Genomic DNA, 68,854 nt, shown 5'->3' on the forward strand with positions numbered 1-68,854 from the left:
TTTGTGCCTGTGACCTCTTGTCCTGCCACGGGGTTCCACTGGAAAAAAAAGCCTGGTCCAGTCCATCTGACACCCAGCCCTGAGGTACTGAGGTGCTCTGGTATGATCCCCCCTTCAGTCTTCTCCAAAAGACCCAAGACCTCAGCCCTTCCTCACAGGAGAGATGGATGGAGGGGTGGATGGATGGATGGATGGATGGAGAGATGGATGGAGGGAGGGATGGAGGGATGGAGGGAGGGATGGAGAGATGGATGGAGGGAGGGATGGAGGGATGGCTGGAGAGAGGGATGGAGAGATGGATGGAGGGATGGATGGAGGGATGGAGAGATGGATGGAGGGAGGGAGAGATGGATGGATGGAGGGAGAGATGGATGGAGGGAGAGATGGAGGGATGGACGGAAGGAAGGAAGGAAGGAAGGAAGGAAGGAAGGAAGGAAGGAAGGAAGGAAAGCACCCCGGGAGGGCTGGGGACCACACAGTGCCCCAGATCTGCTCCAGATAATGACCAAACAGCCCTCAAACCTACTCCTGCAGGAAGTTTTCCCTGATTCCTGCAGGTGTTCTCTGATTCCGCCGGGAGGATTTTTTTTTTCTCCTGGGCTCCCTCCCTTCCCGGGGCTCCCCAGGCAGCAGGAGCAGCCCGGACCCCTCCCGCCCTCCTTTCCCCTGCCCGGTTCCGCCCCACTGGCCGTGAATCCCCTGGTGCCCTCCGAACCCCCCAACACCTTCCCACACCCCAGCACCCTCCCCTCAGGGGCCTTCCGGGGACTCGCCCGCCCGCCCGCCCCCTCGGCACTGCCTGAGGCGCTCCCGGCGGAACCGCAGCCGGTTCGGCCCCCGGCAGTGCGGGACCGGTCCCGGTCCCGGTACCGGGTGGGCGCCATGTCCGCCATGACACCCCCAGCCAATCAGCGCGGGGCGGCATTTCCCAGCCTGCCCCTCCACTTCCGGGTTCCGTACCCCGTTGCTAGGCGACGGCACCGAGGTGAGGCCTGGGCCTGGGCCTGGGCCTGGAGCTGGGTGGGAGGGAAGGCCCCGACCCTGCCGGTCCCGCCGCTGGAGCCCGGGGATGTTATCGCTCTCCTGACCCAGCTCCGTCGTGCCTCTGCCCCGGTAGAGACGCTGCTTGTTCACGTCTTGGAGCTCTGCAGGGCTTCTCGGTGCTTTTCTCTGCCCCCGGTGCTGGGTTCAGCCCAGCTGGGGAATTGCAGAGCTGAGGAAGTGGCTCAGTGAGCCTGTAAAGCGCTCGCTTCCTGATGGCCTCTGAGCTGGTTGCCCAGAGCGGTGTTGGAGCCGGGGGGAAGCGCCCGTGTGTTTCTTTTCCTCTGATTACCTCTGCTGCTCGGTGCTGAGCAGCTCAAGCTGGTGATGTGCTCCTAGCCGAGCAATTATTTTTATAATAATATACAAATATTATAAGGCGATACCTTAAGTTAAAAGCAGGGAAATGGGATCTGTCAGGGTGGGCAACGCTGGGCCACCTGCAACCCTGGGAAGGGCATCTCTGTGTTGGGGCTTTACCACAACACTTCCCCGGCCTTCCCCACGCAGGTTTTAGCCTTCTGGGAGAAAATTGCAATTAAATGGGAAGAGTAAAGTGAAGCTGTGCTGGCAAAGGTGCTCTGGGGGTGTTTGTTCAGCAGAACTGCTCTGGCTTTGTGGCCTCAGGAACACGGGGGTGTTGGAGCCTTGCTGGGCTCCAGTGTCATTCAGGTGTCATCCTGTTAGTCAAGTGTCATCATTCTTTTTCTCTGTTTGTAGAGTTTGGTTGGAGGATGGAGTCCTCCCCCCTCCCAGAGCCAGGATTTCCTGCAGAAAAACCCTCAGCTGGGCCACCAGCCCCAACCCATCTCCTGGTGGGTGTGACAGGGAGTGTGGCTGCCCTGAAGCTGCCCCTCCTCATCCAGGAGCTGCTGAAAATCCCTGGGGTGAGTAAACCCTTGGGTAGAGGGGTACAGAGTTGGTGTTCTCCTGTTCTGGAGGAGGGAGCTATGTGGCTTCTGCTGGAATGAAAAGTTCCTGCTGGCTGTGAGCCCTTCTGTTTCACAATTTTATTTTTTTTTTTTTTTGTGCAGAGGGATCCTCCTGTTCTTAAAAATCGATCCATGCTTTTTCCTGTAGTTCCATACTTTTTTTATACCAAAGAGTTAGCTTGCCACCAGGGTACTGGCTGTTCCTAGTATAGGAACATTTATTTTTTTAATTTTTTTTTTTTTTTTTTTGAACGAGAGGTTCCTAGAGGTGCCCGGCAGAGGCCACTGCTGCCTCGAATCAGGGAGGGAAATATGCTGTTTCTTTGCTTCAGAGGAAAGCTGGAGGAAACCACAGAGCCCTTGAGTTTTGAAGAAATGGAGCATCTGTTTGGGAGCAGTGGAGTGAGGCAGGAGCAAGAGGCTGCACTCACATTTCTGGGTAGGTTGGTCAGATCCGTTGCTTTGGGTGGTTTGGGAGATAATCCCAGAGGAACTGGGAAGTGTCTCTGATGCTGCTGTCCCAGCTGGAGAGGGCACTGAGGATGTGGTGAGCTGCTGGTGCAAAGAGGGGCCTCAATTATTATAAATTGAGCTAAAATGATGAGTGAGGCCAGAAGGTCTGGTCTGGTCTGAGAGGGCAAAGATTGTCCCAGAGCCAGGAACACAAATCCTCTGATCCTCTGGCTCTGGGACTGACTTTGCTGTTGTCCCGTGGTGCTTGGAACCAGGGTGACAGGAAGAATGGGAATGATCCACGGCAGGGATCCAGGGCAAACGTGTGTGTTCCTTCTCCCTGAGCATTTGATTTGTAATTAAAACCTCTGGGTGGTTGGACATAATTTCCCTGTGAGGGCCTGCAGGTTCTGTGACATCTGGTGCAGGCTTTGGGACCCACTGGTTCTGGGCTTCCTTTACTTGCATAAAAAGCAAAAGTCGAGGAGTGTTTGGTACTTAATTTGCTGATTAAAATTATTCATTTACTCCTTCCTGCTGTCATCTCAAGGCCTGCTGAGTCAGCAAAACTCTCCCACTGAGTCTGTCCTTGCAAAAGCCTGTTGCATCCATTTCTTTACTGGCAGAACATAACTTTAAAAGGTTGTTGGTGGGTGCAGGGCAGGAGCAGAGGGAAGTTTGATACCAAGGGAGGTGGGGTCAGAGGCTTGAGAGCAGCATGGTTTGTTTAAATTGGTGTTTTGGCTAAAGTGGTGCTCAGTGAACAACTTGACAGTGTGATTTTGCACTCATGAAACATCTCCTTGAGAGGGATAATGGATGTGGCTGCATCTTACTGCCTTTTGCTTCACCTCTGAAGGTTTAGGAAATCTGTAGGGCAGCACCTGGTGCCTGGCAGGTTGTTACCCCTGCACCTGGTGTTGTGGGGTGCAGAGACAACTCCTGTGGCTGTGCCAGACTCACTCACCTTGTCTCAGGCTGAGCCCTTGGAGTTCTGAGTGGCCTGGCAGGAATACAGAGGCAAAAATCCTATGGGTTAGTCATAAAGAAAGGAAACTGCAAGCTTTTCTAAAGGAGAAATATCTTGGCCTTGGAGCTGCAGGGTTTCCTCTGGGCTGCTGTGCAGATTTTGCTGTCAAAACTGGGAAAGTATGAAAAAAAAAAAGAAAAAGAAAATTCATACACTCCCCTTAAACCCCAAGCAGAAAGAACTGTGACATCAGAATCTTTTAGCTCAGCCCAACAACATCACATAGACACAGGAGAGCAGTTTAGCCACACACAGTTTATTCTGGAGAGTTGGCTGAAATATGGTCCAAGGGAAAGAATTCCAAGGAGTCTGAAGTGTCTCCAGCACAGGAGCTGGAGTGTGGCTACACTGACTTGACTGTGTAAGCAGAGATATAACCACAGGCAAACAGAGGGTGTGCCAGGTAAACAGAAAGGAACAAACTCTGTAGGCTAAAGAGATCTGGAGAACACTGATCTCTTTCCAACATAGCTGGAAGGACTTGCTCAGAACAAGGGATGCAGGAGCCCACCCCAGCAGAAAACCTTAATTAGGGGGAATATTTAACTAACAGAGCAGCTTTCTTGGGGGAGTGGTGAAGCCACCACCCTTGAACACAGCTCTCTGGTCCTTGAACATAGCTCTCTGCTGTGCTCTGGCTTGCAGTGGGTTTGCTTCAGTACTTGAGGTAGGTAGAGCTGGATCACCTCAAAGTTCTGTAAAATAAAAATACCACTAGCAAACATGACTGCAGCAGACTTGTTGTGCAGACCTGGCCCGTTGGCACCATTCTAGAGAGCAGGCATCTCCTCTTCAACTCAACAGTGCTCTTTCAAATCACCAAAGATACCATCTCGGGCAGGCTGCAGGGTTAACACCTCCTTGAAGGCCATGGTGTGGCAGGGAGTGACATCAGCACCTCTGCTGGGCTCCAGGCAGCTTCCTGTGAGGTGAAACCCTACTGCTGGGTGCTCTCACTATCACCTTCACACTCAAAAGCACCAGGAGCACAGTTGTGAGCCCAAAGGAGGCTTGCTTGGAAAAGAGCAGAAGTTTGGAAGAGGCAAAGAGTCAAAGCACCAAGTACCAGTGTGGTGTGCAGCTTCCTTAGCCCATTTCCCTTTGGGAAACTGGGAAAATTCCCACAGGCCACACACAGGCTGGGATTTTCCACTGCTCCCAGCAGTTCTTCTGCTCAGGTAGGGTGCAGATAATCCCCACTGCTCCATTTCCAGTCAGACAGATAACACTGGGGGGACAGGTTGAGATGTTTTGTCACCTCAGCTGCTGCTGCTGAAGGTGGCTTCCTGGAGGCAGGAGGGCACAGACCAGGGGCTTCATCCCTTTTGTACCTCAGGCCACAGTTCTCCAGCAGGAAGGAGATGTTGGTGAGGCTGGTTTCCCCCCTGGCTCTCTGTTGGGCTGACAGAACCACACAGTGAACTACTGGGAGCAGGCTGTGCTTGAAAGTGGCCAAGGATAAGGAAAAGGGTTATTTTTTACTTCCAGAGGTGCATCTCCCACCTTAGGGCTCTGCTTGGCACCCTCCCTCCCTGGGCTTGCTCCCAGCTGGTGGTGCTGAGCCCAGCCAGCCAGCTCCTCCCTCAGCAGGACCTGTGAGCACTCAGCACTGGGCTTCCTCTCATCAGGGAGCTTCCTCTTGGGTCCCAGGGTGGGGACAGTGATCCTGCCAGCTCCCTGGGTGGGGACATTCCCCCTCTGGGGATCCCAAGGCTCTCCTACTGGGGGCTGAGATTCAAGGGCATCTTCCCCAGAGCTTGGGTTTGCTGCTTCATCCAGGTTCTTTTGAAGTTGGGTGCAGAACTGCATCTGTTCTGAGCTGCTCTGTCCTCGGGGCTGTCCCTGCTGTCACCTGGCTGTGGAAAGGTGTTTGGGAGGTGGTGACCAAGCCTCTGCCTGCTTTAGGGTGTCCTGAAAGGAATCTCTGGCTCCTGCAAGGGGGGGGTCTTTCAGCCCTACATAGGTGCAGTTATGCACTTGTGCACAGTAGGGAAAAGTCCTCAGGAATCCACACAGCTTTCCAGAGCTGGGGCATTCCTCCTCTTCCTGGGATTGTCCTCAACTCTAACCCTGGTCTGTCTGTCTTTTTCTTTCCCAATCAGCTCGAGGTGAAGGTGGTTACTACAGAGAGAGCAAAGCATTTCTACAATGCCCAGGAGATCCCTGTCACCCTCTACAGTGATGAAGATGAATGGCAGGCAAGTGTTCCTCCAAGCTGCATTGCAAGCATTTTTTATCCTTGGCCAAGACTCTCTTCTTTATTTTAGTAACATCTTCTTTGGAATATGGCTTTCAAAGAAGGTGGTTTTAACTGTGCTGCATCTGAGGATGAAAAGAAAGGCTGCCCTGACTGCCTGGGAGGATTCTGCCCCTCCCTTGCAAGCTTGCAGCAGGCAGTGAGGGTAGAAGTGGGCTCTCAGCCCCTGGGTTCTCAGAGGAGCATCAGGAAATGTCAGGAAAGCCACTGCAGAGACACAGTGAGGGTGTCTGGTCATAGTTGTCACCGAGGCAGCAGCTGAATTCTCCTTGACAGGACTGCCAACATCTTCAGGCCCTAGAGGGGCTTGAGAAAATGGCTTTTTTCTCATGACTGTAATTTTGCTGACAGTTTTTGAGAGTCCCTGACTGTGGAGAGGTTCATTGTGTCAATGTCAGCAGGTTTTTTTTTCTGTACATTTTCTCTCAGCTTTGCAGTACCCATCTGAGGATGAGGGGATTTACTACACTCACTGCTGAGCATTGCTTTTTTTTGGAGAGAGGAAATGGCCACAGAGCTTTCTGGCTGGTCTAGCAGATGGGTGGAGATCTGCTGCCTGCTGCAGTTCTTCCTGAGGAACCCCCAGTGTGGGGATAGAAGAGGAGTGGGTCAGGCTTTGAGGTCTGCTCCCACACTGCAGCACCTACAACATGCCTGCTCTGAGAGAAGGCTGGGAACTAAGCCTGCTGAGCATCTCTTTGGGAAATGTTTTGCTCTGAAAATAAAAGTACAGCTTTTGGTGCTTCTAGGAAAGCCAGAAGTGGGTGCAGGATCTGGGAAAGGTGTCAGGGAGCACCAGGTTTCCGGACGCTGCCTTTTTGTTGTGGTTTCCAGTGACTCAGAGGAGGAACAGTTTGTGACCCTGCTGCACCTCTCGCTGGCCTGTGGCTGTGTGTGTCCTCTGGGGATGAAGCACTTGATGCTCTTTGCTGCTTCTCTCAACACTTTCCCAGTTAATTGCACTCTTAAGACAAGACCAGGGCCCTCTTGAGCAGCTCAGAGCTTCAGTGGCAGCAGAAATATTCACTTAGAGCCAAGAGAGGAAGCAAGTGGCCCCTTGGCTTAGGCTGACTCCTCATGTTGTCACATCTTGCCTGATGTGAGAGTGATTCTTTCCCCTCAGATCTACTCGGTGTGGACAAATGTGGAATGGATGAAGTGCCTGGAGCTCCCCACGTTCCCTTTGAGGGTTTGGTGACCTGCTCTTTGTCCCCCACAGCTCTGGAAAGGTCGCTCAGACCCAGTGCTGCACATCGAGCTGAGGCGCTGGGCTGACCTCATGGTGGTGGCACCTCTGGATGCAAACACCCTGGCCAAGCTGGCCAATGGCATCTGTGACAACCTGCTGGTGAGTGAGTGAGTGTCGTGATCCGAGTTATTATTTTAATATTTTGATTATGAGGAAAATGCAGCCACTACTCAGAGAAAACCATGGAAATCGCACCCTGGTGCGTTTTGAAACTTAAGCAAGTTACAAGGATTTATTTTAGGAAAAGGGAAACAAAATATCACTGTTAAGAAAGGGTAAACACGATTTGTTACTTTGGAGAGAAGAGTTGTTAAGAAAAGAAAAGAAAACGAGGGAGCAATTAAGATTTTATCACCATCCAGGATCCTGCTCTCTGGGGGGGGTTGATGTTCTCCCCTTTCCCTTTCCTCCGCTGTTGCTGTCCCGTAGCCGAAGTGGCGAGAGAGAAGGAGGGGAAGAAGAGCCACACCTTCTCCTTTTTCTCTTGGAGTTTTTATCCAGCAGAAGGGGTTCTGTCTTTTCATAAATCACTGGCACACAGACTTGCTAAAGATAAAACAGATTTTGCCATCCTAAGAACTTCTCTTTTATTTATTATTATTTTTCAGTCCTTGTTACCTTGCTAAATTTATTATCTTTGTCAGGCCCGTGTACCAGGAGGCGACCTGATAAGCAGTCTTATCTTTAGGTGCCTGTCAAGCATGACACAAACCAGAAGCTAGTTAAGTTTGGGGACAAAATCTGTTAATTGAGAATGTTTGGTATATTTTAAAAAGAGCAGAAAAAATACTGGTTTGAGAGACATATTTTGTATTTCAAAGTGTTTGCATCAGTGAGTGACCACAGCTCTGCCTGGGAGTGCTCTCACAGCTTGTCTGACCTTTCTTGCATGGAAAGTCTTGAGCTTCTGCAGCACCCTGCAGCCTGGTGAGATTGGTGTGTTCTGCTTCTCTTCCTCCAGGATGGTTCCACTGTTCCTTCTCAAGATTCCTTCTGCCCTTCCCCGACCTGTACCCCTTATCATTCCTCAGCTTGGGCAGTCTCTCTCATTGTTTCCTGTCCCTGTTCACACATACACATACACACACACACACACACACACACAGGCACTTGCTTTTGAGTTCCCCTCTGCTTTTTTTAGATTCAATCTGGAAAGACACCTGTGAGATCAGATAAAGCTGTTTACTTCCTGCTGCCTCCCTCACCTAACTACACAGAAATTCAAACACTCTCACGTGTACCTTCCAGTTTCAGCTACAGGGGATTTGGCTTGCTCAGGCTCGTTTTTCTGGTAGTAAAGGTGCTCTGGCTCAAAGGCTGATCAGAAAACACATGGGAAGAGAGGTGTGCTTCTCTGTTGGACAGTGGGGACCTTCTGCAGGGCTTAAAGCTTTGTGTCCAGACATTTGTTCTTCATTGGGAGAAGCCCTAAGTTTAGCCACCACCCAGAAGATCTGCCAGGAAGCTGCAGAGCTGAAGGTGTTGCTGTGTTGCATCCCTGAAGGGTGATGCAGGGGGGCAGCACATCAGCTTTGGCCAGGGAGCCCTGCCTGACCATCTTCAGGCAAGAGGGAGGGTCTGTAAATGACCAAAGCAGACCCAGAGCCACAGCCCTGGTTTGTGTCAGCAGATCTCTGGAGATCTGAGAGCAGCCAGCCAGAGCTGTGGGAGGGACAAGCAGAGCCTGGTCCCTCTGGGTCCTCTTGGGACATAGGTGTGGTGGTGGTAGCAGAGGGCACAGCTGAGGAAGGATGGCAGGTACACGTGGTGTCTTCACAAACTCCTGCCAGGTTTTTTTGGTGAGCCTCGTGGAGGTAACTCCAACAGAGGAGAGCAAGTGCTGGAGGTGTTGGTTGGCAAGTTAGAACAGATTCTAGCAGACTTTCCTGTGCTGGGAAGGGTTCAAATCACAGGGCAAGAAAAAGGATGGGCAGGGTTCTTGTAAGTGCTCTACCACTTGAGCAGAGACCCTGCAGCAGGGGCTGCTGCTCCCTGGGAAGCTCCCTTTGCATGATTTAAGTGGTGCCAGGCCTAAGGAAAGCAGGGTGATTGTGTTAAGGGCAACCAGCAGTTACCTTTTTGAGGAGATAAGGTGCTAATGGGTTATCTGGAAGCTCTCTGTTACTGGGGAGTCAGATATGATGTAGCATGCAGGAGCTGCTAGATGGTTTGCAATCTGCAACAGCCCAGATGTGTTCATGTTATCTTCTGTATCCTGGAAGCAGCCACGTTTCCTGCATGAGGAGTTATGGATCCCCTTGCCACATCACTGCAAAAATACTCACTTGCCAACATTTTGTGTTTAGCTCTGCAGCTGGCTTATCTGAAGTGTTCCTTGGGGATTTCTCTGGAGCTGATCTGATCTGTGGCCTCCCCTCATCTCTCTTGGTCTCCCATAGGGGCTGGCAGTCTGCACCCAGTGGTGTTCCAGCTCAGCTTGCTCCAGTGACTGAGCTGGTGCCAAGCCAGGGTGGGATGGGATCTCTCCTCTTTGCAGCCTCCCTCATCCTTCTTTTGCCTGTCAGAGCTGAGCTCTGCTGGAATGTGATACAGATCACTTAGCAGCCCTGTGGTTTGTCCAGCTGCACTGACACCCTGAGGCTTCTGGCCATCTAGTGACAGCCAGGCTGGGAAAATGCTTATGCAGAGCAAAGCACTGGGAAGGGATGAGGAAAGCCAGCCCAGCTGAGCTGAATCTCTTGGCTTCTCTTGCAGACTTGTGTCATCCGTGCTTGGGATTTGAGGAAACCTCTGCTCTTCTGCCCAGCTATGAACACAGCCATGTGGGAACATCCCCTCACAGCTCAGCAGGTGGAGCAGCTGAAAGGCTTTGGCTACATCGAGGTCCCCTGCGTGGTGAAGAAACTTGTGTGTGGAGATGAAGGTCAGTCCTGTGGCATGGCTTCTGACTGGTTTCCTGCTGCTCTGACCCTGAAGGGAGCCTTTTGCTCTGCATCCTTTGGCTGTGTGGCCTTCAAGAGGTTGGGCTGCAGAGAACATGTTCTCCCTGCCAGGGTTTACACAAACAAACAGAAGCTTTGCCCTGTGCTAGCTGATCTCTGCTGTTCTTGTTCATTAATTTTAAGTAATCTGAAGAGACCAGCCAGGCCAGGCTTCCAAATGAGCCATTGGATAGGCCAGATCTGTAAAAGAAATACCCAGTCAAGAAAAGAGTAGATGAAAGGGAAGGAAGGCTTTGTGGTGAGCCTTAGCACCTTTGGGTGTCCTGACCCTGCCCTCTTCTGTGACTGGGGGCTGTTTTCACCACCCCTCAGTTCCTCATCTTTAACACAGGGATAATATCTTATCCCTAAGAGCAAACACTGAGAAGAAAAGCTCTGCAGATGTGGGTATGGCTGGGTGTACACTGCAGGTTTGTTGTTGTTTGTTGCCTGGGTTACTTTGCAGCTTCTCAGCTGAGTTTTGATTTGAGGTTTTGCCATCAGACTTGTCTGTGTAGGGAGGCAGGGCAGCAGGTGAAGTTGCCACAGTTGGTTTCAAAAGACTTCAAAAGACAAGGGTTACTATTAAAATGGCCTTATTCATATTTTAGGAGATGCTTTAAATTAAGGTATTTCGGCTTTTGAGAGGTGTGGAGAAGGATTTTTACCCAAGCAGTTTAGATGAATGGATTTGCTTTTTTATCTACATTTTCTTAGGCAAATTGTCTATAAAATACCACCCAGTTCTAGCCATGATAGCAAGTATTATTACTTGCACAGCAGTGTACATGTTTTCTTTAAATAAACTCAACTCTATCAGGATTTTAATCACTCTAACAGAGAGAGTTAAATAGACAGCAGGGCAGACAGGTCATTAAAGTATTCTTCATATTTTAGGAAATGCCTTAAATTAAGGTGTTTTGGCTTTTGGGAGGTGTGGAGAAGGATTTTTACCCAAGCAATTTAGATGAATGGATTTGCTTTTTTATCTACATTTTTTAAGGCAAATTGTCTATAAAATACCACCCAGTTCTAGCCATGATAGCAAATATTATTACTTGCACAGCAGTGTACATGTTTTCTTTAAATAAGCTCAGATCTATCATGATTTTAATCACTCTGATAGAGAGAGTTAAAGAGACAGTGAGCAGGGCAGACAGGTCATTAAAATATTCTTCATGGTGAACTCCTAGGGCTTGCTTAGTTTCTGAATTCTTAGGTAGATGAGAGAGCTTCTGGAGAGGTTTCTTGGAGCTGAAGACTAAGAAATCCTTGCAGTTAGGTCACTGGAGCAGCAGCTGAAATACCCTGGACAATTCTTCTTCTGCTGGGATCTTAGACTTGGATTACATCACATTTCTGATGTACTTATAATTGTTACTAAGGGAAGATGCCCAAAAGAGGTCATTTTGGCAGCAATAGAGAGGCCATCTGGGGCAGCTTCTTTGTCCTTTATGTTTTCCCTCCCCTTCCTCAGTACAAATTTGGGATCTCTCTTCCTGCAGGAAGCAGCTGAGTGCCTCCTCATAGCTGCAGCTCCTGCCCCTGAGGCAGAGCTGCCTTCTTGTCATCCCTGTTGCACAGGCAGGGGTCTGAGGAGCACAAGGGCCTCCTGAGTTGACTCCCAGTGCAGATGGCTTAAAGTTGGATGAGTTTCCCCCCTCCTGCTGCTCTGGGGGTTGCTGCCCATGCTCAGGGATGGGTGAGGCACATGAGAAGCAGCACCTGAGTGAATTGCTGTGGTTTGCAGCTCAGAATGGCAAAGCAAGCTGGGGCTGATGAAGAGTTAATTACCCCAGCAGTCAGCTGGGAGCTGCCTCACACTCAGCTCCCTCCCCTCTCTCTGCTGCAGGAATAAACTCCTGAAGGAGCTGGAAGGGGCAGCTGGGGCAGTAGTAGCCACATCTGACTCCACTTCTGTTTGTGAGTCAGTTCACAACGAGACTTTCCTGTTGGCAAATGCCAGGATTTCCCTGGCAGCCTCTAGGAAAATGATGGTGGAGCAGTTGTGGTTTAACCCCATCATCCTCAGTGGGATGAGGGAGGGAATCAGGAGGGTAAAAGTGAGAAAACCTGTGAGGTGAGATAAAAACAGTTTAATAATTGAGTTAATAATAACAAATGGGAATGAACAGGAAGCCAACAGAAATAAAACTCAAGAAAGGCAAGTGAGGAAAAGGGAAAAAGCTGCTCAGCACCACCTGACTGATGCCCAGCCAGTCCCTGAGCAGTGTCCCCCCACCAGCCTGCCCCCAGTTTTTGTGCTGAGCGTGGTGTCTGGGCTCTCCCTTTGCTCAGCTGAGGTCAACTGTCCCAGCTGGGTCCCTTCCAAACTCTTTGTGCACCCCCAGGCTGCTGAGTGGTGGGGTGAGGAGCAGAAAAGGCCTTGGATGAGTGGGATCAGCAGGAACAGGAACATCTCTGCCTTATCCACACTGTGTACAGAACAAATTCCAACCATGGCCTGCTGGGTGTTTTGCTGATGGAGGCAAAAGATCCCAGCTGCAACCACATTAGTCACAATGAAACAGTATAGAATTCCAGGAGGACATGAAGAGATAGACAACTAAAGATTTATTAGAAGCAGGAGTTTTAAAGTCTTGGAACAATCCCATGGTGGCCCATTAAGAAAAATGCTGGGTCCTGGAGAGAGAATGAGGGTGGATTTTAGGGAACTAAATCAGCAGATGCCACTGCTCACAGCAGCCATGCCAGACACTGTCACTTTAACAGAAATAGCTCAGAAGCATTCAGGAATTTGGTATGCTGCAGTAGATTTGGCCAATTCATTTTTTACAATCCCAGTTGTGGAAGGGCACTGGGACCAGTTTGCTTCCACCTGGCAGGGCCAGCAGAACACCTTTACCAGATTGCCTCAGGGGTGCTGGCACAGCCCCACCACTTGCTATAGAATTGTAGCTGAACATTTAGATGAAATAAATTGCCTCCTCACATACAAATAAATCAATCACAATATAGATGATATTTTGATTCTGGGAAATGATGAAGGGAAAGTGCAACAAATTCTTGAATCAAAAATAATCGAGATTGTGTCTTGTGTATCAAATATAATCAACATTATGTCAATTATTAATCATTAAACATGATTTATCACTATCACTGCACTCCTGCCTTCACAATCACTGCATTCACCTTCTTGTGATTCACTTTCCCTCACCTTCTCTTGTATTTCTATTGTGCTGCTGGCACTGCAGCTTTCTCTGCCATGCTCTGATAAGTATCCAGCTTATCAGTGAGCAACTGATTCTGACATTGCAACATCACTCTTTGGTTCTGCAAATCACAGATCTCTCATTCCATCTGGGGACACTCCAACAACAATCTCTCTTCCCTCTGGTGTTGTTTCCTGTATGCAGTCAATAAAATCCATCCTCCTTTGCCCAAATTTGCAGATATCTTTGTCATACAATTCAGGATATCCAGTGGTTCAGCTCCCTTCAGCCAGCTCTCCCATTGCTCACACAGTGCTCTGACTTTATCCCACTCCTGGGGCAGCAAAATACAGGAAGTTTCTTCCCAACTGGGAACATGGGGAAGAATTGACTCATTGCCTTTAGCTTTAAATAGTGTCATTTTTATCTTAACCCACTTCTGACACCAATTTATGCTTTTTGCCAAATGAGGATGGTAATGAAACATGGACACCAGAGTGCAAAGAGCAGAGGTGTTTCACTGGGGATAACTGAACGGTGCAACCAAAGAAGAAAAATACAGAACAAATGGAAAACAGACTAATGCATCAAATCATTACCACTAAGAGAAAGGAGAGTGATGCAGAGAGCTCCATCCCCACTGCCAGACATTCCCATCACCAGATCCCCAGTCCCTGGGGAGCCCCGGTTGCAGCGAGGATCTGGAGAGTCCTTCCTGGGAAGTGGGGAAATCCTACAAGGGGTTTCCACCCCAGGGGAGGCACCCAAAGTCCCTGGGAAGTCCCCATCCAAAGTCCAGCCTTACAGACCAAGCAGCCTGCAGGTCAGGAGGACTTTGCATATTGACTTTGCAGAAACATCTGGGTCATCTCCTGACCAACCATGAGCAGGACGGGGCCAGAGTCCAGGGTGTGGCTGGCAGGGTTTCTTCAACATCCTCTCTTTCAAAGCATCAAGTCAATTATTTCTTATAAATTATGGCTTTAATGATTAATACAAGGATGCAATGTCAATTAATTTTGATATACCAGGACACAGTTTGGATTATTGTTACTATTTCCATACAAGGCAACTTGGGCCGATTGTCCAAGCCTGGGAGGAAAATTAACCCTTATCCCAAGCCTGACCAGCCCAGCAGTAATGGACTGCAGGTCTCTGAAGACCCAAGACAGTCTCTACCACTGGCCTTCTCTTCCTCTCTTCTTCTCTTCTCTTCTCTTCTCTTCTCTTCTCTTCTCTTCTCTTCTCTTCTCTTCTCTTCTCTTCTCTTCTCTTCTCTTCTCTTCTCTTCTCTTCTCTTCTCTTCTCTTCTCTTCTCTTCTCTTCTCTTCTCTTCTCCTCTCCTCTCCTCTCCTCTCCTCTCCTCTCCTCTCCTCTCCTCTCCTCTCCTCTCCTCTCCTCTCCTCTCCTCTCCTCTCCTCTCCTCTCCTCTCCTCTCCTCTCCTCTCCTCTCCTCTCCTCTCCTCTCCTCTCCTCTCCTCTCCTCTTTTTTCAGGCCTTTCACCCCAAGTCCTCTTCTTCCACACTAATTCTGGTTTTGTGGGTTTCTTGCCCAGCTCCCACCCAAGCAGCAGGCAGCAAAGCTCACACATCTGGTGCAAAAGAAAAGGGATTCAGTTTGCAGCAGTTTTGTCTGTTGACACTGTGGTTTGTTTTGCTGTAAAAGAGGTTTATCTTCCTCCCCTCACCTGGAAGGGGCCAGATCCTCACTGCCACTTCTGCATTACAAGCTTTACCTGATTCATTTTTCTTCCTTAGGAAGTGACTGTTTTTAGGCAAAGAGTCCAACTAAAAGAGTTAAAATAACAAATTAAAGTGAGTTGACAATTGAAACGTTTCCTTGATTGGATAGTTAAGTGTAAGCTGCCAGCTGTTGGCCTGATGATACCCACCTTTTAAAGAGAGCTTTGAAAGGTGTTGTGCCATACATGGGCCTGCAGAAATTTGCCATTGAAAAATCATTTCCAAAGTGTCAGTATCTTCCTCCTCCTCGGCTGGATTTCTAGAGCCTGGCATAAGGGGAAGATTTCTACTTGGAGGCAGGAGCTGTGCTCTGAGACCCAGCAAGACCAGGCTCTGCTAAACCTAAAAATCCAGCTGTGAATTGCCAAAGATGTTGAGGAAGTGGGTGGTGAAGGACAAAGGCAGGACTTGGAAATGTTCTTGAGGAGTGTAGCTCTGCCAAAACGTGCAGAGGCAGTCAGGGAATTTCTCTTGTTTAACAGGACCTGTCAGTTGCAGCTCCTCTCCTCAAGGCTGGGAGACAAGAAGGGCCTAAATCTGCCTGAGGCTTGTCCTTAAGATGCTTCAAACCAGAAAAAGAGGAAAAGAAGCCCATCCAAAACTAATTTCTGATGACCAACAAGGCATGTATTTTAAATCATTGGAGCAATTAGCCAGCAGTACAAGCAATCAGTAGAGGCTCCATTTTTTTCAGTCTCCCAATGGAGACAGGTGCTGGTGGGAGATGTCTTTTTCCTCAGCTCCAAGCAAATTTCAGGAGTGAGTGGACTGAGTTCTGAGTACCTGAGGCTGGACGAGATGATTCAGTGATCTCTGGCCTTGAGTTTGAAAAGTTCTTCAGAGGGAAGCAACACCACAGTGTAGATTAGATGTTCATCTGGCAACAAAGCAGTGCAAAGGGAAAAACTCTGATATTTTTCTCTGCCCAGCACTCAGCCTTCTCCAAGAATTACTCCCAAGGTTCAAGCAGGTGCAAATCCAGGACAGCTTCTTCTGATGTGGGTTTAACTGCAGAGGTGTGGGAATGGGACCAATTCAGGAGGCCTTTTTGATTGGCAAAGGCTCTTTCAAGAAGTTTCTGAAGACACAGAGTGTTCACCCTGGGGGGACAGGGGGGAGCAGGGTACTTCGCTACCCACACACTTTTGGGGCACTTTTCCACGCTTGCCCCCAAGGCAGTGTGAGCTAAGGTAATAATTGCCTTTGTGATTAAGGGTGAGATGCAGACACCTCTGGAGATGATTCACAACACCAAGTACTTATTAAGGTCACCTGAGCTGTCTTTTGGGGGTTCCTGCCTTCCTCCCTCCACTGACTGTCTGAGGAGTTTGTGCTCCTCTTTAAACCTCTGACTTACAAGCCCCACTCTTCTCACATCCCTGCAGAACCAGGTGAGCTGAGCAGATCCCTTGGCCTTCACTGCTGGTTTCTGCCAGGCAAGCCGCAGGGACACCCCTGGGGACACCTGGTGAGCTGTGCTGCCACTGGATGTCATTCCCATGTCACTTTTCCTCAGTGGAGAAGGGAGGTGCTGGGACCCGGATTTCAGCGTGTGTGCTTACCCTGCAGGTCGCGGTGCCATGGCAGAAGTGTGGACCATTGTGGAGAGGGTGAAAAGGATCCTTGAGGAACGGGACTTGCCAATGCAGAGCTGATGGTTGGGCACGTGGATTGTGTTTGTTTGCCTCCCTGATGGTTTGGAGCCAAACTCAACAGGAAGCTGGGTCGAGGTGGCACAGGTCCCCAGAGCGCTCTGCAGCCGGAGGAGTGAGACGGTTGTGTTCCACCTGGTGCCAAACTGAAATGTGGCACATCACTGCAAACCAGAGCCCAGAACGTGCTGCTTTAGTGTGGGAAGCCTCTGTGGTACCTCACAGAGAAGGAGTAACGTTCTGGCTGTTCCACGTGTGCTCTTTCCTGAGGAGCCTGGCCCAGTGTTTCCCCCAGGGGCTGCCAGAAAGTCCTGGTGATGGGGATGATGTGAGCCCCTTCCAGCCTGTCAGGGTGGGGACATCCCTGATCCATAGCTTGATCCATAGCTCTGCTGGCTTCACCTTCCCAGCATCAATCACTGTCCAAAAAGCTTTTTCTCCCCAGAAATTTAATAAAAAAAGACCCTTTGATTCTGCCCTGAAAACCAGTTTCCCATAGCTGCTGAAGGAGGGGTTTGTGCCTAACACCACCGTGTAAATCATTGCATCTGCATGCTGGTTTTATCAGAGAGGGGAAAATGATAGCAAGAAGCTCAGCTCTTGCCCTTTTCTATCTGGTGACTGGGTAGGGATGCAGGTGAACCAAAATGACACCTGGCACCTGTTTGGGTGCTCCTGTCAGGAAACAAACAGACTGGGCCATGGTGGAAAGCCAGGCTGGGTGTTTCCCAAGGGAGTGAAGTCAAACTTTGCCTCTGACAGTCATTTTTGGCTTGGAAATGGAAAAAAAAAACCATGGGCAATTCAGTGATACTGTGGGCCAGAGCAACCAGGGCTCTCCCAGCCCAGCCTTGTGTTGGAAGCACCATCCTGCTGCTGAGGGGAACAGGGGCAAACCAGAGGCTGTCAGACAGCACTGCTGACCCACAGAGTTTATTTTTAACTAGACAAACCCAGTCAAATGTGAGGCCTTTGGTATGGAATGTGCATCCTGCCTGTGGGGACAACCTTCAGACAGGAGGGAAGAGGTTATCAGGATATGTTTGCTTTCCTTATCTATCCCACACAGATAAAAACCTCCCAGCTTTCTCAGTTTTGTCTCTTCCACTGACAGAGCTGGAAGTTCAGGGCTTCTGGGGATGGAATCAGAAGGATCCTTGTACGAGCAGAGCTGGTGGCTGGAGTGGTTCCTTGGCCATGAACTTTGCATCTTGGCAGTGAAGCCTTTGTGGTGCAACCTGCATGGTTTGCCTGTGTCCTTAGCGTGGTGAAAAGTGCCCTCTTGTCAGGGGATCTTACCCCAAGCTTTGTGCAGGCAAGAGAAGAGATGCCTCTTGGTCCCCTCGAGTTGTGTGCTGAGCCTTATCTCTCCTCCTTCCCCAGAAATACGTCTTCAGGGGTGGCAGCTGCGACGTGGCCTTGGGGCTCTGCAGTGGATATCAAGCCTGCTTGGAACTGCTTTTCCTTCTCCCTAATCTCTGACTTGGCAATGCAGAAAATCTGACAAGAGTGCTCCTCATACCAGCTCCAAACACCATGTCCTCGATAAGGCTGTTTATCTGTTACAAGCCTGGTTTGCTGGCTCCAGCAGCTACAGAAACTCTGGCAGGACTTGGCTGTCTTCTGGCACTGGGAAGAGGGCAGGAATGCTGCAGGCTCAGATAATTCAGCAGTAAGGTGGCATGTTCAGCTCCAGACCTTGGGGTGGGTCACCTGGTAGCACAGGGAGCTGACACCAGTGTTGGAGGTGACCTGTAAGGCAGAAAGAAAGGATGAAAATACTGAAAATACAGAGGGTTAAATTAAGGCTTGCAAAGAACTTGGAGATTCCAGAACAAAAGGAGTAAATCCTTTGTCCTGCAGATTTACAGGGCAGCAATAGAAATGTCCCCCTGAGCAGAACCTGGGGGAGTGGGAAGAGCACTTGAGCTGGAAAACCCAGAGGGAAAACTGTAGAGAAACAAGATAAACCAGGTGCCTCGAGTTGCCAAAGAGTGGGTGTGAGTCCACCTGTGCCTGGCTAGGGCAGGCCCCCTATTACCAGGGGGCCAGTAAAGGTGGGACACACACCCACAGAAGGCACCTCAGCTCACTCTGGTGCGAGGCATGGAGAGGCCAGCAGCTCGTCGAGCCTCTGGAGCAAGAAAGGCTCTTCCCGCTACACTTCTACCCTGAAGCTCGACGAGCTGCTGGTCTCTTCCAGGACTCCAGCCACCACACAGCGCTTCCAGGGTAGAAGTGTAGCGGGAAGAGCCTTTCTTGCTCCAGAGGCTCAACGAGCTGCTGGCCTCTCCATTGCCTCGCACCAGAGTGAGCTGAGGTGCCTTCTGTGGGTGTGTGTCCCACCTTTACTGGCCCCCTGGTAATAGGGGGCCTGCCCTAGCCAGGCACAGGTGGACTCACACCCACTCTTTGGCAACTCAAGGCACCTGGTTTATCTTGTTTCTCTACAGAAAACTCCTTTGTGGTGGACCCAGGCACCAGATCCTCTGCATAATTGCTGTGATCTCTAATTGGAGGAGGGGTCATTAGCGTTTCAGGTTGAGATAAACCCAGTGCCAAAGCACCTTTCCTGCGGGGCAAAAAGGAGATAAAGTTCCATTCCTTGTGGGAGCCAGAGCAGCTTCCAGCTGGGCAGGGAGGGTGAGGCAGAAGGAGGAGCAGGGGGAGGGCTCCTGGTCCTTCAGGAAGGGACTTGGGGACAAGGCCTCTCTAGGATGAAGCTTGAGGCAGTGAGCAGATGTCATGGATGGAGGGTGAGCTTTTACCCATCCTGAAAGGTGGTTGCCTGGCTCCAGCTGGGATTACTTGCCAATCCTTGGATCTCCAAACTTGGGATCTGTTTACTTTCCAATCCAAGATTTCCCATTGGCAGAGCCCTGGCACCAGCCCATGGAACATCAGAGTCTACAGATAGGATTTTTGCTCCATCTTGTGCTGCCAAAACCACTGCCCTTATTTCTCCTACTTGAGCACTGCCTTCACCCTTTTACCCGTGGTAATCTCTGATGCAGCAGCCTCACATTGCCATTTTCCATCGGCCCTTCTTCCTGGAGCAGAATTTCACTTCTTTATTTTGGTCCCTGACATTCTCCAGCTGGAATTCCAATTTCTGCTTCATCTGGTGCTTGTCATACCCCTGCTGCCCCTTCCCCCACCTTCTCAGGGGAAGCTCTCTCATCAGAATACTATCTGGATAACAGGACTTTCACATCCTGGGGGGGGGGATGAGGCTGCAAGAGTTCAGTAAGTGCAGCCTGAGTTAAAAACTGTCCTTGAGGATCCACTGGAATCCAAACATCTGGAACATCAAGACTGCTGAGCCTCCACTTTAAGGCCCAGTTCCCTCCCAGACAGCACTGGGGTTTTTTGGCTCAGGAGGGAGGAAGAGGCCATCTCTCTTTTTTTGAGGCCTGGCACAGGAGGATTTCACCTTTGTCATCTCTTCCCTCAGGGCAAGGTTTTGTTTTGCAGCTGATGCATGTCCCAGCCTATGTCACATTGTGTGTTAATTCTGCCCGGGGCGTTGGGATGTTATCACTTAGTCCCTCCTTTTGTTCTGTGCCTCACTTGATTTCATCATTTAAGTTTTGCAACTAAATGGGGTTGAAAATTACTCTTCTAATCAGCGATGTTAAACTCACCTTTGTCTGGCCTCCCTTTGTGGGACTTTTAGGTGCTCTTAAGGCTTCCTCACCCAGGACCACCACTCCATTCTTCACTCCCTGCTTCCCTGAACAACCTCTCCATCCTGACCACATTTCCAGCCTTGTGGATGCAGGGATGCACTTCACTTATAAGAGGGAAGTAGCCATATGTTTATTGATACAAAAGCCCCACTGCTGGGGATGGCTTGAGGTGGCTGACAGGTGACAAAGGTCGGGTTGGGACACAGTTCCAATTGCATCCAAAGCCAGGGCTTTGGGCAGGATCAATGAGTCAGCACTGGGATGGGGTGGGATGGGGTGGGATGGCTTCCTCCAGGCAGCCAGACTGACACCTCCATCCCTTGCAGTTTGGTTGTGTTTCAGGTTTCTTGGGGGGAGCTGGAGATGCTCTCTGCCTGCTTTTTCTTTTCTTTCAGCTCTACTTTTTCAGCCCCCCATGCTCATTTTTGGTTTTGCTTTCCCATGGAGCTCTCTGATGGCCGGGACAGCATCCCTGGACATGCTGGCTGGTGATTTCATTCATGATGCTTAAAACTCTTTCTCTCAGCACTGGTTTGGGAGCAATTACAGCTGGGACAAAAGCTCAGCTAAGGCAGCAACCCTCCCCCTTTCCTCATCTTGCCTGGGCTCCATGGTGTCTCCCTGATCCCAAACTATGTGTTCCCTTCCCTGGGCTTCAGGGAGTTGAGGAGGAGGAAGCTTCATGGTGCTCTGCAGCACAGGGCTTTGGTTGGGAGTTGGTTTCTCTGTGGTCAAGTGTAGGGGAGGTCCTGTCCCTTTGGCAGGGCTAATGGCCCCTGAAGAAGATCACAGAAAAACTCGTTTAAAAAAACCAAAAAAACCAACCAAAAAACCCCCCAAAAACCCACACAACAAACAACAAAACCCCCCAACAAAACAAAACAGACCAACAAAGCCCCCAAACCAACCAAACAAAAAGAAACAAAGCAACCAACCAACCAAAGAGGTGACTGCTGGGAGGGTGGTGCCTCCCAGGTGATGAATTGGTGGTGGGAGTGAGACCCTGGGAGTGTCCAGCCAGGGGGGCTCTCTCCCCTTCTCTGGCAGAATTAAAAACACCCAAACCAAGCCCTGAGAAAGAAGTCTTCCTTCTAAAAGGTTTACGTGGGGATTGCAGGACGAGTTGCAGGTTATCTGGAGGTTGTAGGGCTGGAGGAGCAGTGACACTCCTGCAAAGCTGGACCCTGCTGAGCTGTGAGGTTCCCCAGCCCTGCTCTGCACCCCCTGCCCAGCCCAGCGACTCAGAACTCTTCTTTGAGTGATGGGCAAGTGCATTTTTAATAGAAAAAGGAGTTCCTGGGCTCCTGATCCCTGCTGCCAGCAGAGGAACTGCTGATCCAGCTCTTTGTGTTACAGAAAGCTGGCTTTGGAGTTTATCCTCTCCAGCTCAAGCCAGTCCATAAAGCCTGCAGCAGGACCAGGGGGTGAAAACACCGCAGGGGGAGAGAGAGAGGCCACTATAAAATGATATCTATTTGATTTTAAGCTGCTCATTGGTGAGCTGGTGCCTTTGCAGACCCTTTCCCCCTGTTCTCCCTCCCTGGCACAGGCACATGGCAGTGCTGAGCTCCATGGGGTGGGATCAGATCTGAGCAGGGGGATGATGCCCCTGGCTCCCCAGCAGCTAAATGTACCCTGAAGGAGATCACAGAAAAACTCGTTAAAAAAACAAAACAAAACGAAACCCCCCCAAAAAACAACCCCACAAACAAACAAACAAAAAACCAAAACAGCAGCCCAGCTAAACCCGGTGTAGTTGCCAATCCTCCAGCCCAGGAGCCACTTTCTGTTGACATTCAGCGGGTCCTGTGGCCCAGCAGGCGATGTCAGCAGCCCTGGGGATCCCTGGGGCCAGCACTGGGGAGATGGTTGAAGATTTTTTTATTTGGTTTCCTTTCTGCTGGGTCATCGAGGCTCCTGCTCCTTCCCTCCTTGGGCATCTGGTGCTTCTCCTGCAGGCAAAGCTGGAAGGAAGGATCCAAAGGGATCACGGCGCTCCCCAGCCCTGCTGGTTTTGCTTTCCATCTCTTATCAGTTTTTCTGCCTCTCCAGCCCTCCTGATTTGGGAGATCTTAGGGAGCAGCCCAGCTGCCCTGATCTGCGATAAGGAGGGTGCTGAAGGACCCACAGCACCCAGCACAGACTCCTTGGCACCAGCACCCCTGGTAGTTTGGCTTCAGTGGTGACAGCCTCGCAATTAAAACTCAAAGGTGCAGGGCTCTTGCCCTGGCCAGCAGCCTCCTTGGAGAGTTTAAAAACTGTTTCCAGGAGTAATTGAGCTTAATTAGAAGCTTGAATTCCCCAGGGGCTGTGTGCTCAGGGTTTTGGTACTTGTTGGGAATCATCCAGGGGGATGAAGATGCTCAGCGATGCATGGAGTGGGGGAGAGAAAGGACCTGATGGGGTGCTTGTTCCCGGGTAGTTCTCACCCCGTTTGGGGTTTTTGGTCCCCAGTCTGAAAGCTGGGAGAGCCTCGTGTTCTCTTACCCCACAGCCTCCAGCAAGTGATGGATTGCTGGTGCCAGATCCTGGGTTGTGGAGGGATGAGCAGACCAGGGGCCATCCCTGCTGATACTGGGGTAACTGGAACCCTCCCCAGCATCCTCCCTCTGGCAGAGGTGAGCATGCTGAGGCAGGCAGCATCAGCCCCATCTTCCTGCCACCACCACTGCACCCAGGCAACGCAGAACTCAGGGCCTTGGCAAGACCAAGAGCAGCAAGAAAAGCTTTGTGAAAGGATTTTCTTTTTGCAGGGCTCCTCGCACGGCTGGAAGAGCCTTTCCCCAGCCTCCCAGAGAAGCCCAAAACTCCCGTGCCTGGCTCTGCTTTGTGTCTTGCTTGATTTTAAACAGGTCGCTGGGGTGGTTTATGGCTTTGGAGAAACATGATTCAGGAATTCGAGCATGATAAGGATGGGGGAAGAAAGAAAAGCCACGTCAAGCCAAAGGAATGTGGCCGGTGGAGAGCCCAGCCTGCAGCTGGCAGAAGCCCTGGGAGGGGGAATCAGTCGTAAAATGGGGTGAAGATTGTAACGTGCCTTAAAAAAGAGTTGGAAATGCAGCTATTGAGGCATCCACCCTGCAGGAAAACTCTGCTCAGCTCTGGTCCTGCAGCAGCTCTGAAGCCACAGGCATGGGGCAGTGGAATGGGGGAGGTTTTGTAACAGAATCATTTGTGATTTGTAGTCTCCTGCCCCCCCCAGACCTCTGCACTCCTTCTCCCAAGGGTAAGGAGCTGGTGCTGGATCTGGGAGCAATCCCAGCTCCTGGTGGCTGTGAGGTCTTGCATGAAAGGAAAGCATCATCCCCTCCTCATCCCCTGGCTCTGCTGGCTGGGGAAAGCCCTGACCTGAAGCTGCCTGGGCTGGTTTTTGGTTTCCCCACATATATCGACCCCTGGCAGATGTGGCTTCTTTGGGAAGGCAGCAAAATTTGGCTGCACAGCGTGGTGAGGGTGATGCTGGCTGATAAAGGCCTGGGTTGTGGTGCTGGAGAGAATTTCAGCTCCGGAATGGGGCTGCCAAGCACTCAGATGCCTCAGGGGGGATGCTATTCACAGCAGCATTTTTGCATTGATAAGAAATTGCCTTTAAATGGGAGGATTTTCCCAACCAGGGTAAAAGGTGGGGGCAGGGTGAGGCTGGGAGCACCCAGACACCTCCAGTCCATGAACCCTCCCAGTTGCTTCAGCAGAAAGTCAATATTGACCCTTGGCCAACCTCTGCATGGGTTGGCACTAAAATTAGCAAAAAGCAGAACAAAGCCCCGTGCTTCCCTCCAGCTCCAGCTTTGTTCACCAATTCTTAAGATAATAACAGCACCAACACTAATTATAACAGAATAATTATATTTATTGGAGCTTTGATGGGAGTCAAAGTCCAAGATCTGGTGAAAGCCAAAGAGCTCTCCAACATCTGCTCTGCTTCTGATTTCTCATCCCTCTCTTCCTCCCCTCACCCAGCATCCTTCCAAGCTGGAAAAGACACAGGACCTGGAAAAAGGAAAGCAGGAAAAGACATCCCCATCCCACCACATTCCCAGTTCCTTGGAAGGGACAGTGGCTCAGGAGCTGGGCAGAGACACGGGAACCAGCTCCTCCCCTGAGGCTTAGAAACTGGAAATAAAAGCTGGAAGGTTTGGTCTCCAAAGAAGGGAGGTGGTGGGGGAGTGGGGAGGAACCAAAACCCACCAGTAGGGGAAGCAGGCAGAGGGGAAAAGGAGAAGTGAAAGTGGCTGTGATTACTGAAAGGCAGGATGTGTGAGAGGGGCAGTGCTATCTCTGGGGCTTTCACTTCCTTTTCTGGACAGGTTTTCTCGGCTTTGCTTTATTTTTCCTCCCTCCTTTGGTCTCTGCTCATAAGTTTCTCCCTAGTGTGGGTGGGCCTGGGGTTTTGGGGGCATCCCTGCCATGGTGGGGCTGAGGGGGTTCTGCTGGACATCCCTAAGGAGGGGTTTTGTTTTAGGCAGACTCCATCTCCCTGCTCCCAGGTGTTTCATGAAGGGCTGGAGGTGTGATGGCCGGGCTGAGCAGGGTGCTCTGGGACATCCATCCCTCGGGGTTTTGTTACTCAGGCATCATCCCACTGGGATATTTGGCTGTTTTCTGACTGGGGTGAAGCCTGTGGGACCCAAGCCTGAGCTTAAAGTCAAACCTTGGATTAGAGGCTATGCTGAAGCTGGGTGAGTTCCCCCTGTCCTGAACCAGCAAAGCAGCTGCCTGGAGAAGACCTAGAGTAGTGTCAGAAGCCCTGAGCCTGGACCCTACCCCTCACCTCCCAGCATGTGGCTACTAAGCATCACCTTGGGCTACCAACTAAGCCAATGATGTTTGTTTGGTCCCGGGAGCTGTTTGCAGGCTCCTCAGTAGGCATGGATGGGGACAGGGTGATGAGGAGGGGTGAGGATGCTCCAGGATGTCACAGCCATAGATTTGTGCTCCCAGCTTGCCCTGCCTGACATCCAGTTTTGCAAAATACACTGCTTTTCCGTGGGGTTTTTCCTGATGCTGGTTTTTCCTGAGCTCCTGGCTCACTCTGTCCTGGTAGTGTAAGGCATGAAAGCCAAACCACCCTGAATCTTTAAGGCAGAGATTTCCCAAACACACACACACATGCACACAAATCTATATTCTTGCCACGTATAACAGTTATTTTTAGCTTACTTTAGAATTCCTGACTTTAAAATGCCCAGGGCCTGTCCTGCCATGGAAGGAGCATCCTCATCCCTGGCAAACCTCATCTTGAACTTTCCACGGGGACGTCTGCCCTCCACTTAAAGCCTTGCTTTTCCCTTCCCACTCCTCCCTTGAGGCTGCTGGGTTAGTCTGGCCCCTGCCTTTCCCTTATTCCAGCCTTTAATCCCATAATGAACAGGTCGGTGCAGCCAGTCCTGTTCCAGAGGTGAAGAAACCCAGCTGGGGAAGGAGAGAGGCAGTGACCTGCCAGGTCCAGCACAGGGTAGGGGGATAGAGACGGAAAGGGGGTGGGGGCTTTCCCTCTGAGTTAAACCAATGCCAGAAAGAAAGAAAAATATAATTAAGGGGGGGTGAGAGGTGGGAGGGGAATGGCAGAAAAGGCAAAGCCACTTCCTGAAACTCAGCAGCTTTCATCCCCTGGGAGCTGGGGACACAGATCAGAGGTGTTGCTGGGTCAGGTGCTCTGGAGCTCTCCCAGGCCTGTCCGGTGTTTAAATAGAAAGGTTATGTACCTGGGAGATTTATTTCATCTTTTAATTGGTTGTTTGTTTACACGACTCAGGAGCTCTTTGCTAATGTTTGCTTTTCTTGCTCACTCACCTGCTGAAAATCCTGGCCAGCCGCGTCCCAGCCGGGGGAGGCTCCTTCAGCTCCAGCTCCTTGGATTCCCCTGCTCAGCCCTGCTGCTTCCTCAGGAACCCTTCCCAGCATCACTGAATCCCTTCAGAGCCCCCTTCGGAGCCAGAGATGGATTTAGCCTGGTGGGAAGGTCCAGATGAGGTCCCTTCCGAGTTGGACAGGCTGGTGGAAAAGAGGAGCAGGGTCCGTTCTGGCCACCAGAGGTGATGGAGATGGATCCCTCTCTCCTGAGCATTGTCCCAGGCCCAGCAGAGAATGGGATGCAAACCATCGTGGTTATGGGGTGGGTTTTTCCCAAGCATGTGGTAAGGTTTTTCCCTCCCCCCTGGTCTCCATCTTCACAAAGCTATGGAGGAAAATCAGTTTTATTCCACTGCAGCTCCAGAAAGAAAGGGCTTTGGAAACCTCTGGCAAAGTGCAAGGCTCCTCTCACACCTCTTCTCTTGGTTTTCTCTCTTTTTATGTTCATATTGCCCTTTCCAGGACATCCTACCCAGGTGCAGCTGCAGCAGCAGATGTGTCTGGCAGCAGATGGTCCCTCTGCCTCCACCTTGGGGAGCACTTGTGTGGTTTGGGGGGACCTCTCACCCCCCTGCCCCAGGCGTGGAGCCAGCAGATCCTGATTTCCCTCAGGGTGCTGGGGGCTGATACCAGGGGGGGATCATGCCCAGGATGAGCTGGCATGGGCAGAGCCTCCCAAAAATGAGGAAGGTGAAGGGTGGGAAGATTCCTGCCTGCTCCTCTGCCTATGCTGGTGGCTCAGCCACGGGGGTTTGGGAGGAGCTGATGGGTGTCACTGCACAAACAGGGGGGTTTTGGTGTTTTTTTCGTGTCGTTTTGGGTCCATTTTTTGCAATGGGTCCGTTTCTCAATCTCCTTTCCCTGCAGACGCCTCTTGCTCAACCTCTGCTCCCCCGGCCCCACCAGCCACACGTGGCCACCTCTTCTGCCCTCTTTCCTCCCATCAAAGTCTTCATTCAGACTGAGGGTTGTCCCTGGGAGCAGTTTAGTGCTTTATCCTCTGGGATTTCTTTTTGCTGCTGGATTCCAAAAGTGCTTCTCAGGGCTGGAACCAAGGGGTGTTGCCAGGAGGCTTGGAGGAGGAGCTCCCCAATTTCCCTAGTCTGGGGATTTGGGAGAAAAATGATGGAAATATTTGGCATGGCACCATCCTATGACCATCCCATTCCTAGTGGTGGTGTTGCCAAGCTTTGGTCCATATGGGCACAGAGTTGGCCATGGGGCATCCTGTGTTGCCTCCCCAAGCTGTCCCCAACCCCTGGGAGGCAAAGCCAGCAGTTCATGGCCACCCATCCCCCTGACCCTGCAGAAGGTCAGAATGACCACTCAGGAAGGCTCTGAGCTGATGGCTGCCCTGAGGTGTGATGGGAGGACCCAAGGCCATGGGGAAATTTGTCACCTTGCTTCAGGGTGTTGAAGGAAAATGTGTGTCATGAAGTGGAGGTGAAGGTGGTGGGACATCCACTGCTGTGCTGGGCATTGGAGCCTTCTCGAGAAAAAAAATCATCATGGCTTGGGATGAAAGGTTTTGTTGGGGCTGGAAGGTCCCAGGGAACCCAGGGTTGGCACCTGGGATGGGAATCACCTCCTAGAGAGCTGGTGGAACCATGCACTGAGTGTAGCTCTTCTGCCAGTGATGGGCTTTGTGGGGAAAGTGGTGGGATTTGTGACCCTGGAGAACAGGGAGAGCTCAGCCAGGATTTCCCTGAGCTGGGCTGTGTGTACACTGCCAGCCAAGTGCTGGAAGGTCTGGAAGGCCCAGGAGCTGCTGTGCCACATAAGGCAAGCCCAGCCCACTCATTGCCTGGGGACAAACTTAGGGTTTGTGTCCATGAAGGTCCCCATCCCAGGTGGCATCATGGCACCCATGGGTGCTGGGGGGAGACCTGGTGTCCTTCTGGTGACCAGGAGTGGCTCTGCCAGGAAGCAGGGGCTGGGTGTGCACCATCTCTCCAAGGCTTCTCCAAGATTCCTCTCCAGTGCCCAGGGTGCTCAATCTGCCCTTATCCCACCAGCACCTCCCTTCTGGCCACTTGGTCTGAGGGCTTTGGCAAGAAAAGCTCTGCTGAGGGAGCCTGGGAGCCAGCATGGGAGCCATAAAGTCCCCATCCCAGAGAAGGAGAGCTTGAACTTCCAAGCTGATGGGACCTGCTGTCCCATATCCTGCTGGAAAATGTCCTGAAGCCCCACTTTGGGATCTGCATCCCGAAATGCTGCTGCAGGCACAGCCAGCAGCTTCACTCATTTTGTATTTTATATTTTTTTTTCCTTTCCAGGTGCTGAGGATGGCTCCATGGGCAGATCTGGAGGTGGTAAATGACTTTGCTGTGTTTGCCAAACAGATGTTTGCTTTTTATGGGCACCAAACACCTGGGCCTGCCCTTCCTGGCTGGAAGAGCAAACTCCCTAAAAACTGCTCAAACACACAGAGGCAAAATGGAGCATTTCAGAGATGTGGAGCCATGGGAGTGGGGACAGGAGGCCAGGCTCAGCCCTTGGAGAGGTGTGACAGCTCTGTGTCACCTCTGTCCCAGCCCAGGGTATTTTCCAGTCACCTGGGCAGAAGCAGGACACATCCTGTCCCTCCCGAGGGATCCCAGCACCCGGGTCAGGTGAGCACCCCTGAGCCCCCAGGCACCTACTCAGCCCTCCCAAACACCCCAGGGGTTCCCACACCTTCCCTCATCACCTTCTAATGAGAGGCTTGGGGACCATCAAAGGATGTGGGTGCAGGTTTGGGGTTGAACTGCAGCAGGCTGGGTGCTGCTGGGTGGGGGGCACCTGGGATGAGAGCAGCACCCAGGGCTCCCCCCTCACCCCAGGGTGACACCAGGGGTGTCCCATAACAGGGGGAGTGTGAGGGACCCTTCAGCATCCTTGGACAAGCAGCACCTTGGGCAGCAGGAGCTTGTTCTGACCCACCCTTCCTTCCTTCCTTCCTTCCTTCCTTCCTTCCTTCCTTCCTTCCTTCCTTCCTTCCTTCCTTCCTTCCTTCCTTCCTTCCTTCCTTCCTTCCTTCCCGAGGTATTTCCTTTTCCATCCCCCCTCCCCTGCAGCCTCCCCAGCTTCCTTGGAAAGCCTCTGACAGATCCTGAGGTCACAGGCTACAGCTTGGTGGCTTCTTTGCTTCTCACCTCCAAAGTGCTTCTTCACCACTGCTGTTTGCAAGGCCCTTGGTTGGGGTTTCAAGCTGTTGGTGTTGGTGCACGTTGTTTATTTCAGGTTTATCTCAGGTTTTCTGCTTCTCTGTGCCCTTTGGGATCCATTTGTAGGTTCTTGTGGTACTTCCAAGGAGTAAACACCAGGCTTTTGGCCTTCAAAATCCCCTCTCCCATAGGTTGTGGTGGTCATATCCCTCTGGGGAAGCATTTCTAAGCAAAAATGGATATATTTGCTTTAAACAGCTTTCTATATCTCACCTTAAATAATTCAGCTATTTCTTCAAGGTGTTCCAGCCCCAGCAGCATCCCATAGTGAGGAGTTCCCCAGATGAACACTCAGCCTTAGTTCACCTCTGCTGGGGCTGGGATCTGGCACTGGAACAACACCAGTAATTTTCCACCCAACTCCATACTGTGGAAATACACCCAGGCACGGAAAAAGCCTGGAAGGGGATAAAGAAGACACTTGGCCAAAACATCTTGGCCAGCTCCCAAGGCAAGGAACAGCTTCAGGTTCATCTCCAGCTCGGCTGGCTCAGCAGCTTCAGCTCCACGGGGCTGGGAAATAAATGGACCTTTTGGTGGGTTTGGGGGTTTCTTTTTTTTTTTAATTATTTCATTCTCACTGCAGAGCAAGTGGGCTCGAAGGCTGCCTGGGGAAGGAGAAGGCAAAAACCTGGTGGCATCCCCATGGTGGCAGTGGGATGGAGGTGGGCAGCAGTCCCTTGATGAGACTCTAATTGCCCCAGCTAAAAAGTGCATTAGCCCAGTGAGTGCAGGGAGGTTTTGATGAGGGCAATAAAGTGTCCCAGTGTGCCAGAGTGGTAATTGCCTGTCTGTGTCCCTGCGAGGAGCTGCTCCTGCCCTAGCCCAGGCAGGAGGGTCCAGGCCCTTTCCCAGCATCCCGGTGCTGGTCCAGCTTCCCTCAGTGGCACGGCCATCCCCACGGGAGCCATCCCCAGCTCCCCTCACCAGCAGCTGGAGAGCACAAGACGTTCCCAGACCAGCTTCCCCACACCCTGCATGGCCCATGCAAAGGAGGCATCCGAAATTCAACTGGCATTCCCTATGGGAAGCGCCCTGGGAGAGCTGCTGGCCCTCGGTGAACACGTGGGCTTCTGTGCAAAGGGTGATGGAAAGAGCTGGGAGAGAGACTCTGGGGCAGATGTGGCCAAGATCTGTAATTTCACAGGTTCAGAGGAGATAAATGAGGGGGGTGATTACTCACTGCCTTCTGTGTAAAAAAATCTGGAGGCATCAGACACGTCCAGCAGGTTCCAAGCCACCCAAAGGAGATGCTTCTCCATGCTGCTGTGGGGGCTTTGCCCCAGGACAGTGTGATGCAGAAGGTGGTGACAGCTTCCCAAAGCAATTCCTGGAAGAGAAAGCCACAAGGACCATCACTGACTCTGCTGGGTGCTTCTTGGTCATCTGCTCCAGATCAGGGAGCTGAAAGACCCAACTTCAGCTGGGTGGAACATCTCCTCACCTCTGCTGATGCTGTGGGCCCTGGAGGTGAGGTGGCCTTGAGTGGGGTCAGGAGCAGGGGAGGGATGTTTGGAAAGAGGCTCCTCATTCCCCAGGTGGCTGGGGGGAGCTGGAGCCTCCAGGATTTCACCCCACGGGGGCAGGGACTCAGTGGGAGGCAGTCACAGGAGTTACCACCAGCATTGGTTACTGGTGGAAAATCTGTCTCGTGAGGGCTTCAGAGCAGCTCCTTGTGTTCCAGAATGAAGAGGGAAGGAGAAAAAAGAGCTGCTGAGCTGGCACGGAGGGACAGCAGCCCCAGGTAGGAAGGTGCAGGAGGGGTTGAGACCCCTGTGTCCTTCCACTTCACAGCTTCTTGCCCATCCTGCCAACCCAGGGGCTGGGGGAGCCAGGACAAGGCCTCACTCCCTGGCAGCCCCACTGAAGTCAAGCCAGGGCCAGGTGTGTTATTCACCTTGAAAGTATGTGAGTAAACAGAAGGCTCCTGTTCCTGGTCCCACCTCAGCAATTAGGCTGAGTTTCTGCGGGCTGGAGGAGATGAGCCCTAATCCATCCTTGATGATAAAGGGGGTGATCTTACTCTCTTCTCTGGTGAGAGCCAAAACTCCAGCCAAACCACCCAGGAGAGGACAAATGGGCATCTCCAGCCATCCCCCGTGACTCCCCTCATCCTGGGAGATGTCCCCCTGGGAGGAAGGCAGCCCTTGCCCATCAGCATCTTCTGTCCCTAATCCCACCAGCTCTCGACAGTGGATGGAAAAAGGCAGGAGGAAGGTTGGAGGTGGGAACAGGGCAGATGGATCTGGGATGTTCTAGAGCTACTGGGGAGCAGCTCCAGGGGCTCTGTTCTGCCTGGCTGATTCCTGCCTCCATCCTTGTGACCCGTGGCCCATCTGGGGGCTCCACATGAGGTTCTGTCCCATTTGCCCAGGCTGTGTAAGCTGGGCTGCCCGGGTGCAGAAGGCATCCAGGATCCTTGCTGCTGGTTGGGAAGTGCCAGAGATGTTGCTGCCTCCTCTGTGTTCCTTCACTTGCCCTCCCAGAGGAGGAATCCCCATCCCCAGTGCCCTGATGGCAACTGAGGGGCTGAAAAGCCTCCAGCAGAGGCCACTTCCATCCTGCAGGATCTCAGAGCTCACGGAGAAAGCCACTGGCTACTTGCTCTACACCTTTGCTAGCCCGTTTCTCCTTGCCACAGTCCTGCTCAGAATGAAGGGCAGGGCTTGGAGATACTTGGGGATCCCCACAAGGAGATCCCTTTATCCTGGGGAGGCACCCACAGCACCCCATGTCCCATCTCCCCCCAGCACTGGGGGGTGCTTTCTGCACAATGTTAGGAATTGATCCCAAAGGAGGGGGCTAAAGGACCCCAGGAGCAGCACTGGGTGGGGAGGTGGGTGTCCCATCCCCGGAGGGACCCCCTGGCAGTGCAGGGGAGAGTGGTGGCAGCAGAATAAGTGGCTTTATTTTGGAACCCCAGCAGGTTTTGGGGGGGCTCAGGCGTGGGCCTGGCTTCTCCATCTACATGTTCATCCTGGGGTCCCCATGGCCAGCAGCCAAATGGCCACCACTAGCCAGGTCAGAGGGCAGCTTGCCAGCCTCCCATGCTCTCTTGTTTCCACATCCAAGCCTTTCCAAGCCAGGCAGTTTCCCTGTCCTCCTCTCCCTCCAGCCTTTGGGGAAATCTTGAGGTGTCCCTAGAGCTGGGGGCCCGGGGAGCACACCCAGAGCTTGGGGGGTGCAGGATGTGGAGGTGGTGAAAGGAGGGGAAGCTTCAGGTGACCCCCTGCCCGGGGGATATCTGCTCCTTACAAAAACCCCATTTCTCATGCCCTGGGACTGCCACCCCAAAACCCTCCCAAAAAGTGTGTCTGGAGCATCCCCGAGGCTGCTTGGGGCTGAGGGAGGAAGCTCCATCCAAAGGCTGTGAAACCAGCCACAGGCTTCAGTACCAGAACCACACAGGCTTCAGTACCAGAACCACAGAGGCTTCCCAACCCACTTCATCAGGCAGGAGTGAACTTCCTCAGCTTTGGCTGGGTTTCCTGGGGCTCTGAGTCTCTTCGACTGCCTCCCAGGACTGTCCAGGGGACATCCCAGGGGGGGATTTGGGGCAGAACCAGCAGGATGCTTGGCACCCTCAGCCTGGCAAGCAGCCTCCCAGGGAGGGCTGTGGGGACCTGTCAGAGCCCTCATTCATCACCTCCCCAACCCCCTAACACTGGCTTTGCACTCAAAACAAAATAAAAGGGAAAAAAAGCAGGGAGAGGCTGAGTTTTGCAGGGAGAGGCTGAGTTTTGCAGGGCTCTATCACTAAGTCACCCAGGGAAGGTGGCAATGGAAGCTCCGGGAGCTGCTCAGCTTCTTCCTCTCCAGGTTTTTGGAGAGGTTTTTTTCTCCAGGTTTTTTATTCCTCTCCCAAGGGTTTTTGCAGAGGCACTGGGAAACAAACCCAACAAAACAGCAGGTTTTGGTTGTGACTGTGTTTTGGTTTTAAGTGGAGGAACAGCATGTGAGTGCCAAAGCAATAAAGCAGGCAGGGAGCTGGAGAGCTTTCAGCTCCCCAAGGGTACTCGAGCCTCAGCTTTGTGCTGCTCATTCATCCGCGGGGCTATTTTTGTTTCCCTCCCCCTGGGAGAACAGGATGGGGTTTGTTTTCCATGTCCCTTGGAGAGCAGCTTGCCGGGGAGAAGGCTCAGCAGAGAAAACCCCTCTGGGTCAGTCGGGTCTGGTCCCCAGGGCACAGAAACAACATCAGCACTTCCACTGCCATCACCTCGGTGTTGCCCAGCTTCTGGGTGGGTGACAAAGGGCTGGTTTGTGTCCCTTGGGAGTTTATCCCTGCTCTACTGTTGCCAGGGGTTGGATAGCTCATTATCTGTGGATAATTGTCTAGAGATAATGAGATACCTGCATCTATAGTCTCATCTTTGTTGCTTCCCTGAGGCAGTGAACTTGGCAGCTCATTTTAGTTTAATGACAAAAAACTGGAGGGGCTGATGTGCTGGAAAGCAAAGTTGTCAAGGAGTGGAACACAACACTGGGCAACCAAACAGACCTGCTGTGCCTTTTTTTTCCTCCTAAAAGTTCATCTCATCAGGTGGAAGGGGCTTTTACACTGCTCCAGACCAAGAGGGGTGGGAGAAGCTGTGAAGTTGCCACCAAAAGAAGCCCCAGAGCATTACCCAACCCCACCCAGGGAAACCTGGAGAAGGAAATCCTCACTTGCCTCTCCTCTTGGTCAGTGTATTTTAAACTCAAGCACCCTGAAAGCTGTTGGGAACCCTCTCTTACAGCTCCCCTGCCACTGCTCTGTCCCTTTCATCCCTGTTTTCCAACTTTCCATCCTTTCATCCCTGTTTTCCATATCTTGCCAGCGGGATGTGAGATGCAGCCCCTCTCCTCCAGCTGGGCTGAGCGTGGGGACCCAACAAAGTGTAAATTAAGACCATCTGTACAGCTCTCTTACTCCAATTAACTCAACAATTAGAGCCTCACCAAGGACGCTGCTGCCTCCAAGGATGTCTCCAAGGCCAGAGCTGCTTACGAGGCTGGGAGGTGTGAGGCCTTGGGGTTAAAGCCACTTTTTGTCCCCTTGGGATTGGCCTTCATCCCATAGAGGATCTTTTCTCTGCACCTCACCAGAGGTCAGCTAAAGGCTACCAGCTCTCCAGAAACCAAAGCCCAATTTGGGCTCATCAGGGAGCAAATAGAAGAGGGGAAAAAAAAAAAGAGGGAAAAGAAGGTTAACTCCCCCTTGAGGGGTTCAGATATCTCCAGGGCAGACTGGGCAGCCCCAGTTGGCACAAGAACCCTCCCATTTTGGGGCACAGGAGAAGAGCCCAACAATCCCCTGGCCCCCAAGTGGTGGTCCCCATGATGGGCCATGGCATCTGGGGACCCTTCCTGGGAGCTGGGGAAACTGAGGCAGTGGCAACCTTGAAGGCCACAGGTTTTCTGGGCACCAAGGGAGAGCCCAGGCCTGGCAAAACCACAGAGCAAATCACCCAAGCGATGGATCCAGAGGTAGACACCATCCCTGAGAGGCTTCAAAAAGAAAATTGAAAGTCACATGGCAAAATTTTGACTGATTTAGCCAAATCCTCCCCTCCCTGGGCTCAGGTGACCCAGCAGAGGTGTTTGTCCACCACGGAGCAGGCTGGAATGACAAAGAGTTTCAGCCATGCCCTGGGTGCATCAGAGCCAGGACTAAACTTTTTCCCCAGAGGTCATTATCCCAGCTGCTTATTTCCTAAAGGAATGCTTAAAAAGGAATGTAAAATAATAAAACTATTTTAGAATAGAGGTTTTTTTTGAGGCAGGTGTCTGCCACCCCCATGGCCCGGGTGGGTTGGGTGCCTCAGCAAGGAGCAGAGTGGGGAAATTGGATGATTTCAATTGGTACTGAGGAGATCAGACACTCAGGAAGTCAAGAGACAAGGAAGTTCACAGCAAAAAAAAGAAGAAAATAGAGCAGATATTTATTTAGAGGACAGGTAAGGACCCTCCTCTCTGCTCTCAGGAGGTGTAAGACCCTGTGTTATTTCAAGAGGGAGATTTTATGGGAAAATAAAGGAATATTTTATGGGAAAATAAATTTTATGGGAAATAAAGTCTGGTTTTGACCAAGTCATTAGAGAAAAACCCACCAATCCTTTAGAAACCAGAAGAGGCTCCCTTGGAAAACTTCATGTGTGCTCCCCAGGGCAGCCTTTAAAAGTCTTTTTTAGGAGGAAAAGGGTATTATAGAAATCACAGCTTAAAAAAACCCAAAACAAACAACAACAAACAACCTCTATCAGAGCAAAAACTAGGGAGAAGTTTCCAGTGAAATTCAGTTCCAAGGGTTCAACTGAATGATGTGTCCAGCAGGGGTGTTTCTGGTACAAAATTAAGCAAATGTATGAACCAGCTCAAGCCTAACGGGGTGCACTGCACTTGTGTCCAGAGAGGTAAAAATTAATGCTGGTTTTTATTTTCCTTAATGACCATAATTCCAAATAATAAGCTTTATTATCCTTCTGTTTGCTCATTTGAATGGATAATAATTATTATCTCTTCCATACTAATACAGAGCATGCAATAATTAGATATATCATTATAATCTAATTGCATTGCAATCCAACCAAGGAAAATAATACAGCAGTGCATGATCCTTGAACTTCAGACAATTGGGTGTAAAAGCCAAAGCCAAGGGACTGCAAACCCAGAGCTGGCTCCTCCTCCCACCTACTTAATTTCTTTGCAGGAATCAAAGGCTGCTGCCACAAAGCTGCTATAAATTATATCAAGCTGTAAAAGAAAAAACAATGGTTGTGAGGCCAAGGAGAGGAGAATTCAAACACTGACTTTTTGGGTCTTTGTTCTATAAGGTCCTTAATCACCTGTGTTTATAATTAGACACATTCTTAAGCCCTGTGATAAATTTGGGGCAGAGTGTGAGCAGCTTGACTGGGGTGAGCTGGGCCTGGGGTGGGTTTCTTCCTGAAGCAATAATTCTTGTGTGGCATTTGTGTTCCGTAGGGAAGTTTATTCCATTGGGAAACCTTCAAGGGACCCATCTCCTGCCACCTCGGAGGGTTTGGCTTCCAATCAAACCGTGCAGTGGTTTTGGGGCACCTCCACGCTGCAGAAGGAGCACCGTGGGCTGCATGGGAAGAAAAGGATATTGGAAATCCTTTTCTGGATGGAAATTGGATATGGTGGATGTGGGATGTAACAGTGGGAATCTTGGTGTCTCACCTAGAAATCTGTAATTCTTGCTATCAGAGGAAGCTGAGCCTCTGCCACCGCCTCCCCCCATGGCCTTGGGCAACTCACTTCATCTCACTGCATCCATGTCACTGGGTTAATTGCATTTTTAAGGGCCTTTTATGGGTGTTAATTATTAGTTGGGGAATGTTTGCACAGACCTTTGCAGCCTCCACTCCTTGGACAAATGCTAAATGCTAATGCTGGCAGAGAGACTGGGGGCCTGATCCTTTGTGCTGTGTGTGTGGGGGGGTCCTGGGTGACAGATCTTCTCTTTGGGGTGACCATGAGGGGGGTTAAAAGTCCATCCCCATCCCCAACCCAGTGGACCCCTCAGTTTCCCTCTGTCTGTGTCTAGTTGGGCATCCAGACTGCATCCAGCCCCCCCATCCTTGGGGGCCCAGCTTGGCCCCCGTGATGGGACTCCCCTATAAGGGGGGTGGTTCCCTGTAACAGGGGCTCCCCACAAGGCAGGGGCTGCCTACAGTGTGTGTGGGGGGTCTCCTTTAGGGAATTCCTCACTAATGGTGGGCTCCCGTTAATAGAGGTGCTCCCCTTAACGGGATGTCCCCTTAATGGGGGTCCTCACTAATAGGGGTTCCCCTTAATGGGGGCTGCCTGCAATAGGCTCTCCTTTAATGGGGGATCCTCACCATTGGGTGTTGACTTTAATGGGAGGGTTCCCTCAATGGTACAGCCTCCAATATGGGTCATCTTCATTGGGACTTCTCCCTAATGGGGGTTGCCTCCAATAGGGGATCCCCTTAAAGGGGTCTAACTAATGGGGGCTCCCTTAATGGGGCTTCCTTTAATGGGGACTGTCCTCAAAGTGGGTCCCTTTAATGGGGCTTCCCCCCCAGTGTAAGATCCCCATAGCGCTATTCCTCCGCGGAGGGGAGTGTCCAGCACCGGGGACCCTTCCATGAAGGCGGGGGGGGGGGGGTAGGGGTGGGGGGTGTCTCCCCTGTGGGGACTCCCCAGAACAGAGTGGGAACTGCCCTGTACCGAGGGTTCCCGCTCTCAGTACGCCGGGCAGAGGCCCGACCAGCTCAGTGCACATGTGGTGGGCCGTCCCATCCCATCCCATCCCGTCCCGTCCCGTCCCATCCCATCCCATCCCATCCCGCCCCCTCCTCTGGCCGGCCCATACGCACACCCAGCCCCCTCCCTCCTCCATCTCCTCCTCCTCCTCCTCCTCCTCCTCCCACTTCCTCCGCACAATGGAGGTTGCCGGACGAGCAGAGCCGCGCCTGCCCGCGGCCCCTCCCCGCCGCCGCCGAGCCCCCTGCCCGGTCCCGTAGCGATGCTCCGGGGGAGGCTCCGCGCCGCCGGTGAGTGCGGGACCCGATCTGGAGGGGCTTGGGGGGAGGCGGAGGGACAGGGGCACGGGTGTTTTTGGGGGTCCTTGGAGTCTCTCCTACAGCAATGCCGTGTGGATGTGCAGAGGGGACAGAAGGACGGACAGTGACTGTCCAGCCTTACCGGGGCTGTGCCTCATGGGCAAGCAGGAGTGTGCCGTGTCGCGATGGCCATGGATGTCGCGATGGCCCTGTATGTCGCGATGGCCATGTCGCGATGGCCGGGCTCTGCCAGCAACGGGGGTGTCCCTGCCTGACCGCGGGACGTGACACCTATAGGTCCAGGTTGGATCGATGCCTCTGTACCCGTGTATGTAAGGGGGGTTAATCCCCTAAATACTCAAGAGTCATTTTGGAGGCAGTCGCTGCACCCGTCTGGTGGCTGCCGGGTGCTGAATTACTTTTTGTTTGTTTAAAGTGAATATTGGTGAGGGTTTTTCAGGAGAAACAACCCAGCGTCTCGCAGTGTGTGTTCTGGGAGGACGCTGTCTTAGAAAGCAGCTTGGCTTGGGCTGAGTGAAGGTGCTGGCTGGGCTCTTGTCTACCTGGGGGAAACTCAAAGAGCTGCAAACTTTTTTTGGAAAAGGGCTAAGTTAGGAGATAAGGGAGCTAGAGCCGCAGGGGTCTGTGGTTTCCCCCCCCGGGAGGGGAGCCTCGCCTTCCGTCACCCTCAAACCCGTCGGAGGGATGGGAAAGGTGACCCCCTGGATTGTGAAACTGGTGTTGCAGATGGAGAAACCTCCGCCGTGCCGGGGGAGAAGTGCAGGCACTTTAGGGGTGACACGGAGAAAGTCCCCTCTGTTTGCAGCCTCCTCCCCAGCACCCCGGGGAGGTGACTCGTGGGGGCTACAGGACAGCCAGGGATGCTCGATACCGGCGGGTTTAGGACATTTGGGGTGGCACGTCTTGATTTTCGTGGGCTGGCTGGGAGTCGGTGGCTCCTTCTGTGCCTCACGTGGCAACGAGGCTGCGGTGAGAGGCTCCTGCTGCTTATTTCTGCCACGTTCGGGCAGCACATGGTGGGGAGGGAGGAAGGAAATGCTGCGGGGCTGCGTGCTGCGCCTGACCGCACGGCGAGGGCAGACGCTTGTTTCAAGGTGTCGGAGCAAAAAGAGGTGTCAGAACCGCCCTTGGTGGCCTTTTGACATCTGAAATGTGGTAGATAAAGCTGGCCTGCGAGTGCTCACCGGGGAGGTTTCCCTGCACGCAACGGGGTGGTACATGCTCTTTTTTCTTTGGTTTTACTTTTCTTCTTCCCTGGCCAAAAGGCCCCTTCTGGGAAAAACCCTGCAAAGAAGTGGGATGGGGAAAAAAATATTTTAAAAAGAAGAAGAAATCAGTTGTGTTTAAGCCACCCACTGCTTTCCCCAGCCGTGGGGTTTTGGTATCAAAGCGTTTGCATTCCCGGGTGCAGAGACCCCTCCTGCAGAGCCCTGGGGGGAAGGCTGGAGGGCATTGCCCCTCCTGCTGCCAGGGGATATTCCCGGAGGGGAAAGGCTGATGGACAGCAGAAACAGAGCTGCTTTCTTGAGTCTCAGATGACACAGGTGCAGGGATGGCACCAACCGGGGCAAATAACCCCCCGTGTGTTCCATGGAGAGAAGGAGCCCATTAGTTTCCTCAGCCTAATGAGGTTAATGAGCTCAACCCTTATGCGACATCAGAGAATCCACGTGTCTGGCTCGGTGTCTGGCTCTGGCTGCCACCAGGGGATGACTTGCTCCATCCCTTCAGCAAGGCTGGAAGTGGGACCTACCCACCCCCTCTCCCACGGGATGGGTGAGATGGCATTGGGGTGTTCATGGGCTCCTCATGCTGGGGCCTTTTCCACCTTTCCTCCAAAAGAGGGGTCCCTGCTGCTGTGCCTCAGGTGCTCTGGAAACAGGGTGATGGTGGTGGTGATGGTGGTGATGGTGTTGGTGCTGGGGATGTGCTCAGTGGGTGGGTGGGTGGATGTAACCCTGGGCCCTGCTGTGACCACCACCTGGGTGCACAACGTCCCCACCACAGTGGGTGCTCTTAGCTGGATGCACTTTGGGGAAAAGGGGAAAATCAGTAAGGGAATATCAGAAATACCACAAGATCCCGGTGTTCCTGTCCCAGCTTGTCCATCCTGAGCACTGTCACCGTGTGGAAAGGATCCCACGTGAAACCTCCCAGGGAGATGGATTTCAACACCACCCTTTGGAGAGATCCTTCTGGGGCCGCTGCTGGGGGCAAAAGTGGTGGGCTGGAAAGGAAAAGAACCCAGTTTGGGACCCCCTGCCCACCTTGCAGCTTTTTCAGTTTAAGAGGAGCTTTCTGTCCCTTGATCTAAGTGACAGCAGATTTAATGTGTTCTGGATGTCTTGGAAATTATCCTGAGGGAAATGCTGTGGTCACCTCACAACCCTCTGGGGAGCTCCTGAGGGTGCATGCAAACGGGGAGAGGAGCTTCCCTCTCCACTGCCAGGATCCATTGACCTTCCAGAGGGGTTTTCGTTTGGCATCCTCCCATGTGCAGAGGAATCCAGGGAAGCAGCATACTGCCCGGAAAGGGAGAAATCCTTCAAGTTTGAAAAGGAAACTCAACATGAAGGTGCCCTGAGGGGTATGGAGGGGCAGAGCCGGAGGTGGGCAGGGGCACCTGACCTGGTGGCTGGGTGGCTGGTGGACCTGTGGCCCCTGGAGTGGGCTGGCAGGGGGCAGGGGGGAGTTGCCAAAGTGGGCTCTGCTCTGGGCTTGGTTCCCCTTATCTACCCTCACAACTTTCCCCAGTTATCTGCTCCACTTCCCCTTCTGTGGACAAGGCTTTTATCTTATCTCCACACTCTCTTCCTCCATTTCCTTCTTTACTTCTTGGATAACTATTCCCACAAAAAAAAGCCCCACGGGAGGGCTGATGGACTGAGCTCTCACTGCAGTACGTCCATCCATGAAGCCCATGGGGATGTTGGAAGATGCTGAGCCATGATGAGAGGATGCTGGTTGGTGGTTGGCAATAGTTGGAAGGTGCTGGGTGGTGGTTGGCCATGCTTGGGAGATGCTGGGCCACGATCCATCAATGCTCAGATGAGTCTGGGGGCTTGCTGGGGTGATGTTCATGATGTTCAGATGATGCTTAGGGGATACTGTGTGGTAGTGTGGTGATGCTTTTGGGGCTCCGGGAATGCTCGGGTGTTTTGGTGGGGTGCTCAGGAGATTCTGGGGTGGTGCTGGGAGATCATGGATGGTGCCAAGAGATACGGGAGGGCTACTTGTATGGCAGAGGGGATGCGGGATGGCAGCTGGGTAGGCTGGGCCATACTTGGGACGGGCTGCCAGCTCCACCTGCTGGCACACACCGGGTCTCCCCAGGCTGCAGGCTGCTGTCTTGGCAGAAAAAGCCTTGAAAGGTGGAAGAGGTGGGGAATTTTGGACACCCTCGGTTTGTGCCCTGCAGCAATTTGCTGGTTCTTCACCTGACTTTGCTCCTCGCTGCCTGCAAAAGATGCTCCTTGATGTTTTAAAACCCAAGCAGGCTTCTGAGAGGCTCTTCCAAGGGTCTGGATGGGGAAATGCTCAGGCAGCCCTGCCAGGGTCCCTGCTGCTGGCATCAGGCTCCCATGCTGGCTTGTGCCCAGGCTGCTCGGGCCAGCACAGGGAGGGCAGTGCCTGACTGCATCCCTGCCTTCCACAGTGAGGCTTAAGGATTCCTTCTCAGTTGGGGTGGATTTTTGGTTTGGTTTGGGGGTTTTTTTGTTGTTTTTTGTGGTTTTTTTGGGGGGGGGTTCGTTTGGGTTTTTTTGGTGGGTTTTTTGGTGTTTTTTAGTTTGGTGTTTTGTTTTTTTTTTTTTTTTTTTTAAATAGGATCTCTGCCAAGTGCCGGGCTGATGGGAGAAGGGAAGCAAATCCCTGTAGCCCTTGGCAGAGGCTGATGGTGAGACAGTCAGGGCTTTCCACAGCTCCCCTCCTCTCTTAAAGCCTTCCAGTGCCATGTTGAGTGTTGCAAACGAATGAGCAAACCCCACGTGCTTTCCCCAGCCAGCACACTGGGTGAGGGGACCTCTCCATGGCCCCTGTCACCCTGAGCTGTTCCACCTTGGGCCAGGTGGAACGGGGCCTAACTTTGCTCATGCTTTGTTTTCTCTCTCTCTCTCCCATTCAGGCAGGCCAGATCACCTCTCCCCTCACACGCCCCGGTCTGGACACCACCAGCAAGGGACAAATGGCCTCAAAACGGCCCTCGGAGTCCAGGGACCCAGTGATTTCCAACAAGCTCCCTCGGCTGGAGATGGGGGGGCCTGACGCTGCTTTTCCCCCCGTCCGTGGCAAATCCAGCCCTTTGCCCAACCCCAGCTCTGAAAACCATTTCAACTACAAGGGCTCCTACCTCGCCTGCCCCCTGCCCATCCCCGAGGGCCCCGAGCAGCCCCTGCTGCGCTGGAGCCCAGCATCCTCCTACCCTCACTCTGGCAGTGTTGCCAGCAGCCAGCCTGTGCCCACCCAGGGGCTGCTGGGGGGGACCTGCCTGCTGTACCCCCCTCCCAGCCTGGCCCCCGGAAAGGCCCAGGACAGCCCGATGCAGGAGCTGCTGATGGCCAGAGAGAAATGGTCCAACCCAGGCCACCCTTTCCCAGTGAAGAAGCCGGTGGCGGTGAACAAGACGTCCACCTTGGCCATCCCCACGCCAGTGTACAGAGCCCCCCTGTGTTTTGTGGACCCTCGGGTGGTTTTGCCACCGGGACCCCGTCTGGAGAGCCTGCAGCAGAGAACAGGGGATATGGAGTGGGCTCTGCCTGCCGCTGCCCCCTCCAGCCACTCCCTGCACCCCGGCGAGCCGCGCGGTGCCACTGGGATGCACAAGAGGGGTCCCCATGCTGAGCCCGGGCTTCTGACCCTGCACCCCAGGCTGACGCTGCCCATAACAGAGAAGGGGGGCTCCCCCGTTCCCTTCTCCCCCTACTACTCCACTTTTGAGAAATACCAGGATGCCCCCGGCACGCCTTTCCTGGAAGCCAGCTGCCCAACTGCCCCCAGACAGAAGAAAGTGCCCGAGGTCCCCAGGCTCAGCCCGGAGCCCTGGCCCAAGCTCCAGACACCTCCCACCAGCCCGGTGTTCCAGGACCGGTCCCCTGCTTGCTTCCCACAAGCCCCCCGCCCGCTGCCCCTCCTCTTCCCCGCCGTTGCTCCCCCCGTGGAGGCACATCCTGGCACTTACAACAGCTTCGGCTTTGCGGGAAGCGGGGAGCCCTTTCCTGGCACTTACCTTAAGCCCCAAGGTCCACAGAGCTTCTTTCCCAACCCCTTGGACCCCTACGTGCCACGGGCGGCCAGCACGGCGGCCTCGCCACTGACCAAGGCTGGGGCGTTGCTGGGGAATGGCGAGCACCCCCGGCCAGCTGGCTACCTGCCCAGCCCCGGGTTTGCCTTCAGCCCTGGGGACAGAGCAGTGTCTGGGACCTCCTTGGCCGGCACGGAGCTGGACTGTGATCAGCAGCAGGCAGAGAGTCCCCGGCAGCGAGCGGCGGCGAAACACCCCAGTGCTTTCCAACCTCTCTGCACCTCGGAGAAGGTGTCCAGAGGCTCCAGCAGGCTGGCACCCAAAGGAGAAGGGGGCTGGGTGAAAGGCAGGCATGGGGAGCAGGAGCCCCCATACCTGGTGATGAGGAGGGACAGCCCAGCCCCCCAGGACACCCATCCCCCAGCTGCCATCGTCCTAAAGAAGGGAGATGCCTGCAAGGTTAAGGGTGCAGTCCCCGCTTCTCCAGCCACCTCTCCTCCAGGAGGGTTGAAAGCCCCAGGGGATGGGGAGGTGTCTCCCTCCTCCCCACCCATGCCAGTGATCAACAACGTCTTCAGCCTGGCACCTTACCAAGACTATCTGGAGGGCACCGAGGGCTCGGGCCAGGTCCCCTTCCCCAAGGACCATCTCTGGGAGGATACCCCGCTGAGACACACGAGGGGCAGCCAAGACCCCGCTGCCCTTGGGGACAACTCGGCCACGTCCAGCCAGCTTCCCATGGACATGGCATCCATCCAGGCACTGAAGAGGGGCAGTGACACGGTCCAGAGCCAAGAGAAAAAGTGTCATGGAAAGGTCCCTGAAAAGCCAACGCTTGGGCCCCAGGATGTGGGGTCTTGCGAGGGCAGTCCTGGGGGGGTGGGGAGTGAGGACACGGCCCCTGAAGCTGTTGTGTTGGACCTCAGCTTGAAGAAGAATCTGATGAAAGGCAAGGAGAGGCAGGGACCCATCAGCCTTGTGGAGAGGACACTGGCCCAGGAGGATGGGGGGGAGGAGAAAGAGGGCCTGGAGGGGAAGGTGAGGGTGGGAGAGGGGGCCAAACCCCAGACACCACCATTGCTGCTCGAGGTCAAGAGCAACTTCCAGAGCTCAGCCACCTTCATGTTCAAAAAATTCAAGATCTGGCGGTCCCTCCCAGCCAACAGCCTGCCCCCCCCCCAGGCCAGTGCCCCCCAGCACAGCCCCTCGGCTCTGCCAGGAGCTGCCCCAGCCTCTCAGCAGTCCCAGCTGCCTGAAGCCCCCCGTGAGCCGGGGGAGGAGAGGGCTTCAATGCTCCGGCCAGTTGAGATCCCTGCCCCGCAGTGCTCTGCCGGGCAGTATTTCACCACCCTGCACACCTTGCTCTGCCACCTCCTCTCCTGCTCTGTGTCCAGATCCTCCCCGCAGCTCCTGCAGGAGTGGTTGAAGAAGGCAGAGCCAGTGGAGGAGCTCAGAGAGGTGCCCAGATACCCCCCCAAACCCAAGAACAGCTCCAGGATCCCTGAAGCCCACAAGCCCACCAAAGGCAAGGAGGTCTGGCTGGCTTTCCAAGATGTGGCCTCTCTCCTCGCCAACCTTCTGTCTCAGCTGAAGACCTTCACGTTTGCTCGGAAGTGTCCTTTCCCCCACGTCGTCCGGGCAGGGACTGTCTTCATCCCCATCCACGTGGTGAAGGAGAAGCTTTTCCCCAAGCTCCCCGGGGCCTCCGTGGACCAAGTGCTGCAGGAGCACAAGGTGGAGCTGCGTCCCACCACACTTTCCGAGGAGAGGCACTTGAGGGACCTGAAGCTGAAGAGCTGCACCTCACGCATGCTGAAGCTCCTGGCACTCAAGCGGCTCCCTGACATCTACCCAGACCTGCTGAACCTCCACTGGCACAACTCCATCAGGCAGCAGCTGGGTAGGTAGCCCAGCATCTACCAGGGAGGCTTGGTGGCCACAATGAGTTCCTGAGACTCTTCCAGGGAAGCTCTAGCTCCATGTGCCTCCTGGATGCTGCTCTTTGGTGGGAGCATCCATCATCACCCGTGTGGTCCCTCAGCAGTCTTGTCCTACCAAAGCTTCTGCAGAGCAGGACATTCAGCTTTTCTCTGTGGGTTCTGGAGGGAGAAATCTTGAGCTGGGGCTGGTCCCTGCCTACCCGAATGAGAAAAGTCACCGTGGAGGTGCTGAGGAGGTGGCAATCACCTCCAGTCTACCTCTGCTCCTCCAAGGGTGCCTGGAGAAGATACTGGGAGCAGGGTTGCACGCTGGACCTGCCACCCGTGACTGTCCCGTGCCACTGGTGACAGTCCCACCACCATCCCCATCCCGATGGCCCTTTGGTGCTGCTCCAAGCCCTTGCCAACAGCTTTATTTCTTGCAGGTCCAAGTGTGCAGGCTGGCCAGCCCCCCTCCAAGTGGGTGATGCTTGGTGTGCACCTTTCCTTGTCTGTAGAGGATTTCTGTGTGGTTATCTGGAGGTGTTTGTAGAGATTTCTGTGTACTTGCTCTGGGGTGCTGGGGCCACCCGAGTGGCCAGGGTTGGAGGGGGAATCGTGGCTGGGCTGGGGGTTATTTGGGATGGGGAGATGAAGATCACACCAACCCTAATGGCTCTGTCCTCTCCCAGCTAGCCCTGGCATGGGGGCACCCAAAGCTGCTGGCAAAGCACAGGGAGCACGAAGGAAAAAGAGGATGTGAGGAGTGTGTGAAGGTGCCTCTTGCCCCAGAGCAGGGTCCCTGCCCTCTGATGCTGAGATGAAGCAGGCATCAGCCCACAGAGCTGTGGGGAGATGCTGGGTTCCCAGCAGGACAGGTCCTCCTGGGATGCTGGTGCCCAGAGGCCACCCACACCACAGGGACCCTCTGAGGGTGACACTTGGTGGCCACACACCCCAGAGATGCCCCAAACCCATGAGCAGGGATGGTTTGCAGGGTCCACTGGTCCCTGGCAGCACAATGGGGGTGAGCTCCAGCCCGGTTTGGGGCTTTGTTTCCTTTAATGCATCATCTCTCAGTGTGCCTCCCACCTCCATCCATGGCTGGGCAGAGCTGGGGGGCAGTGGTTGGAGTCCCAGTTGGTCTGGAGGACTGGAGCAGCACTGGGAGATACAAAGGGAACAGGGAAATGACCACACCACCATCTCCAGCCTTGGGTAAAGGTTGGCTACTGCAGAGATGATCTCCCACCTCTCCTCCCCTCTCCTCTCACTCATCTCTCCTGCTTTATACACCCAAGAAACATTCTGTCCTCCTGCTTTTTAGTCTTTTAAACCTGATGCGAAGGGGCAAGGGAATCATGACTTCTGCAGGTTTTTTTTTTTTTGTTGTCATGAATGAAGACATTTTAAAAATGTTACAGATTTACCTTTATAAGGAGCTGCTGCCTTCAGGTTATGTGAGGGTTTTTTTGTTTTGTTTTGAAGTAATTTATACTTGGTGGGTTGTTTTTGTTTTTGTTTTTGTTTTTTGTTTGGTTTTGTGGGGTTTTTTTTCTTTAAATTCATGGTTTGCTCTGCTGGACCACAGTGGTGGGAACGCTGCAGAATGGGCCAAACATTTCGGGCCTAGTGGGAGCTGGGAGAGGTTGCAAGAAAGATTTGAAAGGATTTTAAACCAAACCACCCCACCACACAGATCCCGCCTGCTCCAAAGGAGAACATGAGAGGTGCAGGCTTGGGGACAACCCCTGAAACATGACACGGACACGGTGACAGCAAGGGGCAGGAGTGGGGACCTTGGAAGGAAAGAGCAGCAAGGGAGTGATGGGCATCCTGGGAGGGATCCTGGCAGCCAAGGACAGACAGAGGGATGGAAAACTCACTCTTTGCCCAGTCTGGAGCAGTGAGACACAGCAGAGGCCTTAAAACTCATCACTCAGGTGTTTTTCCAGCTGATGAAGGAACAAACCCAGGATTATTGTTTTCTATTTCACTACAGAAAAAATTTATTTTAAACTAAGAAAACAGAGGAAAACCAAGAAAAAACAAAAAACCACAACAAACCAACGCCACTCAAACTGTACCACAGACTCTTTGTAGGAGCCACAGCCAGTGCCGTGGTTCCTCCTGGTGCCTTTCTGGTTTTCCACTGGGATGTACTGGTTGTGTGGGGGATGGGAAGTGGGGGGGACTCTGTTCTTGCTGTCCCTTGCCACAGTGGGTCTGTGCATGACAATGGAAAGTGATTTGGAAAGCAGTGTTTGTGACAAAAATTGTAATTATATATATATAAAAGGTTCCGGGGACAACAGTTCTTTCACTTTATTTAATATTTTGTAAGAATACGGCTTTTAAGAGGTGCCTGGCCTGATTAAAAGGGTTTGGCTCATTTTCAGACATGCTGTGTTTCAGTTTCTCCTTGTCCCTTTCTGGGGACATGGTGTGTCTCTGTGTTTCTGTTTGAGGGGGACAGGTCCCAAATAAACCCAGCATCTCCCAGCTGGATTAACCCCAGGTCAGCCTGGTCCTGAGAGCCAAACCCCTCTGGTTTCTTCATGTTTTTCAGCCCCAATTGCTCGAGCTCAGCATAGGAACAGCACAACCATCACCCCCCTCCCTGCAGACAGAGGGGGTTGGGGAGTATTTGGGGTGCTGGGGGCTGAATAACCCACCTGGAGAAACAACCTCCCCTGCCAAGGCCTTAATGAGGAGCATAGGGAGGTGAAGGAGCTTCACCTGGGGGAGTGCCAATTAGTTCGGTGTGTTAATTGGGAGCAGCTGGAATGGGGCCCAGGAAATGGGATAAAAGCAGGAGGCTGGGGGAGGGAAGAAACTTGCTGTTCTCTTCTCTGGAGGTGCTGTGAGGTAAGAGGGGGGTGGCCTCTTGCTGTCCCTGGTGGGGTTAAGGTGGGGGCTTGGGGGGCATGGGATGAGGAAACGTCTGGATGCAGCTCAACTCTGCACCAGGAGATGCTGGGATGGGAGGAGGGGGAAGCTTGGAGCCCCTCAACCTAAAGCTCTTGCTGTCTTTCTCCAGAGCTGGTGTCTCCCCATGGCCTCTTCTCAAAGGAGCCGTGGGGTTAGGCCCCCGGACCCCATGGATGTCACCCCCCTGCAGCTGGAAGCTGAGCTGCCTGGACAGAGGGATGGAGCTGTGGCCCTGGGTCCTGCTGCCCCTGTAGCCACCAGGCTGAGGTGCAAAGCCTTCCTGCTGCTGGCCACCACTGCTGTCCTGTGCAGCCTGGGGGCTCTGCTCTGGGGCCCCCCCAGCTCCTTGCCTCCTCCTCACCCTCCTCTGGGCTCAGCAGCCTCCCTACAAGAGCCAGGGGACAATCTGGAGGTAACACCTGGGGACCTGCCCCGTGATGAAGCAGCTCAGTGGCAGGGTAGGGCAGTGATGGGCTCTGCAGGCACCTCAGGCTGCTCCCTGAGTGTGGAAGGAGATGTGTCCCCTGAGGGATGGAGCCTGCAGACACCAACTGTAGCCACTCAGCTGGCCTTGCCTTCTGAAGGGCTTGGTGTCCCCTCTGATGTCCCAGCACCTGCAAGCCTTCCCTGCCAGAGCCCCAGCACAGCAGACTGCCCTGGAGGTGGCCTGGTCCTTGGGACAACCCCTGGCCACCAGACCATGCTCAGCAGAGCTGTGACGGTCCCACAGTCTCCCAGCAGTGTGCCTGCCTCTGATCCTTTTGCAGACATTGGCTTCTCTTGTGCCCAGCAGGAACCTTCAGTCCCCACAGCCATCATGAGGAGCTGCAGTGAGCAGAAAGAAGAGGAGAGCCCTGGCCTGGATGGGGGTGAGGGCCACACTGCTGCTGCTCACCTGGTGTCCCCTCCAGGTCTGCCCTCAGCTCTGCCCACAGACAGGACATCCAACTCCCCCCAAATGCATCCTGATGCCACCTGGGTACCTTCTGCTGTGACATCTGAGGTGCTCTGGGACACACGTTCTGCTGCCCTCCCCAGGCTGCAGGACAAAGCTGCTCTGCTGGTGGACTCTGGCTCAGCCATGGCCCCAGGGAATGGGTCTGGACTTCTGGCTGCTCCCTTGGCATCACTTCCCAATGCTTCATCAACTCCTGGGCTCCACCACCCACAAGTGCTGGCTCCCTTCCTTCCAGCAGCAGAGCCTGAGGGATCTGCTGTCACCCTGGAGAAGCTGAATGCCCCCTCTTCCCTCCCTGCCCAGCAGACCCTGCTGACCTCCCCCAAATGCCACCCTTCCCCTGCTTGCACCAGAGCTCCCAGTGCCGCAGATCCCCCCCAGGCTGGGGTGAGCTCTGCAGCCTCCCATGCCACCCCTCAGCCTGGAGCCACCAAAGCCCCCAGCCAGGATGGAACTGCTGTGGTGGCTTCCCCCTCTCTGAGAGCTGCAGGTGTGACACCCCTGGGGTCACCCCTGCATTCAGCCCCCCCTTCAGAGCAGTGTCACACTGTGATGGTGGCTGTGGCAGAAGCTGCTGGACACACTGAGCCCAGGGCAGCAGTGTCAGATCCTACCATAGCTCCAGAAGGACCTCCAGGGCTCAGCCCAAGCTCTGCATCTCCTCTCAGCTCCCAGAACCCTTCTCTGGAGCATCGTTTTGGAGCCGTGTCCTACACCAGCACCACGAGTGTGCCATCTCCATCCTGTGTGCTGCCTTCTACTGGGCTTGCTGGTGCTGCCAGCTCCCTGCTCAGCTCACAGACCCTGGCTGCACCAGCAGAACTGACACCTGATGCTGGGTCCACATCTCTTCCCTCTGTGGCTTCCCAGCACTTCTCCCCAGCCAGAGAACCTCTCCCTGGGCCTGTAGGAGAGACCTTCACCCTACCTGAGCTGGTGACCCTGGTGAAGCCCCCTGAGCTCTCCTCTCCTCTGCACGTGCTGCCCTTGCAGTTTCGGCTCTTGGGCATTGCTTACACCCATGCCTTGAGCAGGAGGTCTTCAGGGAGGTACCAGGAGCTGGAGAGAGAAGTGAGGCTGATGGTGAGTGTAGGAGCTGCTTGATACTTCTGGGTGTAGGGAGGGTAATGGAGAAGCTGCTGCAGGAATCTTGAGGAACCAGTCTTAGCTTGGTCCATCGCCCACCTGGGCATGGAGATGGAGTAGGTCCCTGGCAGAGCTCTGCTGGAGCTGGACTGGGATGCTTGGTTTGAGGTGTGACTGGACTCCCCTCACCTCTGGCAACTGGCAGGGCCAAGGTGTTCGTGCTGGGGTGTTTCCTCCTGGCTGCTGGGTGTGCCACCTCAGCTGTGACCATCCCCGGGGGCCTTGTTCACATGGGGGAATTTGGGAAAGCCGCTCAATCAGCAGGATGTTCCTTTCTTCCAGCTAAATCAGATGCTCTCCACCTATGAGACCTTCCTGCAGGCAAACATCCTCGAGTTTCTGTGAGTACAGAGCTCTGCTGCCACAAGTGGGGAGGGGTGGGTTGTGCTTGGAGGGAAGGGCTCACCCAGCAAAACACTCCAGAGAAACCAGATGGGTCTTGTGAAGGACTCTGCTTCCTCCCCAGGGACATCATCCCTGGCTGAAAGTGTCTGAAGGTCCGGATAAAGCCACCTGAGACCTCTCTGTGGATGGGAGGTTGCTGTGGGGATGATGCAGCTCTAAAGCTACTCCCAGAGGGGAGGTTTCTGCCCATCCTCTCTTCTCCCTCCCAGGAATGGCTCAGTGGTGGTGCGAGGGGAGGCTCTGTTCCGGGGGGATGTTCCTGCTCCCACCAACTCCCACCTCATCCGGACGGTTGTCACAGAGGCAAAGAGGGGAAGGAACATCTTCAGCTGGAGTCTGGAGCCACAGTCCATCCAGTCCAGTGGTAAGCCATGGAGAACTCCCCACCACAGAGCTGCTGCTCTCAAGTGTCCTCCCTATACATCTACAGAAGCCAAAACCTGCCCAGATTTGCACTTCAGGCTTCACCTTAACCTCACATCTCCTGACCTCTGCAAAGCCTCTCTGCTGACACCATGTCCCCAGCAGTTGGATGCTTATAGTCCAGGGGTCCTGCTAAACTCTGGCTTCCCCTCCTCGACCTGCTTCTGAGAGGTGGTAGATCCCAAGCCCTTCCCCTCACAAAAGGAACAGGACTTCACAGTCACTGAGCTGCCCTGCTGGCTCCTGTGTGCCAGAGAACCAGCCCAAAGCTGGCTGATACCTCCCAAGGACCAGGGCTGCGTATAATATTGTCTCCTGACCTCTTTTAGGCTTTGGTCTGGAGAACCTGGATTCGGAGAAGCTGTCCATCTCTCTCTCAGTCTTCCAGCTTGGGAGGAGCAGGAAAGACACCCTGGAGAGGGTGATCAGTGAGGTATGGGCAGCCTTGGTGGCTCCTCTCATGGATGCTGGGAGCTTGGCCTAGGAAGGAAATGGGTCCAAGCTGGCCACAAGGTGAGACAGCCCGTGCTGGGGCAGGGGCTGAGCTGTTGTCTACTCTCTCTCTCCAGGTAACTGGGTCTCTCAGTGCCCTGTACCGTGTGAGGAACTTCACTGTCACTCAGCTCAGGTACAGGATGCAGCTGCCCCTTTCCAAAGCTCTTAATGAAATCACCTTTGCTCCCTCTGGTGCACTCAGCAGCTGGTCAGCCATGCTGCAAAGGTGGAGGGGAGGATTTCTGCTGCCCTAGGGAGGCTGAGAGGGTGACGGTCACCTGGTGGCACCTTCCCTGGGCTTGAGTGGCCATGAGCTGCTGAAGTAACAGGCCAGGAAGGGGGGGGTGGGTGCTTGGTGAGCCTGGTTCCAGCTCCTGCCTTGCTCAGTCCCTTTCTCTCCCTTCAGAAACATCAGTGGGGGACTGGAGGTCACTGGAGACATCTATCTCGATACCATCATCCACACTGATGCTGCAGAAGTTGTGCAAGCCCTGACAGCGCTGGCTGCCTGCTCTGTGGACCTGACCTCCCTCTGGGTGGAGGGTAAGGACAGTCCCTGTGTGTGGCAGGGCTTGCTGCTCTGGTCCCCTCACCTCACATGGATGTCTTCCCTCTCCAGGAGCCACACCTCACCTCCAGGTGTACCCACTCTCCTTCCTCATCACCAACAGACCCTTCAGCCCAGACCTGCTGGATCCACTTACTCTGGAGCAGCAGGAGCTCAGCAGAGACCTTGGTGATGTGGTAGGTGGGAGGAGGAGCAGGGTCCTCCTAGAAGCAGAGGGACTGCTCTGGTGATTGTCCACCCTCAGCTCCAGGGCTATGGCTGATACCTGCTCAAAGCTGGCACTGAGGCCTTGGTAGGAAGATGGTTTCTCTCTGCTGATGGTGCTTTGGGTCACCACAAGGCAGGCAGGGGCCTGGTGGTGGTGCAGGACCACAGCTGTGGCTTTGCTGCTGTCCTGCAGTCCCAGCTCCTAAATGGCTGTGGAAGTTGTGGGTGAAACCCCCCTGAAGGATGCTTGGAAGCTGAGCTGAACTTCTATTCCAGGTGGCAAGAGCCTTGAGGGACCAGAGGAGCTTCCTGCAAGTTGTGATAAGAGGATTCCTGTGAGTGGGAGCAGAAGATGGTCTGCCTGGGCAGAAGGGAGGGAGAGGTGTCTGTATCTAGGGAGGTCTCTATGGTTTCAGCCATGGAGCTTGGGGTGTGCTGCCTTGGCCACAGAAGGGTTTGCAGCAGTCAGCTGAGGTCAAGCTTGTCATCTCGGACCTGCCAGAACCCCAGGCATGGCCCTGTTGTCCCAGAGAGCAGATGCAACATTCCTGACTCTCTGGGTGTAGAGGCATCTTCCTGGGACCCCTCTGAGCAAAACTGAGTTTGGCTGTGCCTGTGGCCATGGCTCAGCATGTGGCTGTGGACTTGTAGTGGTACTGGCAGCTGCTGGAGTTCTTCCCAACCTCTTCCACAGGCCTGGTTCCTTGATCTGCCATGGGGATGTGATCTTCCAGCACCCTGCTCCTACCAGTCTGGAGATTTTGGAAGCTCTTGTGCTCTCAGTTGAGCCAAAGAAGACCTTGGCTGGCTCAGACTTTGAGGTGGACCCCTACTCCCTCACTGTGGGAGGTAAGCCTGCTTTTGGGGTGTTGGAAGCTGAGCTTCACTGCTTCTGAACCTTCAGTGGGAGCAGAGTAGATCCACCATCCCCCATATCCAGATCCCTTGTGCAAAGGAATGGTGAGATCCCTTGGCTGGTGAGGTGACAGCCTTGTGATGGTTGATCTGAAAGCACAATTCTAGCAATGAACGTGGCCTTGTCCCTCTGCGTGGTCTTTGGGTCCCAGAGCTGGAGAGATGCTGCAGGATGGCAGGGGACAGAAGGGGAAGGGTTGTGTGGAAAGGGCATGGAGGGTGTCAGTAGATGTTCCTGGTGTCCTCTGTATTGCCTGCTGTGTCCCAAAGGAGGGTGGCTGGCTGGGAGTAGAGCTCCTGTGTTCTGCAGACCGTGCTAACTGCTGTGTCCTGCTGCAGAGGACACCCTGGAGCCTCCCCTGCCTGATCCAGGCTTTCCAGAGTATGGTGTGGCCATAGTGATCGTGGGTGGCCTCTGCCTCCTTACTGCTCCCATCATCTTGCTGATGGTAAGGATCATGGCTGGCTGGCTGGCTGCTGTTGCCCCAGTCCCAGAGGGGACCAGACAGGGGCTGCAGGCTCCATGCTCTCATCTCCAGTGTCTCAGAACCAAGAGGCTCAGCCGGTGGGATGTGGCAGTCCTCTGGGAGAGAAGAGACCTTGAAGCAGGGACCCAGACCCTGGAAATGGATAACCGAGGGTTCCGGATGTCTGCTGAACAGGCAAGTGGCCTTGGCTTAGTTTCTGGTGAAGCTTGGAGAGCACAGCTGGTGTTTCTGCAGGACACAGGTCCCTGGTGCTGGTCCTGAGCAATGGGACGCCCTGGAGGGGGGTGGGGGTGGTGAGAAACCCTCCCCCTGCCCTTGCTGGAGGGGGGCACAGTGACTTGTTTCCCTTCCAGGGCCCTGAGGAAGTTGCGGGGAGCTGGCAAAGCGACTCAGCCTGATGGGAGAAGATGCAGCTGATCAGGGTGGGGGGGGGAGGAAGGCTGAAGATGAGGATTGTTGGACATAGGCTGTGTTTGTGTGTGACATGCTGCCACCCCTGCCCTGGAGCAAGACATGGGCTCAGAGGGATGAAGGAAGCAGTGACTTTGTACACCGAATTTCAATAAACTGTTTCTGGACTCTCCAACCCTGCATTGAAGGGTCCAGGCTGCTGGTGGAGGGGATGGGGGTGGGGAAAAGCCAAGAAAACATCCTGCTAAGGAGAATACTGGGACTCATTGACTGACTAAATATGAGAATTAATTTGAGAAATATTGGACAAACTGGAAAGTGCTTAACATAGGTGAACTTAGCTGGAGGGGACAGCTCTGGGTAAGCTGTAGCTGAGCTCCTGGGTTTGGGCCTCAGCTAAGCTGTTATTCCACCAGCTGGAGTAACACTGAGGCAGGATGCAGAGAAGCAGATCAGGACCCCAAATGATCTTGTACAATGCTGTGTGGTTTAGCTGAAACAAGCTGAAAAAAGGGGACTCAGAAAGAATTAGCCTGATGAGAAGGGGCTGATGGGGAACCACTGACTCCTGCTGCACTCCCAGACCCTGAAAACCTGGGACCCAAAGGCATGGAGCAGCACAGGGAAGGTTGCAAATGTCCTCAGCACCTCTTGCCTCCTTTCTTGGAAGTCAGCTCTGCTCAAGACACAAGTGAAGGATAATAAGTGGAAACACCCCCCCTCTTGTTTGTCTGTGCTTCAAATGAACAAAGGCAGCACTTTTCTAGAAAACTTGTGAAATATGGTTTTGCTAGCAGTGAGGGGGCTGGGGAGGGGTTGGCAGGACCCAGGTGGCAGATGGCAGTGAAAACAAGGATGCAAAAAAAGAAAAGGGGATCCCCAAAAAGGGGTAGAGTGAGTATGACAGTAAAACTCCTGGAACAAAACAAATGGTAATGATTTTGAAAAGGGAAGGAAAGGCCATGGTTGGTCTGGGACTGACTGACTTCAGGGGGCTGTTTGGGGCCCCTGGGGAGAAGGAGAGGGAGCTGTTCTTGAACCCCACAGCATCCCAAGTCCTGCTGCAATGGTGCCTCTGTTTCAGCTGTGACCCACAAAAAACCTCAGTATATTTACCTAGAAAGGAGGGGCAGTGAGAGGGACTCTTTGAAATATTTTTTATACTTAACTTTTCTTTAACCTTCCTTGTTTTTCCATGTCCTAAGGGAAAATGATGCTGTTTTAGATGGAATAAATGCAGGGTCCCGTAAGTGCTGGATAAATGATGTAAATTGCGTGTTGGCTGTCAAGAGCTCTGCAAGTTTTAACCCCTTTGGCTTTTTTTTTTTTTTTTCCTGGGGGAAGGGGGAGGGAGGGGATGTCTCAGGTGATGGCACCTCCCCAGGGGGGAAGAAAATAGCCCAAAATTGGAGGTGCTGCCCGGGCTGGGGTGCTTGACTCCTCTTTTTGAGGCAGCTGCCAGGCTGGGATACTTCTGTTATTTTGGGGGAGCAAAAGTGCTGGAAATCTTGTCAGCTTCACGGGGTGGAGGTTGTTCCCTCCCTTTGGCTCTGAAAACTAAAGAGGGAGCCCTTGAGGTGGCTGGAAATCTTGTTTTATTGTCATTTTCACGGGCTTTCCAGGCAGAACTCATTAAAACACGTGGCTTTGAGGGGTTGGTGTCTCACTGAGGCCAGGAGCAGAGATCTCTCCCGAAAGGTGAGCTCCAGGACAGCCGGGGGCTTCGTCCCGGTGTTCTTCACTCCTGGAGAGCGATGGGCACAGCACGGGGGGGTGGGAGGGAAGGATTTTCCCCCCCACACCGGGACAGCCCGAGGGCTGCGGGACACGGCCACCCGCTGAGTGACAACACCCTGCGTGCTGCGGGAGCCACAGCCCCGCACCGCCTCATGCTCCCCCCGACACCCCCGTCCCAATGCCACCCGCCAGGCACTCCGGGGCTCCAGGGCCCAGCGCTGGACACGCAGCATTTGGCTGCCCCGGGATCGCTGAGCAGGGTCTGTCCCCCCAGCACCCAAAGCGGGGGCCGGGACAACCCCTCTACCCCCAGGGCCGCAGCACCGCCGCCCTCCCCTCCGCAACAGCCTTATATATATAATATATAGAATAGAGCCAGGCCCCGGCCCTCCCGGCCGCTCCCGGGGCCCGATCGAGCCCCGGAGCCGGGAAGCGCCGGAGCTGGCGGGGACCGCGGGGCCGGATCCAAAGGAAGGAACGGGATTGGCAGGGCGGAAAGGGCCGGGGCGGGATTGGCGGGGCCGGGAGCTGCACCGGGCCGCGATTGGCTGGGGCGCCGGGAGGGCCGGGGCCGAGGGGCGGGCGGGCGGGCAGCCCCGGCTCTGGGGGCGGCGGCGGGCGGGGGGAGCTGGGGCAGGCATAGAGCCCGCAGCAACCAGAAAGCTGGGCTGCTTTCCTGACAGCGCTCCAAGCGCCCTCTGGAACGATGGCTCAAGGGGAAGAAAGACATTTATTGCCCGGGAGCCGCCTGGCGAAGGGCGGCGGCCGAGTTGGATCAAGTCCTGGGGGTTTGGTTGGTTGAAGGGCTGTGAAAAGGGGCAGACAGCAGCCTCGGCGCCTCAGGAATATCCTCTGAGAGCCCAGGAATCACAAGCAGAACCCACCTGGCCTTGGTCACGCCGCTGTCTGCTCACTGTAATTCTCTGAATGGAGCACTTGCTGTCTGTAGAGATTCAAGGGCAGGGATCGATACCCATAGTGTTGCTCTCCTGCTAGCTCCAGGCTCAAAGCTGCTCATCATCTGCTCTCCATGAGACAGCCACCTCCTAGTGCCCCATGTTCATGGGATCCTTAGACCATCCTTATCCAGACCTCTATAAACAAATCCTACACTACTGCAAGCTGCTGCATTGCTTTGCACCCCCAGCTCCCATACCCCCCTCCCCTATTTGGCAGTCACATTCTTCTACCTGCTCAGTAAATTGTGCAGCCACACCGAGGTCTCGGGTAGCAACGGGACCCCAAAATTCTCCTGAAGGGATGCCATGGCCCTGCAGCTGGTCAGGGACTCCTCAGCCGTGCTGGAGCTGGTGGGGTGTGTGCGTGTGGAAGTGCCCGAGAGGAGAAACGGGGAGCAGAGGCGTGAATCGCAAGCTGGGAGTGTCACAGGGCACATCTGAGATGCAGACAAGGCAGAGTGGATACAGAAAAAAAAACCCCAAAGCCCAGCAGCCTGCCCTCTGCTTCCCGCCCTCTGCCTTTGGAAGCAAAGGGCTGTTTCTTGCTACAGCGGTCAGTGCAGAGAGCTGGCTGGGCATTTGCTTTGCCACCAAGCTAGATGAGAAAGGGAGAGATTTCTGCGGTGTTTCTCTCGAGTGGCCCGTCTGAAGGCGGGCAGAAGCGATACCTCCCGGAACTGGAGCCCTGGCAGTGCGGGACAGGGACACCGGAGGGCAGCGGTGACTTGCTAGAGAGGTTCTCCTCCCCCTCTATTCTGCATTGGTGAGGCCACACCTGGAGTATTGTGTCCAGTTCTGGGCCCCTCAGTTCAAGAAGGACAGGGAAGTGCTTGAAAGAGTCCAGCGCAGAGCTACTAAGATGATTAAGGGAGTGGAACATCTCCCTTATGAGGAAAGGCTGAGGGAGCTGGGTCTCTTTAGTCTGGAGAAAAGGAGACTGAGGGGTGACCTCATCAATGTTTTCAAATATGTAAGGGGTGAGTGTCAGGGAGATGGAGTTAGGCTCTTCTCAGTGGTGACCAGTGATAGGACAAGGGGTAATGGGTGTAAATTGGAGCATAGGAGGTTCAAGTTGAATATCTGGAAAAATTTTTTTACTGTAAGGGTGACAGAGCCCTGGAACAGGCTGCCCAGGGGGGTCGTGGAGTCTCCTTCACTGGAGACATTCAAAACCCGCCTGGACATGTTCTTATGTGAGGTACTCTAGGTGGCCCTGCTCTGGCAGGGGGGGTTGGACTAGATGATCTTTCGAGGTCCCTTCCAACCCCTACGATTCTATGATTCTATGATTTGTTTATACAGGTCAGGATAAGGATGGTCTAAGGATCCCATGAACATGGGGCAGAAGGAGGTGGCTGTCTCATGGAGAGCAGATGATGAGCAGTTTTGAGCCTGGAGCCAGCAGGAGAGCAACACTAAGGGTATCGATCCCTGCCCTTGAATCTCTACAGACAGCAAGTGCTCCATTCAGAGAATTACAGTGAGCAGACAGCGGCGTGACCAAGGCCAGGTGGGTCAGTGGTCACTCCTTGCATTTCATTTTTTTGCCAGACACATTTGTGTGGAATTTTGGAGCTGTATTGAGTAGTGAGAGAGTGGCCAAAGAGTCGAATATTTGAGATTTTTGGTATGAAAGCAAACCCGTAGCCTGCTTGTTGTTGGTGCTGTGGGTAGGGTTCCATGTGAGGGTTAGGGCCAGCAGAAGTTTTCAGTGGTCACTCTTTGTGGTTTTTTGCCAGGCCTGTTGGTGTGGAATTTTGGAGCCGTTTTGAGCTATAGTGGGAGAGCTGCTGAGGAGCTGAATCTTCGAGGTTTTTGGTACTAAAGCAAGGCCTTAGCCTGATTATTGCTGGTGCTGTGGATAGGGTTCCATGTGGGGGTTAGGGCCAGCAGAAGTTTCCAGTGGTCACTCTTTGGATTTTTTTTGCCAGGCCCGTTTGTTCGGAATTCTGGAGCTGAATCCCGATACAGTGGGAGAGTGGCTGAGGTGAGGGGGGGGGGGTTGTGAACGTTTGAGGTTTTAGGAAAAAAAGCAAACCCATTGCCTGATTGTTGGAAGTGCTGTGGGTAGAGTTCCATGGGAGGGTGAGGGCCAGCAGTTTTTTTCAGTGTTCACTCTCTGTATTTGGGATCCAGGCCTGTTTGTGTAGGAATTTGGAGCCAAATTTTACAATGCCCAGGTGCTCTTAGATGCTGGATGAAAAGAGAAATGCCATGACAGAATCTGCTTTCAGGGGGGTCACTGTTGTACCTAGCAGTACCAGCTCACGGATGCTCCTTTTTTTCTCCACCACAGGCTCTTAAGCCAGGAGAATGCAGGCAGCTTCGACAGAGCTGCCAGGCCCCTCAGCGAGTTCTTCATTGAACCTCCCTACAGCCACCTCTCCTCTCGGTCCTATCTCTGACCTCCCCCTGCTCCCCAAAACAACTCCCAGAACGGCTTTTCTCACCCGCTCACTGCCTGCTGCTCCCTGCACAGACAAGGGCAAAGTGGTCGCTGCTGCTCCGGGCTCCCAGGGGGGCTGGACCCTCTGCTGCTCCCCCCAGCCAGAGGTGACAGAGTCAGAGCCTCATTCCTAACCTCGGCAGGGGTCGACCATCGCCTCAACCCTCCAAAAGCAGTGGTCGACGCCCGCCCAGCTACAAGCCAGGTGAAATTTTCACCGTGAGCTGCCAACCACATACAGCCATGCTGACCCTTCCCAGCGGGGTCCTGCCTCCCCTTTTCCCCTCACAGGCACAAAAAAAATGTGTAGAAAAAACATTTGCGGAGGCTTAAGGACATGTGTTGAGCCCAGGATCAGCCATCGGTCCCAGGATCAGAGCCCAGGTCCCATACAACAGATTTCACCACTTGCTGTGCTTTCCAAAGGCCACATTTTATTTGGGGACCTCTTTGACCTATTGGAAGCTATGCCAGAGGCCAGGAGGCTGCACGTCCCGCTGCTCTGAGGAGACAAGGAAAGCAGCTCTGGCTCAGCTGTGCCTTGCCCAGCTGTCCCAAGCCGCCTGGGCCCACACGGTGACACGGACCCTGCCCGGGAAGGCTGGAACCTCCTGTAGCCTCTGGGGGGCAGCTCCCGATGAATCCAAACAGCCTCCGAGAGGGGATCTGGTTTGGGTGTGTGCTCAGCCGCATGACTCGAGCTGCTCCAGGTCTCTGGGGGAGAGGCCACAGACTCTGCAGACACCCTGGTGACCTCCTGGAAGTGACAGAAGAGGAATGCAGCAGCTGCTTCTCACTCTCTTGGGAGAGTTGGAATCAGTTGGGAGTCTCTGGCTGTTGATGCAATTCCTCACCTGTGGTGGGCTGTAAGAACTCAGCACCAGCTGATGATGCCCATGACACTGAGCAGCAGGACTGCTGAGAGGAGCAAGTGTTCATCCTCAGCTGTGACCAGGGCTGTCCCCATGGAGGTGTGCTTGGTGACAAGGCTGATCATTCCAGGTGAAACGCCCTCCATTTTACACTCTGCTTTCTTCCTGCAGCTGCCAAAGAAAGCCCTGAAGACAAAGCAGTGCTGGAGTTTATAAGAGCTCTGCCGAGTTAAACCCTGACTCCCTTCTGCCCTGTGCCTCCTTGCAGCACCATCCTAAGGAAGGGTAACCTGGCTGTCCAACAAGCTGGGGCCAGGGCACTCACAGGGCTAAGCTGATGTGCAGGTAGCAGGAGAGGCCAGGACAAATGCTGTGTGCTCTGCAGACTTGGGGATCATCATTCCACCAGGACCTTCACCCCAGCAGAGCCACTTCCTCCGCCTGGGATGACATTAAGGAGGTTTAAGTGGGGGAGCCAGGGGACAGGAGTCTTCTCAGGGCCATGATGGGGCAGTGGTGAAAGTACCGTCAGGAAGATGGGGGCAGCAAGATTGTCCTTGACCCATCTCATCAGCGCCAGAAGCACAGGCCTGGGAAGGACCATCTTGATCTCTCCAGCTCCCTCCCAGCCTGCAGGATGTTCAAGGTCTGACCTGCTAGGGACCTGACTGAGGCATCAGGGTCATCATCACAGCGCTTGAGAGCTGCAGCAGAAAGAAAGAAAGAAAGAAAGAAAGAAAGAAAGAAAGGAAAAAAAAGACAAGACAAGAGAAGAGAAAGAAAGAAAGAAAGAAGGTGAGCAGTGGTGAAACCCTGGTGTCTGCACAGACCCTTCTATGCAAGCCCCATCCCTCTCTTTCCTTGACTGGGAGGAGCAGGGATGGGACAGTCACAGCTTCTCCCTCCTTTCCCTGCAGCAGCAGAGCCAGGAATGCCAGCACCCTGCCCAGGCTCTCTCCCCTGCCCCACCAGCACCCCTCTGACCCTACTCACCATCCCACACAACCTCCATCGTCCGTTTGGATCCGTTCCTCCCCAGGCGCTGCGCAGCAGTCCCTGTGCACAGAGCTCCCGTCAGACCTCCCCCTCCCCAGCACTGCGGCAGCACAGCCCCCGGCCCGGCCAGCTCGGCCGCACGCCCTCCTGCCCAGCACTCCGCACGGATGGCCCCGGGCAAGTCCCCGAGGGCGCTGCTGACACTGAGCCAGGCACCCACCAAGGCCACCAAGGCCTGGGCAGGCCAGGGCAGAGCAGAGGGGGCAGCAGGAGGCCAGGGCCCTGCCTGAGACAGCCACAGGGCTGCTCCTGCCTGCCAGGGCAGCGCCGGGGGCTGGGGCCAGGCTGCCAGAAGAGGGTCCCCGGGGGCTGTGGCTCACCGATGAACCTGATGGCCTCCAATCTCACGCTGGTCTGAGAGTCCCGCAGGTAGGGCAGGCTGAAGCACACGTAATCTTCCACCCTGCTCCTGTCCTGCTTCAGCTGGAGAGTGCCCAAGGTCATGTCATGGGGCTGGCACAGACCCTTCCCCGCCCCACAACGTGTGCAAGAGCAGTCCCTCTGCCCATCCCACCCCTTCGCCCCCAGGCACAGCCACACCCTGGGCACATGGAGCATCCCTTGTCCAGCCCAGGCCCTGGCACCTGGGGTTTGTCCTCACCAAAGTCTCTCCGATCAGCCAGGTCTTCTGCTTCTTAATAACCCTCTTCAGCTTCCTCCAGCCCAGGAACTTGGCACAGATGAGGAGGCCTTTGCCAGAGGCCTGCAAAACAGCAGCAGGTGGGAGCTGGCACCAGAGCTCAGAGAAGGAGACCTGTTGTCCCCCTCCTCTTGGCAAGGCTGCCAGCTGTCCCCAGCTACTTCAGGGAAGAGGCAGCTGGGGACAAAGCCTGAATGCCCGGGCTTCAATGCCCGAGGCAGGGACACGGGGCAGCCAGCACCTCAGCTATGGCACTCTCACAGCCAGCACAAGAGAAACGGGCAAGGGCTGAGGAGCTGCTGCTGCCAGGGCTGGGGCAGAGGGAAGGAAGGGCAAAGCAGGTGCTCAGCTTTCAGCTCTCTACCTCAGCTACACTCCTGCTCTCAGTGTTCACGTGCAGGAAGAGTGAGAGCACGACCCTGCGTGTCGCCTCCTTCATCTCTGCCTTGTCTCTGCTCACCACAGCCTTCATGGTGTCTTCAAAGAGGCTGAGGGAGAGCTCTTGAACCTGGCTGGACTCCTGGTGGGAAGGAAGGAAGAGAGCATGACTGCAGCAAAGTGTAACTCTAGAGGCTGAGGCCAAGGAGAAGCCATGCTGGGTGCAGAGCCCAGCAGCCCTCCCAGCAGAGCCCAGGGGCATGAGGAGGGCAGCAGCCCTGCCCAAGTGCTGCCGGCGGGGCTGGGCTGGAGGGCAGCTGTCCTTGCCCCATGCCCCTCGACGGGGTCAGGTCCCACATCAGCCTTACATCACCAAAGAGGGCTGCGAGCTTCTCCACCAGCATCAGAGCGACAGGGCTGGCCTCTTTCCTCTTCAGCTGGCCCATCATGGTCCCGAAGAAGAGCAAGGCCTCCATCCTGATGTCTCTGGATGGATCTTTTAGGCACGCCAGGATGCTCTCCAGCAGAGAGCTGCCCCGCATTTCTCTTGCCTGGAGGAAACAGAGAACTGCTGTGAGGGTGGAGCAGTGGAGGAGCAGCCTGGCACAAACGCCCTGCGTGCTGAGCACCAGCCTCCCACCCGGCTTCCCGGCAGGCGCTGCACGTGCCGATGGGGATGAAGGAGAGAGCAAGGAGAGCAAAGGCTCTGTGGCCCCTGCTCAGCCACCCCTCTCTCTGCTGACAGCCACCTCCTTCCTCGCAGCCAGGCCCAAGCCAGCGCGTTACCCCTGCCCCAGCCCCAGGCTGCCAAGGCGGCTCCGCCTGACTACGCCTCGCTCACCATCTGTGGATCTCCTGCGAGTGCCACCAAGCCCCAGAGTGCCCTCAGACGGACTGTCTGTGTGCCATGGCTCAGGTAGGAGTGGAGGAGGCGCAGGTCACTCCAGTCCTTTCCAAGGCCCTGGCAGCCCAGCAGCTGAAAGAACAACAGCGGTGAGAGACGGGCAGAGCTGCGGGACCTTGGCACTCTGCAGCTCCTGGCTACCCCTGCCAGGTCGGGGCCTGGGGGCTGACACAGCCCCTCCGGGGGGCAGCCCTGCCTGTGGACACGTGGGGGTGCTGAGCACTGCCCCAGCAGGAAGGGCTGGATGGAGGCCCCAGGGACTGACTGGCAGCAGAGCCCTCTGTCCCAGCTCCAGGGACTGTCATCCCACCCGGCAGCAGCCGCCTGTGCCAGAGGGACGGCTTCAGGAGCATCTGGCAGAGGCACTGCTTCCCACCAGGCTTACCTCAGTATAGAAAGTCATGGCAAAGTTGGTCTGCCATTCCCTCCTGTGAGTAAGAATCTCCTTCATGTGCTGGAACAGGAGGCGTTGCTGCTCAGCTGGGCTCTTCCTCAGCTCTCTGGGCAGGGCAGGAAAAGAAAAGCAGTGCTGGCAGTGAGCAGGGCAGGCAAAGCCTTGCTGGGATTGCCCTGCCCAGCCCAGCCAGGCCAGCCCAGGCCAGGACACGCCTTTGCCCCCAGCCACAGCCTCCACACCACTTGCTGCTGACTGCGCCCTGCTCTCTCCCCAGGCAAGGAGCACCCCTTGCCACTCGGATCGCTCCCTGGCCAGCGCTGCGGCTGCAGCCCGGGGCCTGGGTGCCTGGGGACTTCTCTGCCCCCGGGGATGGGGCTGCCGAGGCACTGCTGCCTACAAAGGGCTCTCACCTGGCCAGCAGACTGATTCCTCTCTCGAGGGTGTCTGCTTGCAGCATCATGTCCCAGCCGCCCTCCTCCTGGATGTTCTGGACATGGCCTTGACAGCCAGCAGCGTGCAGCAGAACTTTAATGCCCTCCACTGCCAGCCTGTGTGCAGAGCAAGGTCCGGTTACAGACAGAGCAGGGGCCCAGGCCGAGGGCCCAGGGGAAGGAATGGCAGGGGAAGGGGATGGCGCACCCGAAAGGGACGGGTTGATCAGCCCCAGGCTGCTCCCGCCCCAGGATCACTGCAGCCAGGGAAAGTTTGTAGGTCAAGCTCATGAGGAGCCTGGGGAAGAGCGCTTCCAGGATCCTCTGGCCGCGGGGCCGCTGGCTGAGCCTGTACAGGACCTGGCTTGCCTGCAGAAAGACACAGGGACAGCTCTCAGGGCAAGGAAGCTGCTGGGGCACTGCCAAAGCCCCTGGGCTGCACGTGGAGCCATCAACTGCCTTGAAGTCGTGAGCAAGAGCTGCTCTGGTCACTCACAGATGGGATAGCACAGATTGGTCTCCAGCCCTGGATCACGCTGAGCAGCCTGTCAAGAACTGTCTCTGAAGTGCTGGGCAGGGACAGCAGCATCTCCCACATGGCCAGCGCAGCGCTGCAAGCCAGAACACTCTGTTAGCAGGGCTGCCTTGGCCACTGTGCTGTGCCTGGGCTATGGAGCAAGTCCCCAGGGCTCTTGGGGCTCATACTTGTCACAGGAGGGACTGATCCTCAAGAGGGTCTGAACTGTTTCTTCAGGGCAGCACTCGCTCAGCAGACCAAGCACGGATCTCAGGAGGAACTGCCCTGGTTCCGTGCACACTTCCTCCACTTCTCTGTGGATGCACCTCAAGATTTTTTCTGTCTGCAGGGAACAGAGGGGAGGATGGTGCTGCCACTGGGCTGCAACCATCCCCTCAGATGCCACACACAGGGAGGGGTCCCTCCCAGCAGCCTCAGGGAAGAATCCCCACACCCATCTGCCATGGCCAGGAGGTGGCCAGAGCCCCTTCCCACTGCAGCCTCTGCTCCTTTCTATGCCTCTGTACCCGTCAGGGTGCAGAGGGCTTTGGGGGAGAAACCTCCCTGGGGGGTTTGCACAGGGGAAACTGTGACCTGCTCTGAAAATGCCAGACCTGCGAGACATCCTGCAGACTCCTGAGGGTGGAGGGGCAAAGGTTGACTACCAGATCTCTCACACACTCTTTGTCCCGCTCCTGCAACAAGAGAAGGTTATGGGGCTCTCTTTTTTTTTTTTTTTTTTTTCTTTTTTCCCCAGCTTTGCCCAGAGGGCAGCTGTCTGGGAAGGCATCTTTGAGCGTGGGGGCAGCTGGAGCAGGCACAAGGCAGGTGAGATTCTCTGTAGGTACCTCTCCTAGCTCTTCCTGGGCATCCGCACTCATCTCCTGGCCCTCTTCCGCTGAATACCAAAGGAAGGTGGCATCAGGATTGGGATCTAAGAAAGCAAGGGAGGAGAGTGAGCTGAAGGTGCTGGCAGGAGTAACTGAAGGGCCCTACCCGGCACCCAGCCCCGTGCCAGCTCCCGAGGAGAGAGCCAGCCCTGGGCATGGGGACCCAAAGAGGGGACTGGCACGGAAGAGGCCGGGGATGTGCCCAGCAGCCACTGCCATGCAGGAGCACAGCAAAGCAGCCAAACGCCCCTCACTCACCCGTCTCCATCAGCTGGACCACCTTGTCTGGGACGGGGAGACTGATCTCTTCTGCCTCATCCTCGACCCAGGCCAGCCGGAGGTGGCTCCCGGACCTCTGCTCAGTCCTGAGGAAGGAGGAGAGGCCATGGGGGGTGGGCATGGGGGTGGCAGTGCTGCTGGCCCCAAGGCTGCACGGCCTGTGGGGAGAGCCCGTGGGGCCAAGGGGGCTGCGTGGGGGCAGGGAGATGTCAGGGACGGGCTCTGCACGGGGCAGTGAGGCTCTGCTCCTGGGCAGCCTGTGAAGAACCCCAGCCCTCAGGGGCTGGGCAGAAGCTCCCGATGGACAAACCACAAAGGCCTTTCATGAGCCCTCACATTTGACCCCGCAGTGCCCACCCAGCCCCAGCCCCTGGCTCTTACCTCTCTTGGGGACGGAGCAGCCCCTGGGAATTGCCATGGTTCTCTTGGGAACCAAGGCGGCTTTCTCGAGACACAAAAAGGCCAGACATGGCTCAGGGCTCCTAGGTAGCTCTCTGCTCCTGTCTGACCTGATCGCTGTCCTCTTGGACACTGAGCCAGGGCCACCCCAGCACTAGGAAGGTACCCAGGGCCCAGGGGTGTCACCAATGATGTAAGAAAGGGGTCCCATTGTCACCTGGCACCCAGGCCAGGTGTGTACAGACAGGCACTGGAACATCCACACCCAATTATGACACAGGCTCCCGGGGAGCTGCACGCACAAGCTCTGTGGGGGGAAGGTGTAGAAGAGGTGTCTCATCCTTGGGAGGAGATGGCATAAAAGGAGGGGATGCAGTCCCAGCAGTCCCATGGCCAGGGCAGCAGCTCTTGATTCAAACATTCAAGCACTGTTCAAGCATCCTAAGTCAGCCCTCCTCGGCTTGTTACCCACTTTTTGGACATGAGTGATCCTGCTCCGATCAAAATGGAAGTTAACCGACCGTATTTTAGAACTAACATCAAGTAAACATCGGAATTTCCCAGAAGGTGGCATTCTTGTCCATCTTGTCTCAAAAAAGTCCCTCATTTTTTTCCCCTCACAAGTTGAGGCTGTAGCCAGTCCTTCTGAATTGCCTTCCTATTTAAAGCCTCAGCTAAGGTCAGCTTTTCCGTAAAAGTAAATCTGTTTATTTTGCAAAATCATTAGAACCCTGTGTGACCCGTTCTGCTCTGTATGAACTGGGCTAGCCTGGTTTTGGCAGAATTATCAATAAATACAGCATAAACTGAGGAATAGAGCTTCAGGTGGTTATTTTAAAATTCTTTGTGATCCCTGGTGTGCTGGCATCACTCTCCAGGGAACGCCCAGGGGCTTGAGCAGACAAGACCCCACAAGTGGTGTTGCCTTTGCCCAGGGGTGAAGAAATCCACACAGCTTGTCCCAGGAGGTTCCTCTCCCTTACAGCAGGGACCTCATCCCCTTCCCCTGTCTGTAGAACAGCAGACTGGCCAGGGCTGGCTCCACTGATCCAGCCCCTGCTCTTAACTAACCAGAGGGCTTGTGCTAAATGTTTGTCCTGGTTTTTGAACCTTTCCCCACCCCTTGATTTCAGGGTGTTTTTTACCAAGCCATGATGGCAGAGGCTGCTGCGTGGTAAGGAAGGGGACAGACCCACTCTGCACTGTGCTCTGTGGCTCAGTCAGCTCTTAGGTTACTTCCCAAATTAGCTCCAGTCTCTGACCCACTCCCCTCTGGGATCCCAGGCTGCCACCAAATTTGCCTTTCTAGGCCCAGATTGGCATTGCAGGCAGCAGCATGAAGTCTGGGATGGGTTTCCAGTCATCCCTGGCCAGTCTCCTGTGGACCTGTCTGCCAGACTCTCCCCAGCTTGTTCAGGGCCCCATACAAGAGTTTCTTTTCTGAGGGACTCTAGAGAGAGGCTTCACCACGTCACTGTACCATGGAACAGGCATCCTCCAGACACACACAACACCCAAGGCAGCCTCTGTCTCCTCCTTCCTGACAGAGGCAGACACAGCTGTTACCTTGGTCACCATATCCACAGGCATGGTGTCGCAGTGCGAGACGGGGACCCAGTTTGATGCAAACAAATGTCCAACTTTATTGAATCAGAAGGCAATATTTATACACTAATCTAAGAGCTAGTGCCATGTATACATATTGCTGATTGGTGATTTCTACATCTCGTTACACACGTTTTAACTTGATTGGCTACAAAGCATTTAGCAACAATTAACTAACAAAGCTTATCTTTCACACATTCGAGCTTCTTCGTGGATGTTGCAATCGTGCCGAGTCCCTTAATCTAATCGTCTTGCTTACTCCTTAACCTTCGAGTGTTCTAACGTGCTGTTCCTTGTGGTTACAAAATATGCTTTAAGCAGCACTGTCCTTGCACATAGCCCAAAGCTTATATTGAAATTATCAGCAATTGTTCGGTGCTGACAGTCTGAGGCTGTACTGCCTCAGCATGGGGCTGCATCCATCTTGCCAGTTAATTCCCAAGAACTGCATCTCTTGACCAAGTCCCTTGACCTTGCTTCTCTCAATGCCAAACCTGCCTTCCAACAGAAGCTGCATCATATTCTCACCTTCTCCAGAGGCTTGCTACCAGGCAAGCTACACAGCTGCTGATTCAGACATTCCTTTGAGTTGGAAGTGACCTCTAGAGGTCATCTAGTCTAAACCCCCCTGCAAGAAATAGGGACATCCACAACTAGATCCTCAGCTTGCTCAGAGCCTCATCAAGCCTCACCTTGAAGAGCTCCAGGATTTAGGCCTCAGCTGTCTCCTTGAGAAACTTGTTCCATTTCTCCACTACTCTCATGGCAAAGAGCTTTTTTCTAACATCCACTCTGAATCTGCTGTTCTCTAGCTGAAAACCATTGCCCCTCAGGCTACAAGTACAGACCCTTGCCAACAGTCCTTCTCCAGCCTTCCTGTAAGGCCTCTTCAGATACTGGAAGGTTCCTGTTAGGATCCACACTCCCCCAGAAGCTCTGGTTTCCCTTTCCTCCCCCTGGCTGTTGTCAGAGCCCCTCTAATCTCTCAGCTATCTTCCACTCTCAACAGGGGTGGTTATGGAGCTTGCAGTTGCAGCTCAGAATGGGTTTGTTCCAGGACTGTAACACCTTTCACTAGAGGTTGGGGCAGGCATCTTCTGGGACAAGGCTTCTGCTTTGGGGCTCACAGCCTGCAGTTCATATGCTCAAGCCAGTGCTCGGTTATCTATCCCACCTTCTCCTGGTTGCAAAGGTAGCACCACCACATGTCAGCTCATGGCGTGTCCCATCATGCCAGCCAAAGTCCTCTGGACATTTCACAAGCCCTTCAGGAAAAAGGATTGTTTCTCCAAATCTAATTCCTCCTCTCGTGATGAGGGAGGGAAGAGCCACCTCACAAGGATTTGCTGCTCAAGCTTTCACAGAAGACTCTCTTCTCACGCTTTGGACAGGATTTGATCTCTCCCCTTCATCACAGCTCTCCCCCACGTGTTCCATCCTTGCTGTGCCTTCAGTAACACAGGG

The 68,854-nt window shown here is 54.1% G+C and overlaps 2 protein-coding genes across 6 annotated transcripts; both read left to right on the top strand.

Annotated features, from left to right (window-relative positions):
• Positions 1–810: 810 nt before the first annotated feature.
• PPCDC (phosphopantothenoylcysteine decarboxylase) lies at positions 811–28,420 on the top strand. Of its 5 annotated transcripts, none has more exons than XM_030457239.1 (6): positions 811–985; positions 1,762–1,928; positions 5,559–5,654; positions 6,933–7,061; positions 9,678–9,846; positions 28,291–28,420. In XM_030457239.1, the coding sequence occupies exons 1-6, from the start codon at positions 883–885 to the stop codon at positions 28,332–28,334; spliced, it is 708 nt and encodes a 235-aa protein (XP_030313099.1). In that variant the 5' UTR covers positions 811–882; the 3' UTR covers positions 28,335–28,420. The 5 variants fall into 5 exon arrangements, with proteins under 5 accessions (XP_030313099.1, XP_030313098.1, XP_030313100.1 ...); XM_030457238.1 differs by lacking the exon at positions 28,291–28,420 and adding an exon at positions 16,390–16,949; XM_030457240.1 differs by lacking the exon at positions 28,291–28,420 and adding an exon at positions 13,120–13,295.
• A 9,244-nt stretch (positions 28,421–37,664) lies between these two features.
• Positions 37,665–46,316, top strand: C10H15orf39 (chromosome 10 C15orf39 homolog). The gene is made up of 2 exons (XM_030457184.1): positions 37,665–37,745; positions 41,899–46,316. Exon 2 carries the CDS (start codon positions 41,959–41,961, stop codon positions 44,920–44,922), a length of 2,964 nt encoding a protein of 987 aa, XP_030313044.1. The 5' UTR covers positions 37,665–37,745; positions 41,899–41,958; the 3' UTR covers positions 44,923–46,316.
• Positions 46,317–68,854: the final 22,538 nt, after the last annotated feature.

Source organism: Calypte anna, chromosome 10 (genome assembly GCF_003957555.1).
Source record: "Calypte anna isolate BGI_N300 chromosome 10, bCalAnn1_v1.p, whole genome shotgun sequence".
In the NCBI taxonomy this organism is placed as follows: domain Eukaryota; kingdom Metazoa; phylum Chordata; class Aves; order Apodiformes; family Trochilidae; genus Calypte; species Calypte anna.

Coding starts and splice junctions, on each gene's coding strand:
- PPCDC (XM_030457238.1), top strand. CDS start 883: ATGTCCGCCATGACACCCCCAGCCAATCAGCGCGGGGCGGCATTTCCC. Junction 1,929..5,558: donor AGCTGCTGAAAATCCCTGGG/GTGAGTAAACCC, acceptor TTTCCCAATCAG/CTCGAGGTGAAGGTGGTTAC. Junction 9,847..16,389: donor ACTTGTGTGTGGAGATGAAG/GTCAGTCCTGTG, acceptor CTTACCCTGCAG/GTCGCGGTGCCATGGCAGAA.
- C10H15orf39 (XM_030457184.1), top strand. CDS start 41,959: ATGGCCTCAAAACGGCCCTCGGAGTCCAGGGACCCAGTGATTTCCAAC.